Source organism: Ahaetulla prasina, chromosome 8 (genome assembly GCF_028640845.1).
Source record: "Ahaetulla prasina isolate Xishuangbanna chromosome 8, ASM2864084v1, whole genome shotgun sequence".
NCBI classification, from domain to species: domain Eukaryota; kingdom Metazoa; phylum Chordata; class Lepidosauria; order Squamata; family Colubridae; genus Ahaetulla; species Ahaetulla prasina.
This window is the reverse complement of record NC_080546.1, coordinates 88231665-88303753: the sequence shown is the minus strand read 5'-3', so window position 1 is coordinate 88303753 and position 72089 is coordinate 88231665. Positions and strand designations below refer to the sequence as shown.

Here is a 72089-nt window from a genome sequence, read left to right as displayed (position 1 = left end):
CTACATCATTCCCGCCAGGTACTACAAACTCAAAGCTCTCATGGCCAAGAGGACCTACTTGGAATGGCCGGAAGACAAGAGAAAGCATGCATTTTTCTGGACTAATCTTAGGGCAGCTCTCCAGATTAAACTGCCCAACCCTGAAGCAATGAAAGAGCCCTAGGTGAGAACGCTAACAGTTTTAACAGATTAACCGAGTTGGAACGATCAAACACATTGGTGCTCATCATTTTTTAATTACAGAAAGAATAGTTTTTGGTAGGGTGGTGGTGACTTAAAGAGAAGAGAGATGTCTAACTCGACTTTATCCATACCAGTTTTATATTTTTTTAAATATTAAATTAATAATTTCCCCTTTTTTAGTTCTTGCTTCTCTCCTTGCTTTGTTTCCATCTATTGCTTCTTATCCTCCCATCTGGTGTTTTGGAGCAGAGGTCTCCAACCTTAGCAACTTTAAGACTTGTGGATTTAATTCCCAGAGTTCCTGAGCCAGATTTGCTGGCTGAGGAACTCTGGGAGTTGAAATCCACAAGTCTTAAAGTTGCCAAGGTTGGAGACCTCTGCTTTGGAGAACAGGTTGACCCCACTCTTCTTTGTGGCAGCCCATCAAATATTTGAATACTGCTATCATGTCACCCCTGGTCCAGTGGCGGGTTGCTACCGGTTCACCCAGTTGTGGGATTCAGCCAGTTCGCACCACTTCGGGAGAACCGGTTGTTAACTTTCTGAGCAGTTTGGTGAACTGGTTGCTGTAAGAAATCATTAGGGCAGAGAACCAGTTGTTCAATTATTTGAATCCCACCACTGGGTTCACCCCATATTGGGTGAACCTGTAGCGGCAGCAAAGGGAGTCTCTGCCCACTCACCCGGACATCTCTGTGCATGCACATAAGCGCCTTGCGCATGTGCGCACCCACAAGCAAACCAGTAGCGACAAGATTTGAATCCCACTAATGCTCTGGTGCTTCTTTTCATTAAATTCCTGCAACTGTTCTTCTTCATATGTTTAGCCTCCAGTCCCCTAATCATCTTTGTTGTTCTTCTGTGCACTTGTTGTGATCTAGGCCCAAGTAGTTATTACCAGACACAATCAGTCCTAAACAAACATATTTTATTAGAACAGCTGAGAATTACTTCATTCTCAGCTTAGTCCAAATTAAGTCCAAAACAAAGTCCTTCAGAAGAAGTCCTTCAGCCTTATCACAAACCTTTGTCTTCTTTGGCACCCTGCCACAGGCTTTTCTTGGCAAGAACCCCATGAAGTTCAGAAACACCGACAAGACACATTTGTAGCAACGTTGCTTTCCTACAAAGAGCCCAAGAGCTGTTGCTGCTCTTTTAAGCCTTGTGGGAGGGGCCAATCATCTCCTGGCCTTACTCCCGAGTCGTCCTTTTTGCTTTACTTTAGCTGCTCTTGCCTTCTGGCAGCTCTTCGCATGCGTGCACTAGGAACAGGCTTCTCCTGTTCCTCTGCCTCTCTGCTGTCCGCTTCTGGAGGCTCCAGAGGCAGCACATCGCTCCCAGATGGCCCTGGCCCCATCTCTGCCTCCGACGCAGAGCCCTCGTCCAGACCTTCCCCTGACTCCAGGACTGACTCATTATCCTCCCCAGCCTCATCACTGTCCGACTCTGCTGCCAGCTCCGCAGGCTGCTGGCGGACCACAACAGCACTCTTTCTAGAGTCTCAACATCTTTTTTTACAATAGGGTGATCAAAACTGGAGGCAGCATTCCAGGTGTGGCCTTACCAAGGTATTATACTGCGGTACAGTGTGTGGCAACTGTGTAATGTAGTGTGTAGTGCTCTTTTGTCTGTTTTGAACTACTTTTAAGGCCTTGCTGGTCTAAACAGATCTGGACATGATGGGACATCCCATCTCACAGAGGTATAAAAAAGAAAAAGGATGGAGGGGGAAAAAAATCAAGTGTCATCTCCAACTTGTCTTTAGTACACCTTACAAGGCCAACAGGATTAGGATTTGCGAAGGCTAATTCTAACCAATATGACAATATTTATCGGATGTCTCAAAGCGAGATGTTTTGACTGGGTTTGGCAGTTTTAGCCACCGATCGAGTCTTTCCCAAGGTTTTGGGATAGGCAGATGTTGACTGATGGCGTTAAAGGTACCGTTGGAGGATGTAAGCTGTTCCAGTTGCCTTTTGCAATTGACTGAGGGTGACTTTGTCAATGCCGATTGTCATGGAATTGTGTAGCACCTGTCGGAGACAAACCTGTAGACAGACACACAGACAGACAGACACACACACACATATATATACACATACATACACACACACACATATATATACACATACACATATACACATATATATACATACATACATATTAGAGGTGGGTTTCAGCAGGTTCTGACCAGTTCTGGAGAACCGGTAGTGGAAATTTTGAGTAATTCGGAGAACCGGTACTAAAAATTCTGACTGGCCCCACCCCCATCTATTCTCTGCCTCCCGAGTCTCAGCTGATTGGGAGGAAATGGGGATTTTGCAGTAACCTTCCCCTGAAGCGGGGTGTAAATGGAGATTTTGCAGTATCCTTTTCCTGCCACGCCCACAAGCCACGCCCACCAAGCCATGCCACACCCACCAAGCCCACAGAACCGGTAGTAAAATTTTTTGAAACCCACCACTGATATATTATATATATATAATAATATATATATATAATATATATAAATATAAATATATATATATATATGTATGTGTATATATATATATATATATGTATGTGTATATATATATATATATATGTATGTGTATATATATATATATATATATATATATATATATATGTATGTATGTGTACATATATATATATATATATATATATATATATATATATAAATTATATATATATATATATAAATATAATTCAAATTTACAGCCTTCTTTGTCATCATCCAGAAAAGGAAGAACATAAAGCAGTCAGGAACACAGAAACATCCTGAGGTAAATTAAACAGCGTGAGGAACACACAGACGAAAAAGGCGGGGAAAAAGGGAAACACCCCCTTTATAGTTACAGTGACCAATTGGAGCATAGTTTGCATCATGTATGAGTCAGTAAATTCTAATTAATCAACTACATCTGTGTGTTCTGGCTTATTGTACATTTTGCTGTTCCATCAGTGTTCAAGTGGCGCTCCGGATGTTTTGGGATTGCACCCAAGGCGCCTATTACTATTGGCGGAATGGGACAACTTGCCGTGGCCAACTCGCCACAGCCAACTCACCGTGGTACAACTCGCTGTGGGAAAATTTAACACTTCTGTTTAATTATATAAAATAAATAGAAAAAATATTTTACTTTTTGCCATTTACATTTCATTCCGTCCCTCCTTTTGCGTCCTTTCTATAACGATCCTATTCCACCATTTCTTTAATATTAGTGAAACTCTTTGTCCTTCAGTGAATTGGCCATGGCGAATTGGTCATGGCAAATTGACATAGACCAGGGGTTGGCAACCTTAAACACTCAAAGAGCCACAAAGGTCCTAACCGGAAGCCCCACATTCAATTCTGGAGCTGACCGGAAGTCCAGTTCTTCCACTGAGGAAGAAGTGAGTCTAATACATGTGTGTGTGCCGTGTTTCAGTAAGAAGTAAACAAAGCCACTTGCATGCGGTGCAGTCTTGCATGTGATGTACTCTTACGTGCAGCGCACTCTTGCGTGCAGTGGAATCTCTCAAAATAACTCAGTGCGGAGCTCATGCATCTCATAATCGCGTCTCGACGCATTGTACTGAACCTTGACGAATCGTCATGTCAAATACAAATACATCACATCACACGCAATGGATCGGCTCGGCATCATTTGAATACAGAGATTTACAGATTAGTCTTCAAATACTGAAAAGGAGGACATGTAGGAGGACACTTTTCAAGAGAGGACAGAACTTACAAAAGAAGGACTCTCCTCCTTAAAGGAGGACGATTGGTCACCTTAATACACAGCATATATCCCTACTTTGTGTAAAATTTTCATGGAACATTGGTGACATCTAGTGGTGTTAGATATTCCTGGAAAACGAGAAGTTTATGTTGTCTCTAGGAAAATAAACTGTGATTAGTGGAAGGAATAAGAAGAAACACATTGAATAGAATAGAATTTTTTAATTGGCCAAGTGTGATTGGACACACAAGGAATTTGTCTTGGTGCATATGCTCTCAGTGTACATAAAAGAAAAGATACCTTCATCAAGGTACAACATTTACAACACAAACGATGGTCAATATATCAATATAAATCATAAGGATTGCCAGCAACAAAGTTACAGTCATACAGTCATAAGTGGAAAGATTTACTGGATTTACTCATGTGGGGCACTTTTTATGACTTTATGACATTTTGGTTTCCGGCCTCCGGAGGGCCTCCAGTGGGATGGGGAAGTCTGTTTTCCGGTGGGATGGGGAAGTCTCTACCCCAGCTCTTAGAAACACTCTGGAGCCTGGGAGAGCAAAAAACGGACCTTCCAGTCCCACTGGAAGTCGGCAAACAGGCAGTTTCCGGCCTCTGGAGGGTCTCCGATGGGCCTCTGGTGAGATGGGGAAGGCCGTTTTCTGGTGGGATGGGGAAGGCGCCCCCAGGCTTCTAGAAAGGCTCTGGAGCCTGGGGAGACCAGAAAACGGGCTTCCCCATAACCCCAGGCCCTCCGGAGGTAGGAAACAGCCTGTTTCCCTACTGCCAGTGGGCCCAGAAGGCCTGAAAATCAGCTGGCCAGCATACACATGTGGATACCATTTCAGATAAGTGACTGTCTAGCCCAGGGGTGTCAAACACAAAGCGTGCGGGGCAGATCCGACTCACGGGGTGCTTAGATCTGACCTGCGGGCTGGCCTAGAAACATCAAAGGACTGGCCCGTGGTCCATTTTCGGCCTCAATGGCCTCCTGCAGCATTCTGCTGGCTGACAGCAGGCCATGGGGTGGTTGCGCGAAGCTCCTCCATGGCCCATTTTTGGCTCGCAGAGCGCTTCAGGAGGCTGTAGAGGCTGAAAACGGGCTGCAGGGGTGTGTGCAAGGCCCCCCTTGCAATGCGTTTTTGCCAGCAGGGTGCTGCAGATGGCGTCCATCCTGTTTCTTCCCCCTGCCTCCCGCCGGCTGGCCCACGCAGAACTACAATGCTGATCCAGCCCTCAAAGAAATCCAGTTTGACACCCCTGTTCTTCTTCACAATTTCTGAAGGCAAACTGTTCCACTGGTTAATTGTCCTCACTCTTAGGAAGTTTCTCCTTAATTCCAGGTTGCTTCTGATTTTGATAAGTTTCCATCCATTCTTTCTTGTCTTGCCTTTTGCTGCTTTGGAGAATAATTTGACCCGCTCCTCTTTGGGGCAGCTATCATGTTGCCCCTAATTCTTCTTTTCTTTAGACTAGCCCAGGGGTCGGCAACCTTAAACACTCAAAAAGCCACATAGGACCCAAAAGGGTCCTAACTGGAAACCCCCCATTCAATTCTGGAACCAACTAGAAGTCCAGTTCCCCACCATAGAGTCTCCTCCTAGCGCGGCTTCTTTTTTCCTCTACCTGTCCTAACCGAAAGTCCTATCAATTGTGGAGCCAACTGGCGACGGAGCCGCAGCAGAGGGATGAAAGAGCCACATGCGGCTCCAGAGCCGCAGGTTGCTGATCCCTGGACTAGCCAAACCCAAATCCTGCAGCCGTTCTTCCTATGTTTTAGTCTCCGGGCCTTAGTTGCTCTTCTTTGTACTTTTTCCAAAGTCTCGACATCTTTTTTTCTAACATGGTGACAAAACTGGATGCAATATTCCAGGTCTTACTAAGGGTTTATAAAACGACACTAATATTTCACATGATCTTGATTCTATGCCTCTGTTTATACAACCCAGGATTGTATAATATAATATAACAACAGAGTTGGAAGGGACCTTGGAGGCCTTCTAGTCCAACCCCCTGCCCAGGCAGGAATCCCTACACCATCTCAGTCAGATGGTTATCCAACATTTTCTTAAAAATTTCCAGTGTTGGAGCATTCACAACTTCTGCAGGCAAGTCGTTCCACTTATTAATTGTTCTGTCAGGAAATTTCTCCTTAGTTCTAAGTTGCTTCTCTCCTTGATGAGTTTCCACCCATTGCTTCTTGTTCTACCTTCAGGTGCTTTGGAGAACAGCATGACTCCCTCTTCTTTGTGGCAACCCCCGAGATATTGGAACACTGCTATCATGTCTCCCCATGTCCTTCTTTCATTAAACTAGACATACCCAGTTCCTGCAATCATTCTTCATATGTTTTAGCCTCCAGTCCCCTAATCATCTTCGTTGCTCTTCTCTGCACTCTTTCTAGAGTCTCAGCATCTTTTTTACATTGTGGCGACCAAAACTGAATGCAGTATTCCAAGTGTGGTCTTACCAAGGCATTATAAAGTGGCACTTGTATTAGCTTTTTTGCCTGCTGCTGCACATAGCTGGTTCATATTCAAGGTATCATCCACTAGGACTCTCTGGGTTACCTAGTTGGGTCATAAAATGTCTGCAAAAAAACCCCCAAAACCTACCAAACTCAGAGACCACCAGTTCAATCCCGAGCTACAAATATTGTCTTTTATCGGTACTTGATGGAACCCATTCTGATAAGTTTAACCATTTTAAATAATTAAACCAGAGAATGAGATCATGACACATTTTAACTTTATATGAAAGTAAGTCTTCGTGTATAATTGGTTGTTGTGCCAGGGAGAGTAAGGGCGGAAGTGTGGCGTAGACGGGATTTTGGGGATAAGTAACTTTTGCAAGCAGTAAGTAATGTGCATGAATTTTTGCTTCAAGTGGGGTATTTGAATAAAACCACTATGCTCATTGGTAACTTAATGAAACAAAAATAAATGTGTGGAACAAGACAAACTGTTGCCACGAAACACTGAAGTCACCTTTCTAATGCAGCAATAGCAGCGACAATTGTTAGAATGACCTCGTCCGAATCCTAAGCATATTTGAAAACGAATCACATGTACAATATAGGTCTGTTTAAATCAATGGAATATTAATCATGAATACGGGTAGTCCTCGACTTAACAAGAGTTCATTTAGTGCAGGGGTCACCAACTGGTGGTCCGTGGACCACTGGTGGTCCGTGAGAAAATGCTGGTGGTCCACAGAAAAATTATTTCCATTTTTTATATTGCACTAAATCAGGAGTCCTCAAACTACAGCCCCTGAGACAGATAAGTGCAATGAACGTTTGTGTTGTGTTGGTGTCTTTTTGTGTGGGTTGGAGGGGGGACTTGGGGTCTGCTTCAGCCTCCTGGGACTTTGGCTGAAGGCTGGAGGGAAGCGCCGCTGGTGGCGAAGAGCCGGAGGGCCTTGTTCCAGTGGGACTGCATCATGGCCTGGAACTGGCTGACCATCTCAGCCCGCTGAGCCTCCAGGCACCTGTACCTGGTCTTGCAGTCCTGGAGGTCTTCCCTCTGCTTGGAAAGCCTATGCTCCTAGTCCTCAGTGAGGTGCTTCTGCTGAGCCTCCTTCTCGGTCAGATCCAATTTGAACTGAGCCAGCTGTTTCGCCAACTCTTTCTCGTGGTGGCTGCTTAGCTCCAACAACTGCTTCTTGTTGGGGCCCTAAAGAGCCCAGGCGGGCAGGCAAGGAGTGGCTAATTGGGGAGGGACGAGTAGAGGCTGGCGAGGCGCCCCTCGATGTGAGTGACATTGAGATGGCCACGCCCACCCAGTCACATGACCACCTAGCCATGCCCACCCAGTCATTAGGCAGATTCTTAAATTCTTAAATTTTTAAATTTTAATTGTGGGTTTTAAATTGTTGTAATTTGTATGGGGTGTAATGTTATTTTAAATTTCTGGCATATTTGAATCAGTTTTTTAAGGGTTGTTTTAATTATGATGTATATTTCTGTTTTGTATTTTACTTGCCTGTTCACCGCCCTGAGTCCTTCGGGAGAAGGGCGGTATACAAATTAAAACATTATTATTATTATTATTATTATTATTATTATTATTATTATTATTATTATTATTATTATTATTATTATTATTATTATTATTAGATTATATTAGTGGTCCGTGGGATTTAAAATTATGTATTTAGTGGTCCCCGAGATCCAAAAGGTTGGTGACCCCTGATTTAGTGATTGTTCAGTTACAATGGCACTGAAAGTGATTTATGACCATTTTTCAGAGTTACGACCTTTGCAACATCCCCATCTGTAGTGGGTTGCTACCAGTTCACCCCGGATCTGACGAACCGGTGGCAGCGGCAGTGGCAGACTCCGCCCACCTGCCCGGGAAGTCTCTGCACATACGAACGAAATTGAAACCCATTACTGATCCCCATGATTGTGTAATCCAAATTCAGACACTTGGTGACTGACTCATACTTATGACGGTTGCAGTGTCCCCGGCTCACGTGATCCCCTTTTGTGACCTTCTGACCAGCAAAGTCAATGGGGAACCTAGATTCACTTAACAACCGGGTATCAGCTGCGGTGATCCACTTAAGAACCGTGGTGAAAAAGGACGTAAAATGGGGGCAAAACTGACTTAACAAATGTCTCAGATTAGCAACAGAAATTTTGGGCTCAATTGTGATCATAAGTCAAGGACTATCTATAATTAAGCTCCTTCAAATTTAATGGATCTACTCTAAATATCCCTTCTGTGCTAAAGTCAGTGTATTTATTTTCATTTATTTTTACTTTCGTTTTCTTTTCTTTTCTTTTTAAAATACAACGTTGCAGGGAGTGTTATTTACATACTGACATTTATTATATGTCTTGCTTTATTAAGGCGTTTTATACATTTTTGTATACTATATATAACATATGAGGGCTGTACAGTACAAATTTATTATTCACAGTTTGATATGACAAAATGTCATCACTGAATTACCCATCCGATTACCAAAAAAGAAGAAACGGTAAAGGAACATTAAAACATTCACATCTGTAGTGAGAAAGATTACCAAAATTTTCAGCATCCGCAAACGATAGGAAGACATGCTAAAAACCTTTATTTACCCCATTATTATTAGCTCATAAAATATATTACATTTGATTTGATTTGATTTTTTTTAAAAAAAAATCTGCATAGTTTTATACAGGAAGTAGAATAAATGTAATATTCCTGCTACATTTGTGGGCGCAATTTGAAAAGATGCTAAGCAGGCCGATTATTTTGTCCTGTGTAACATTTTAAAATATATAAATAGTTAAGAAAGTGCTAATATTCGTAAAACGTAACGGGAATTATGATAGCCCTTTAACATGTGTAAAATGCTTTTCCTGCAGTTCTGTTGGAAAATACATATACTTTACTAAGCCGAAAATGCAAACACGATTCTATCATGAAAAGCGTTCCCTTGCTATCTGCGTGTGTAAAAACAGCCTTAACCGGAAACAAGATTTTGGAAATCTCAGCAGCTCACTGAACAGCGCAACTGGGTAAGAAACCATTTTTCAGGGGTCTCCAACCTTGGTCCCTTTAAGACTTGTGGACTTCAACTCCCAGAGTTCCTCCTCTGGGAGTTGAAATCCACAAGTCTTAAAGGGACCAAGATTGGAGACCCCTGCTTCATACAACGTGACTACAAGAGGCATCCTAAAACACGTATCTTATACAGTGCAATTCTACTAGTGGGGCGAGGAGGCTGAGAAACGGACGTTTTAAAGATTTCTTTTGTACTGCGGTCTCCGGATTAGCAACACAATTTCCCAAAGTCAGCGATCTCTCTTCTTGTTCTTGAACTTTCCTTGTTATAACTATGCCTTCTTGCCTTTGGTCAAACTCTGGACCAGTGGTGGGTTGCTCCCGGTTCGAACCGGCTCGCAAGAACCGGTAGTAAAACTGGCGAGAGGCTCCGCCCACCGACCCGGATGTTGTCATAGGCAATCTGCGCATGCGCAGAGGCTTCTGCGCACGTGTAGAAGCTTGGCGTGCACGCGCAAGCAAAGCAAGCAAGTGCGCACGATCCCGCTGCGAATGAGTAGTAAAGATAAGTAGAACCCACCCCTGCTCCGGACATCTGATGCCAGCATGGATCTATGCTGGCGCCAGGTTGTATCGTATAATTTACGAATCATAAGATACAACCTTAGGAAAATAGATTGTGTCTTATGATTTATGAGCTATGATTGATCACTTTGTATATACTCTAAGAGCTTATGCACCGGAGACAAATTCCTTGGCCAATCAAGAATATTCCACATCCAATTCTAATATACCCTTTGTCCAGGAGTAGTATTCATTTACTTTCCCTACTGGTTTGCAAATGTGATTGCACCTGCGCCCGGTCTTCCGGGCATGCACTTTGCTGGTGTGCCTAAAAAATGTGCCTAAATAGGATGGCAAAGAGTGGGGGCAGGTGGACGGGCCCATATTTTCTGCTACCGGTTCAGGCGAACCGGTGCAAACCGGCTGAATACCCGCTCTGCCTTTGTCAGATCTCAAAGATGCTTCTATTTGAAACCCAACTGACTTTCTGATTTTTCTTTACGAACGTCTCACTTCTGATCCAAGGATCTTCTTCACTTCCGTTCCACTTTCCACCAGATAGTTAGACTTTAAGAACTTTCTTGGATATGAAGCAAGACATCTTCAAAGAAAAATCAGAAAGTTGACTTGCCTTTAAAATAAAAACACCACCAGGATAACCATGACCCGGATAAATGAGGGCCTCCATAGAGATCCCGTGTCATAACTAATACGACATAAATACGCAAGCAGGTTTCTAGAACCTTTCTTCTATGGTCCATTCTAGTCGTCTGCTCTGATCTAAGCGCTGACTAGGAGGTCCTAGTCAGAGTTTAGATGGACTTAGAAGGACTACGGGTGACATAATAGAGTTTCAATATTTGAGGGACTGCCACAAACAAGAGGGAGGTCAACCTATTCTCCAAAGCTCCTGAAGGCAGGACAAGAAGCAACGGATGGAAACTCATCAAGGAGAGAAGCAACCTAGAACTAAGGAGGGATTTCCTGACCGCGAGAACAATAAATCACTGGAACAGCTTGCCTCCAGTAGTTGTGGAAGTTTTTAAGAAGAGATTGGACAAACATTGGTCTGAAAAGGTATAGGGTTTGCCGCCCAAGTAGGGAGTTGAACCAGGACAGGGGTCTCCAGCTCCTGGCCCACTGCCCAATACCAGGCCGTGGACTATTCGGAATTGGTCCCCGTGAGTGGGCCTGGACTAGAAGACCTTCAAGGTCCCTTCCAACTCTGTCATTCTAGGTCCAAATCTGATCGGTAGTCAAGATCTCGAGAACTACAGGTAGTTCTCAACTTACGACCATAACTGACCCCCTCCCAAAGCTATGTTGCCGAGGGAAAAATTAGTTGCGAGTTTTGTCCTGTTTTACGACTTTTCTCCCCACGTTTTGTTAAGTGAATCATGGCAGTTGTTAAATTAGCAAACATTCGTGAGTGAGCCCGGGTTCTCCGTTGACTTTGTCAGGAGGTCTCAAAATGGCGCCTGAACTCTGCAACCGTCATAATTATGAGTCAGTGGTCAAGCATCGGAATGTAAATTATGTGACCATGGGGATGCTGCGTCAGGGTGAGAAACGGTCATAAGTCCCGTGGTTCAGTGCCGTTATAACTTTGAATGGTCACTGAGCGTACTGTTGTAAGTCGAAGACTACCTACACAGTATTCAGTTGGTAGTCTTCAACTTACCGCAGTTCATTTAATGACCGTTTGAAGTTCCCACCGCACTGAAAGAAGTGATATATGACAGTTTTTCACATTTGTGACCGTCGCAGCATCCCCATTGGTCATGTGACTTGCATTCATATGCATAAATTCACATTTATGACGGTTGCAGTGTCCCAGGGTCACGTGATCCCCTTTTGCGAACTTCTGTCCCGCCCAGTCAAGGGGGAAGGCAAATTCATTTAACAACCGGGTTACTAACTTAACCGATGCTGCGATCCACTTAACAACTGTGGCAAGAAAATGAGGCCAAACTCAACAACTGTCTCGCTTAAGCCACATACATTTTGGGCTCATTTGTGATCATACATTGATTACTACCTGTAGTATTTTGCATCCTTAGTTTTCCTGCAGTCCAGCCAAACGTCTTAATCAAACTGCAAATGGTATAATTTCCCACCCCCGCCCCCCCAATCCTGGCACATATTTGGCCACATCAATACAAAGAATCTTTCATAGCATCAGACTCAAATTAATTGTTAGAAGCCTGTTATTAGAACACAGCAGCCTGCAATTACTGCAGGTTCAAGCCCGGCCCAAGGTTGACTCAGCCTTCCATCCTTTATAAGGTAGGTAAAATGAGGACCCAGATTGTTGGGGGGGGCAATAAGTTGACTTTGTAAATATACAAATAGAATGAGACTATTGCCTTATACACTGTAAGCCGCCCTGAGTCTTCGGAGAAGGGCGGGATATAAATGTAAATAAATAAATAAAAAAAATTAGCTGGTTATACAGGTTAAAATCAGCATAGCATTCATTTGCAATTGTACCCTCTCCTCTCTTTTTGCTCAGAATTAAGGAAAAAAAAGGGGGGGAAAATACCCTGACACAATTAAAATTAGGAAATTAGACGAAGAGATTCTGAAGCCTTATTAGCAAATTTAGAATTAGGGGTAGGAGCAAATTTTCTTCTTCTTCTTCCATTGTATGCCAATTTATTATTCCATTGATGCTGTCCCAAATATGGGCCAGCATCAATCCATTGAAGATTGGTGTTTGGGGAGGACAAAAAAAATATAAAACGCTCTGCAGGAAATAAGTTTACGAAAAACCGAAGGTTATGGCACTGCACGGTTTTGTTTGGTGACCAAGGAACTTCAAACATGGAGCATCTATTTTATGCAAAAGGCACAACTTGGTAAATTATATATCCATTTTGGCTCTTGGTGTACGCTTTCAAAGGCTTTCAATTTAAAAAAAAATCTCTATTATGTTTTGAAAAGTTCGAAGAATCCGTTTATACTTCCGATTTTCTCCGCTTTCATGTCCCAGAGTCCAGTTCTTGACACTTCAAAACTAATTAATTTTCTTCTGTTCCCCCCCTCCTTTCTCTTCTCAAAGGTTAGTCTTCCACGTCTTAAGGATCAATTTGGTTTGACAATACAGCAGAAAACGCAAAAGATCTTTGCTCCATTTAGAATGACCGTTTCTAGATAGCCACTAAGCAGAGCGGGGCGGTGGCCTAGAGGTTGGAGCTTTCGCCTCACAATCGGGAAGCTGTGAGTTTGATTCTAGGTAGAGGCAGAGATCATAGTCTTAGTTTATATTCCAATCAACGTACAATTCCCCCTGGTATAAACTGATATTAGAACAGCAGCATGAATGTGCCTTATTCAATGAACCTCAAAGAAACTAGTCCTCATGTCCCCGTGGAGCACGGTTACCTTAGTCTGACACCGAATTGGAAACAGGCTACAAGCAGTCCTTGTCTTGCAACAATTCGTTTAGTGACTGATCGAATTTACGACAGCACTGGGGAAAAAAGCGACTTTTGACCGTTTTTCACCCTTATGACAATATTTATGACAGTTGCAGTGTCCTGGGGTCACAAGATCCCCTGCTTGTGACGAGCAAAGTCAATGTGGAGGAGCCAAATTCATTTAACAACCCTGTGACCAACTCAACAATTGCAGTGATTCGCTTAAGCACGGTGGCAAGGACGGTCACAAAACGGGGGACAAAACTCATTTAACATCTGTCTCGTCTTAGCAGCAGTGATTATGAGCTTCATTGTGGCTGTTAAGTCGAGGATTACCTATATATCGAATCTAAAGTGAGTTGGTCACTAAAGTGAGTTCTTCCTTCTTCCAAATTACTGCAAATTCATGTTGCTTTTCTGCAATTTTCCGTTAATTTTGAATTCAGCCTCACCCTGCTTTGATCGCACAAAGATATTTCCGTTATTGCTCCAATACCTTGAAAATGCTAGGAGATTATACAGGACTAGACAGGTAGTCCTCCACGTACGACCAGAATTGAGCCCCAAAATGTACGTCGTTAAGTGAATTTTACCCCGTTTTTACAACTTTTCCCACCACATTTTGTTAAGTGAATCACGGCCATTCTTAAATTAGTGACACGGTTGTTAAGTGAATCTTAATGTGGATTCCTCATTGACTTTGCTTGTCAGAAGGTTGCAAAATGGGACCCTAGACGCTACAACCGTCATAAATGTGAGTTGGTTGCCATGCATATGACTGCAAATCGTGTGACCCTGGGGATGCTTCAATGGTCGTAAGTTTGAAAAACTGTCATAAGCCACTTCTTTCGGTCCGTGGTAACTCCGAATGGCCATTAAGTGAACTGTTGCAAGTTGAGGACTACTAGTACCGGCTAATCATGCCATTTAGCTCCAAAACTGACTTTTTTGCCTCTTTCAGTGAAATAGACAATTGTTTGTTTGTCTTAGGGCAAGAATAATTAGAAGCACATACAGGCAACCCTCAATTTATGATGATTCATTTAGTGACCGTTCAAAGCCACAACAGCACTTGATCATTTTTCACACTTTCAATTGTTGCAGCCTCCATGTGATCATGTGATCAAAATTCGCATGCTTGGCAACAGATTCATACTTACGACGGTTGCCGTGTCCCAGGGTCGCAAGCAAAGTCAATGGGGGAAGCCGGATTTACTCAACCACCGTATTACTAACTTATTAACGGCAGTGATTCACTTAACAACGGTGGCAAGGAAAGTCGCAAAACTCACTTAACAATTGTCTTGCTTAGCAACAGAGATTATGGGCTCAATTGTGGTCATAAGTCGAAGATTATCTCTGTATGCGTTCCACAATTTTCAAATTCTTGGCATAATAATGAAACGCATGGTAAGAACTAATTGCATAAATTCAATTTCCAGAAAGGGGCCTTTGCTCGCCCTTTTTTTGAAGTATCAGATAAATTGAATTTTCTGTCAAAGCTCTCAGCTGCCCATTTGGTTGCACACCATTGAAACACAATTCTACTCAACTGCAGGTCAAAATTAGGTTGCTCCGGATTGCTAAAACAACCTAAGGTCATGTGAACACCTTTCCTGCCCTTCCCAGTCGGCTTTCGATAAGCAAAGTTCATGGGGAAAGTCGGGATTTGTTTAAGGAATCCATGATTCACTTAACAAATGCAATAATTTACTTAACAAATGCAATAATTCACTTAACAAATGCAATGATTCACTTAACAAATCGGACACAACTTCCTTAAGAATGGCCTTGCTTAGCAATGTAAATTCGGCTTCCAGCTGCGGTGAAGGACTACCTATAACTTACTTCTTGTGAGAATCTTATTTCAGAAATATCAAAAATGTGAGGATGGGGAAGAGGAGACCAGGCCAGCTAATTTGGAATTTAAATAGTTTTTGGATTTTTTTTGAGGAACTGAGCAAGACTTAACTAAGGCGTGAGAACCTTTGTACCAGAAACAATGGACGTGGTCCAGTCAAAGTGTTCTATATTACACACCGGTTTAATGAGAGTTCGGTAATACAACTTTTAAAAAGTAAGAGAGGGAACAGGAAATGATGAAAGTGCTAGAAAAAGTTTATACCAGAACAACTGAAGCTAAGTACAATTTATGGAACAATACAACAAGCAATTTTGAGTAAGCCAAGTTGCCCCTGAGCAATTATTTACTCGAAATGTATGTGATTTTTAGTTTATAAAGTGTTTAGTTTATATTCTGCAATCCCTTCCTCTCCTGCTCATTCCTCTGGTTGTTGTCGTCTTCGTTGGCTTCCTTTAAAAAAACAAAACTCTTTCCTTTTTTTCCTACATACGAAAGACACAGTTCCCACAAATTTAACCATAGACTGCAAAAGGACAGGATGCTGGTGGATTACGGCGAGTCTCATTTCCTTAATATAAATATAAAAATTGCATCTCTGAAGATACGGAAGATTTATAGGATGAAACTATCTAATCTTTCAAAATTATTATTATTATTTTGGAAAATTATCGATACTGAGAAGGTATTACAAAAATACTTGGCGAGGGCTGGTCCGCTGAAGTTTTCAAACGAGCTGGTAAAACGGTTTGGCGGGGTTCCGAGTTTTTAGTTGGTGATCATTGCGACCAAATCCTACGCTCTCTGGAAGTGCTTCAATGAAGCAAATCTTTGTCTCCCGGATCATAGGAATATTGGAAAGGTCTCGGGTGGAAAATTTGTTTCTAACAAGGAAGAGCTGAATTTATTTTGCTGGAACGGTGGCTTTTTCTCAGCTAAGGCAGATCAAGGTGTTCTCGAGGGCAGGAAATGCCGAGGCGTGGAGAAAAAATTTCTATGCCTGCCACACTTCCCCAGCGAGGTAGATTTTTAAATCAATTTTATCAATGAATGTCACACCACAAGGAGTACCATGTGTGTCCCATTCACACAGTTGCATGACAAAAACAGATCACTGCATCCCACCGAAAGGGTTTGCTCAGTGAATCTACCAAGACACTCGATTCCCAGGCAAAACAAAAGGACAACTTACACAACCCTCCCAACACACACACACACACACAAAAGGCAACATTGATCAGGATATGCGACATCTGCATGGACGCCTGCTTTTTGCTGATAAGTGGAAATATATATATATATTTTCATTCATTCCCAGGGTTGAGGATTTCATTTTCTGCATCCAAAAAAAATAAAATATTCTTCTGGAATATGCTTCTCTTAACCAACCATATTCAAAAAAATATCCATTCATTGCATTGCTGGGCATAAAGATGAGACGTGCGTGCTTTTATGACAGGCACACCGAGTCTCTGGCAAGGATTAGCAAACTGGATTTCAGGAAAACAAAAACCAGTAACTGTATCATCGATATATATACTGGCTGATTAAATGGCAAAACTAATCCGCTTGATTATAAGATGTCTTAAGTCTGAAGGAAATATAATCTATTCGCTGGCAAATGAGGGGTTGCTTAGCATCCCCCAGGAAACAAACAAAACACACAAAAAATGTTCACATTCTTTCGGTCTGTCCGACGGCAAGAATCCGAGAAGGGCCAAGCAAACATTTTTTTTTTTAAACTGACCATCAAGAAAGGTTGCGAGGAGATAAAAATCCAAAGATCCAGTCCAGCTGAATCTGAATTAAAATGCTGAGGTAAAAAATAAAAAAGAAAAAGAAAGGGGAAAAAAAAAAACGGAAAAGGGCAGAGAAGTGAGAAGTTCAGACGAGCATGTGGCGTTTCCGATGGAGGGCGAGATGGTCAGAGCGAGAGAAACTGCGATCACAGTCCGGACACTGGAACGGTTTAACTCCGGTATGTTTCCGGAAGTGCCGCGTTAGTTCGTCCGATCGAGCAAACTTCCACGTGCAACCTTCCCAAGTACATTTGTAAGGCTTTTCACCTGTGGAATTTTTTTATTTAAAAAAAAAAAGAAAAAAGAAAAAATGCTTTTTAAGAAACACAAACGAGATTATTTTAACGATACATTACAAAAAACTTACGAGAAGAGCCATATTTCTTCATCGCCGGTAATTTCACTGAACGTCCCTATGGTCAGGCGCTAAATCCCTACATCTATGCAGAGGATTCTTCTCAACCAGCTTAGCAGCTGCTAAGAATGAGCTAAGGGACAGGGGAATTCAAGGGAAGTAGATTTTGTTTGCTTGTGACTACTTTGGGGATTCTAGGCTGATACCTCTTTTACCTCCGCCCTCAACTTCTGCCACTTCTTCCCCTATATCTATTTTTCCAACAGATGTTTTGATTCTGGGTGGAAACATTAGTAAAATAGGTCCTTGTACATTCAGAATGTGCCACAAAAAAGTGTACATTTGCTCTCTTGCCATCTACGGATAATTTGCACAGTCAATAAATTTGCTGCAACGGATTAAAGAGAAACCAAAAAAACCCCACCTCTGCACTGCAGGGAATTTCAATGCGATTTCTCACATTCAGCTCCTGGATTGTTTCCACAGATTTTGAGAGAATTAATGGTGCTTCGTGTAAATTTTTTTTAATTATAATGAAGAGTTTAATTTGATTTCTGCCCAAATTTGGGGATCTTATGAAGAATAATGTACATATAAATTCTGTGGAAGTTTTACTATACAGGTAGTCCTCGAGTGAACTTGCTGGTTTATGACATGTATTTAACTGAAACTATATCTCTGGTAGGGTTTTGCGTGACTTTTTATACACAAATCAATTACACCTTTGTCTATTTTTTATGTAAGACCTCAAATCGTTTGCAATATCAGGTTTATTAACTTATTTGATTTGATAAATTTACATATTATTACCTTTGCAATGTGACTAAATGTTTCGTCTCCTTCCTTAATTAAAAAAACATTACAGAAAGTCCTCGACTTACAACAGTTCATTTAGTGACCGTTCAAAGCTACAACGGCACTGAAAAAAGTGACTTATGACTGTTTTTCACACTTACGACCGCTGCAGCATTTCCGTGGTCACATGATCAAAATTCGGACGCTTGGCAACTGGTTCATATTTAGTTCCCAGGGTCATTTGATCCCCTTTTGTGACCCCCCCTGACAAGTTCAGTCAACGGGGAAGCTTGATTCACTTAACAACCGGGTTACTAATGTACCAACTGCCAAGTTTCACTTTAACAACTGTGGAAAGAAAGTGGTAAAATGGGGGAGCAGAACTCATTTAACAAATGTCTCTCTTAGCAGCATAAATTTTGGGCTCTGTTGTGGTCATAAGTCGAGGGCGACCTGTATCGCCAGTGGTGTTCATGAGTCCTTGGGCCAATGAATATTTAAACCCAATATCCAAACTTTCTAAATTTGAGAAATGTCACAGCAACATTTCAAGTTGGTTTCAACGATTCTACCATTAAAATGGAAAAAAACTGGAAAAATGGACAGAAGAAGAAAAAGATCCATAATCCTCTTCCCAAGAACCCTTTTATTTGCTTTAAAAAGCACATCCTAAACTTTTAAATAGAATACAGTTCTTTGAGGAAGTAGTTTACTGCCAATATAGTTGGGTGTGTTGGTGAATAGTCCACTGAGTCACAGTTAGAAGGCCAAAAAAATAAGGTTAGCTACCAGACAGAGAAGCAAAATGTACCAAAGAGAAAATAAATATCAGCCTCTTGAATCTACTTCTGGGGGACTAAACACAATAAAACCGGCTTCCAAACAAACTTGCATAGGATATACAAGAAGTCCTCGACTTACAACTACAAGTTACAATCGCCACGACAGCCCAAAATTTCGGTTGCTAAGCGAGGCAGTTCATTAAGTGAATCATTTGTTGAGTTAAGATTTGCTAAGCGGATCCAGATTCCGGGGGGAACGGCAACCATCATAAATGTGAACCAGTGGTGGGTTGCTACCGATTCACCCCGGTTTGAGCGTACCGGTAGTAGCAGCGGCGGGAGGCTCCGCCCACCTGCCCATCATCAGATACGCGAGCGAACCGGTAGCAAATGTAAGTGAAACACAACACTGGTTGCCGAGCGTCTGGATTTTAATTATCATCTGATCGTGGGGTTGCTGCAATGGTCGTTAAGTGTGAAAAAGCGGTCCTAAGTCACTCTCTAGTCAGTGCCGTTCTAACTTCGAATGGTTGCTGAGCAAATCGAGGACTACCTGTAGTAGGAACTGGGCTTCCTTACCTGTGTGTGTTCTTCTATGGGCTTTTAAATGAGAGCTTTTCGTGTACACCTTGTTGCAGCCTTCGTAATCACACCGATGTATCCGTCGCTTCCTTTGCGTGTCTGGCGATTCCACCGGTAGAGGTCTCTTCCCAGGCTGGACTATAACTGAAGGATGATTCCTGCGTTAAGTTGAATCATATGTTAAAATTACAACCTTTTGAACTAAAATCTTTCTTCTTCTTCTTCTTTTAAAGGGCCCACACCCCAGAGTTCCCTTCTTCAATACCCGTTTGTCTTCTGCCGGCGTCAATAACATTACATATATGTGGAAAAAATTCAGGCAAGTTTAGCAAATGTCATGGGTTTCTCTGGTAATAGTTTTGGCTGACTTTCCTAATAAAGATTTGGTTTCATTTATTCTCTGGAATGAGCAAGCCGTTTTCCCTCCCCTATTTTCCACGACCCCCCCCATTCATTCATTCATTCATTCATTCATTTATTTTCTTTAAGAACGGTAGGATTTGACCGAATATTTTAAGCCGCAATCTTGTTTTTCCTGGAAAGCAGAATTCAGAAATTTCAGTGCTTCTATTCAGCCGGTTCGGACCGGTTCGCCCGAACTGGTAGCGGAAATTGCCGGTGGGCCTGCCCCCGCCCCCGTCCCGGTTCTATGCCATTCTATTTAGGCACATTTTTGAGGCCGGAGGGCATGCACGGAAGGCACATGTGCGAGCACAGCACATGCGTGGAAGGCCGGGCGCATGTGCAGAAGCATGTGTGTGCTTACATTTGCGAACCAGTAGGTTTGTAATGGGGTGAGCTCCCGTTACTTGACCCAGCTTCTGCCAACCTAGCAGTTTCGAAAGCACGTAAAAAATGCAAGTAGAAAAAATAGGGACCACTTTTGGTGGGAAGGTAACAGTGTTCCGTGCGCCTTTGGCGTTGAGTCATGCCGGCCACATGACCACGGAGACGTCTTCGGACAGCGCTGGCTCTTCGGCTTTGAAAAGGAGATGAGCACCGCCCCCTAGAGTCGGGAACGACTAGCACTTATGTGCGAGGGGAACCTTTACTTTTACCTTTTTAGGGAAAGTAAGTGATATACCACCCCTGCTTCTATTGGTTTACACATTTTTCTAAATATCTTAGCAAAGTGTTTTTTTTTAAATTAATGATACGGATTCCCCCTCTCCCCCTCCCCAATGCTATGAATGCTCTCAACTTCCTTTGCGCTACCAACATAAATTCAACAGATTTTATTCTTCATCTATTTCTTTAGAGCCCAAATCAGAATTTCTGATTTGGTGCAACCACAAGGACGCAAACCAAGGACTTTCCTAAAAGTAGAACTAAGACTTATGCTTATACAGAAATTGCACTCTTTGTATTTCTAAAACAGTGCCTCTGGCTTCCATAAATGTAACATTTCTTCTACAATTCAGGTAAGATGCACAGTGTGCTATATCTGAAGTGCACAGTTCTAGATATATACATTTGGAAACCGGATCCTGCTAGGAAAGATGAGACGACGACAAATAGAATAGAATAGAATAGAATAGAATTTTTATTGGCCAAGTGTGATTGGACACACAAGGAATTTGTCTTGGTGCATATCCAAGCATATGCATACGCTCCAATCGATGAAAACCTGATTGCAGTCCTAAAATTAGGACAAAGAAGAGATTATATTTTATTCTGGCCAATGGTAAAGAATAATCTCAGTTGAACAAATCCCCTGAGATTTAACAAATTGGAAGGGACCTTAGAGGCCTTCTAGTCCAACCCCCTGCACAAGCAGGAAACTCTATACCATTTCAGACACATGGGTATCCAATCTCTTCTTAAAAACCGCCAGTCATGGAGCACCTATAACTTCAGGAGGCAAGTCGTTCCACTGATCAATTGTTCTGTCGGGAAATTTCTCCTTAGTTCTAGGTTGCTTCTCTCCTTGATTACTTTCCATTGTTTCGTTTCCTGCCCTCAGGTGCTTTGGAGAACAATTTGTCTCCCTCTTCTTTGAGCCACTCAGATATTGGAAGACCGCTATCATGTCACCCCTAATCCTTCTGTCGTGTCCCACTCCTCCTCTGACGGCCGGGTCTGGAAAGTCTGTCTCAAGCGTGGCCACGAAGCCTCTGCAGCTTTGCCAAAGTCCTGTCAGAGTTCTCAGGGCAGGCAGGAATCCAAGGTGTGACTTCACCAACCAGATGAGACTTGGCCTGACTCAAGGAATGCCAGAAAGCAGATCCTTTATATAGGTCATGGGGTGTGGCTCCATGACTCAGCACTCCATGACTCAGAACTCAGCACTCAGCCTGCCCCTCCCTTCCTTTTGCTGACATCGCCTCTCCATTCTCCGGAAGCGGGGATCTGCCCACCCTCCAGCTGCCGGAAATTCTAGCTCGTGACTGGCTTCATGCTCACACGCTGTGGGGGGGAGGTTTATTTGCTCAGTTTGTCCGGGCATGGTGCCAGGACTGGGGGCTGGAGGCATGCCAGGCCATTTGTCTGCACTATCAGTCTCTGGCTGAGATAACAGGAGATGAGAGGGGCCCGGCTGCGGAGAGGGGGGCGGGCGAGGCACAACACCTTCTCTTTGTTACAGTAGACATATTCAAGGGTGGTATTCATGTACTTTCCCTACCGGTTCGCAAATGTGAGCTCACGCATGCACCCAAATTTTCGCGCATGTGCTTTGCTGGGTGTGTGTGCCTTCCGCGCATGTACCCGGCCTCAAAAACATGCCTAAATAGGCTGGCATAGAGCTGGGGCTATTCCGTCACCGGTTCAGGCGAACTGGTCCGAACCGACTGAATACCATCTCTGGGGACGTATCCAATTCCTCCAACGGTTCTTCATATGTTTTAGCCTCCAGTCCCCTAATCCAGGGGTCACCAACCTTTCAGATCTCAGGGACCACTAAATTCATAATTTTAAATCCCGCGGACCATTAATATGACCTGCCTAATGACCGGCTGGGTGGGCGTGGCTAGGTGGACTGGGTGGGTGTAGCCAACTCGATGTAACTCATGTCGAGGGGCGCCTCGCCAGCACCTATTCACCCCTCCCCTCCCAGCCACTCCTCGCCTCCCCACCCAGGCTCCTTAGGGCCCCAATAGGAAGCAGTTGCTGGAGCTAAGCAGCCACCATGAGAAAGAGTTGGCAAAACAGCTGGCTCAGTTCAAATTGGATCTGACTGAGAAGGAAGCTCAGCAGAAGCACCTCACTGAGGACTAGGAGCATAGGCTTTCCAAGCAGAGGGAAGACCTGCAGGAGTGCAAGGCCAGGTACTGACCCCTGGAGGCTCAGCAGGCTGAGATGGCCAGCCAGTTCCAGGCCATGATACAGTCCCACTGGAACAAGGCCCTCCGGCTCTTTGCCACCAGCGGCACTTCCCTCCAGCCTTTGTCCAAAGCCCCACACCAGGAGGCTGAAGCAGACCCCAACTCAGAATTTCTGCCTCCCTCCGACCCACACAAAAAGACCCCGAAGGGGGAGACTCTCTGCAGCAACACAAACATTCATTGCACGTATCCGTCCCAGAGATCATAGTTTGAGGACCCATGATTTAGTGCAATATAAAAAAAGCAAATAATTTTTCTGCGGACCATCAACATTTTCTCACGGACCACCAGTGGTCCATGGACCACCAGTTGGTGATTGCTGCCCTAATCCTCTTTATTGCTCTTCCTTGCTCAATATTTTTTTTTTTTTTTAATTCAAAAAGTTTTACAAAAATTTTTTTCCCCCTTTCCCCCCCTCCTCCCCCCTCCCTTCGCAACCCCTCCCCGACTTCCCGGAACGAGCACAAGGTATAGTTAAAAGTAAAACAAACATATGCTAAAAGTTTTCGTCCCAACTTAATTATACCCTACAATCATCAATTCTAACTTCCCCAAAAGCAATCAAAATAATACATCATAATCATTCAAAAACAGTCTGATAACTCTTAGTCTGATATCTACGTTGAATATAGTCAATCCATTTTTTCCATTCCTTTAAGTATCTTTCTTGCGTATTGGCTTGCTCAATATTTGAATGGGCCCGTACCTATGCAAACGAGATTTGCGAATTAAGTTAAGTGTGTAGGGAGTCCAGAGTTGCTAAGCTTGCCTCAAAGGCGAGTCAACTAGCTTTCAACCGCAATTCGCTTTTCCATTGGTCGAGATTCGAAAAGAAATACTTCTAAACTACTTACTCTTGCAGCATGGGAGGTGACAATGAGGTCATCACAGGAGGAGACATTTGCTCCGGATAGTAGTCATTTCTTGGCGATTCCAAGCCTGGTTCTATCTTGATAGATTTCGTTAGCGCTGGCTTTTCGTACGATTCGATGACGGATACTGTGCGGAGGAAGAAGAGGCAGTGAATGGTAAAGAAAGAGGGAAAAAATGCTTGCATTTGAGTCTTCTGTCCCCGCATTCTTGCTACATCGTTCTTAAAAATATAAATCGCAAATACAGCCATTTGAATTAATTTGCATAGCTAAATGACAAGGCTGTTCTATAATAAACCTTATAACGCAGCTCTTTGTACTGGTCTCGATAGAAAAATCTACTGTGGCTTCCATTCTATTGCTTTGCTTTCTATAGGAACGCTAAATGCTTAATACTGTAGAATCAGGGGTGGGTTTCATTCATTCATTCATTTATTTATTTTGTCACAACAATATATATAAGTATCATACAAAAAAGATTATATAGTGTATAAACATATATATGAGTAAATATTAGGAGGAATAAGCACATATATATATATATAAGAAGGAGAAAAAGAAAAACAATAGGACAGGAACGGTAGGCACATTTGTGCTCTTATGCATGCCCCTTAAGTTTCACTTAGCTTTGCTCACTCACGCAACTTTCTGTGCATGTGCTCGGCCTCCAAACGTGCCTAAATAGCACAACTTGGAACTGGGGCTGGTAGGCAGGCCCACCTGCGATCGCCGCTACAGGTTCATCCGAACCGGTGGGAACCAGCTGAATACCACCGCTGCGTAGAATGATATCAATTATTCTATTAAGAATAATTGAATTAATCTACATAACTGAATGACAGTGGCGTTCTATAATAAGCCTTCTAACCCAGCCCTTCATTCTGGTTACTACAGAGCAATCTATAGTGGCTTCCATTCTATTGCTTTGCTCTCTGTAGGAACGCCAACTGCTTTTTTTTTTTGAAGAACAGTGTATAAGGCAATAGTCTCATTCTATTTTTATATTTTTACAAAGTCAACTTATTGCCCCCCCAACAATCTGGGTCCTCATTTTACCTACCTTATAAAGGATGGAAGGCTGAGTCAACCTTGGGCCGGGCTCGAACCTGCAGTAATTGCAGGCTACTGTGTTCTTAATAACAGGCTTTACCAGCGTGAGCTAAACCGGCCCTTAACAATATTAATTATTCTATTAAGAATGATTGAATTAATCTATAGAACTTCCATTCTATTGCTTTGCTTTCTATAGGAACACCAAGTGCTTAATACTGTAGAATAATATCAATTATTCTATTAAGAATAATTGAATTAATCTACATAACTGAACGACAGTGCCGTTCTATAATATACCTTATAACCCAGCCCTTTGTTCTGGTCACTATAGACAAATTTATAGTGGTTTTCATTCTGTTGCTTTGCTTTCTATAGGAACACCAAGTGCTTAATAGAACAATATCAATTATTCTATTGAGAATAACTCATATTATATAATAATAATAGTAATAATAATAATAGCAATAGCAATAATATTATCAATATTAATATTAATATTAATAATAATAAATCAATTTAGCATCTTCAGCAAGTATATTTGAAATACTTTAGCTATATTTCCTTTCCTCCAAGAAATGTAAGTCAGTCCGCAATTTCTTTCTGCCCTTCCATTTATCACTGCATTTCTTACTACGGCAATGGGATACCTTAAAGCAAGGGACAGCTAGCTAAAGATTTCTTAAGAAAATGCTTAAGCATTTTCTTCAGTTCTATGGATTCTCCCTATGGTTCAGTATCTCTCTGTATAAGCTTCCATTTACACCATCAAGCTTAGGATAATTTGTAGAGCATTGGTGGCGCAGTGGTTAGACTGCAGTACTGCAGGCAGATTCTGCTGACTGTCAGCAGTTCGATTCTCATCGTTTCAAGGTTGATTCAGCCCTCCATCCTTCCGAGGTTGGTCAAATGAGGACCCAGATTGTTGGAGGAAAGAGGCTGACTCTGTGAAATGCTTACAGACCATTGTAAAGCACTGTAAAGTGGCATATAAGTTTAAGTGCTATTGCTAGTCTGTCCTTCCTTCCTTCCTTCCTTCCTTCCTTCCTTCCTTCCTTCCTTCCTTCCTTCCTTCCTTCCTTCCTTCCTTCTTCCCTCCCTCCCTCCCTCCTTCCTTCCTTCCATGGTGCACAATGGTTAGAATGCAGCATTGCAGGCAAATTCCGCTGACTGTCAGCAGTTCAATTCTCATCGGTTCAAGGTTGATTCAGCCCTCCATCCTTCCGAGGTCGGTCAAATGAGGACCCAGATTGTTGGGACCTCTTAAGAGAGGTCTGTAAAGCACCTGTGAAGCGGTATACAAGTCTAAGCCCTAGTGCTATTGCCACAATTTAAAGTAGAAGATGAACAAAATTCTTTTAGGTTGACTTCCCTCCCAAAAAAATAAAACAAGAAAGTGCAAAACAGACCAGAGGATGGACAGATGTTTTACCTGGGACGCTGCTTGGGTTTTCCAACTCTTCGGGAAGAACGGTGGACACCATGATAGGCTGTTGAAGGTGAGAGGTGTACATAAAAGGGACGGGTTGTACGACAAGGGGCTGAATAACTGGGAGTATTCCGGGACTCCTTAGTCCATGACGGGAAAGGGCCGCCATCACTGGTGGAATCGTTAAGGGCATAGTGAAAGGCTGCATTCCTGGTGGACCTAATTTCTTTACGGTAGGGCTGGATGAGGGCAGATTTAATAACCCAGGGGAAGATCTCCGGGCTAGAGTCTGGAATTTGAAGGAGGAAGGAGAATTCCCAGCGGACGGCGGTGAACTCCGTTTGTTCATGGTAAGGTCAACAGGCTCCACCTGAACCCCACTGCAAAGTCCATCTGGAATCTGGTAGAACTTATTGGACATCATCTCCGGCGTGGAGTAGATGACACTGTACTTGTTGGACTTCATGTGGTCCATGTAAGTAGAGTTGAACGACTGCGAAAGAAAAAGAGGAAGAAAGGAATGAATGGGAACCAGTGGGCAGAAAAGAGAAAGGGGAAAAAAATGTATTGGAAAACAGGAACTCCTTCCTGGTGACTTGTTTCTGTCATGCTCTAAGGCAGGGGTCTCCAACCTTGGCAACATTAAGAGTTGTGGACTTCAACTCCCAGAATTTGTAAGCCAGGTTTGGTAGCTGAGGAATTCTGGGAGTTGAAGTCCACAACTCTTAAAGTTGCCAAGGTTGGAGACCCCTGCTCTAAGGTGAGTTCTACTGGACTTAAAATTAAAGTAAATCCACTGAATATACCGAAACATTTTTTTGGAAACCATACTACAAGTGACAATAAGATCCACTTATTTCACTCTAGTAAACGATTCACTTATTAGATTTTTATCCTGCCTTTCTTACTCAAGGCGACAAACATACTTTAATACTTCTTCCACCTCCTATTTTCCCCTCAACGACAACAACCCTGTGGGGTGAGTTGGGCTACGAGGGAGCGATTGGCCCCAAATCACTTGGGTGCCTTTTATGCCTAAGGCAGGACTGGAACTCCCAGTTTCCTGGTGATTGGCGCAAAGTCAACCAGTCAACCTTCAGGCATAAGGCAGGACTAGAACTCACACGCTCCCGGTGATTGGTCTGAAGATAACCTAGATGGCTTTCATTCCTAAGGTGGCACTAGAACTCCCAGTTTCCTGGTGATTGGCGCAAAGTCAACCAGTCAACCTTCATGCATAAGGCAGGACTAGAACTCACACGCTCCCGGTGATTGGTCTGAAGATAACCTAGATGGCTTTCATCCTAAGGTGGAACTAGAACTCCCAGTTTCCTGGTGATTGGCGCAAAGTCAACCAGTCAACCTTCATGCATAAGGCAGGACTAGAACTCACACGCTCCCAGTGATTGGTCTGAAGATAACCTAGATGGCTTTCATTCCTAAGGTGGCACTAGAACTCCCAGTTTCCTGGTGATTGGCGCAAAGTCAACCAGTCAACCTTCATGCATAAGGCAGGACTAGAACTCACATGCTCCCGGTGATTGGTCTGAAGGTCATCTGGCTGGTTTTTTTTTATTCAAAACGTTTTACTATCTGGCTGGTTTTCATTCCTAAAGTGGGACTAGAACTCCCAGTTTCCTGTTGATTGGCCCAGTCAATAAGCCAGCCTTCATGCCTAAGGGAGGACTAGAACTCCCAGGCTCCTGTTTCTAGGCCAGCGGCACGTTATTCAGTACACCAAATCGGCTTCTATTCTTTGTCGCACACATATATGTTTTCCTTTTGTCGCTGTCTCTTAATCCAAATATTATATTTCAAATCTACATCTCTGCTGAAGCAACCGTGTCCTGAAACAGATAACACTTCTTGATACCTGCAGTAAGCAAGTTTTGATGTAAATCCAATTTATTTGTTAGAAATGCTTTAGAATGCCTATTTGGTCACCTCTACCCTGTTTTTAATCTTGCATCTTTCAGAACCGAAAAAAAAAAAAGAATGCGGACGGTATTGCACACACAGCCTTATTACAATGTAATGAGAATATATATTAATATTTATAATCTTTTTAAATACCCACCACTGGAATTGGCTCCATTGCTTCTTGTTTGATAGGGACGGGGTCAAACATTAACATTTTCTTTCGAGATAAATACCTTGGATTCTAAAAAAAGGGGGGAGAAAAGTACAACAGTTGTAATTTGTATTTTACATCATTTCTTTTTTTTTTTTTAGTAAAAAAGTTTTATTTTTACAATCATGTCAAACAATTCATTCAATGTACAGTTATATACATTTAGTCGGGCCTGCCCAGTCACCACCCCCCTTTTTAACACTCCTCTCTTCTACCTTCTTTTACTATCCAAACCTTCCTCTCCTTCTCTTATCTACATCCTCTCCTCCCTCCACCCTACACCTTCCTTCTCCCTCTTCTACCCCTCTTCCTTCCTCTTCTCCTCTTTCCTACCTCCTACTCTCTCTTTTCTCCCTCCCCACCGTTCTAAAATGGTAACTGGGCAGACCCGACCCTACATTAATTATATTTATACATCTTCAATAATCCCTGTACATTCACCATCACTCCATCTCTAGCCTCAACCCCCCAATTCCCTCCCCATACCTCCCCGACTTCCCAGAACAAAATGCAGGGTATCAAAACTAACAATCATAATCTAAAATAATTCCTAAATTATAATCTCTAGTCTCTCCACACTTAATCACACTCTCAATTCCCCTCTCTTTCAGAAATATATCTAATACAAAATATTTCCTAAATTTACTCATATGCTATTCGATATTTTTTTATCTGATACTTATTCTGAATATAATCAATCCACATTTTCCATTCTAAAATATATTTTTCTTGTGTATAGTCTTTCAAGTAAGCAGAGATTTTTGCCATTTCTGCCAGATTTGATACTTTAAGTGTCCATTCTTCAATTGTAGGTAATTCTTCTTTCTTCCAATATTGAGCAATGTATTTTACATCATTTCAATAGGGGATTAACAAGGGGTATTTCAATTGTGGACTACAGCAATCAACCAGTTACTAAAAGTCAGACTAAAGTCACTTTCAAAAACTAAAAGAAGTTTTCTTCAGGGTTTCTGTGTTTATGATGCCAACATCTTAAAATTCTAAAGCAAGGGTCCTTTAAAAAGCATGATTACAAGAAGACATTTTGGGATAAAGACACACATTTTAAAACAATGTTTTTGAAAACTCATGACGAGTAGTGAAATCCATTTTTTTTTTACTACTGGTTCTGTGGGCGTGGCTTGGTGGGCATGGCAGGGGAAAGATATTGCAAAATCACCATTCCCACCCCACTCCTGAAGGAAGGATATTGCAAAATCTCCATTCCCACCCGACTCTTGAGGGAAGGATATTGCAAAATCTCCATTCCCATCCCACTCCCGAGGGAAGGATATTGCAAAATCTCCATTTCCACCCAACTCCTGAGGGAAGGACACTGCAAAATCTCCATTCCCACCCCATTCCTGGGGGAAGGATATTGCAAAATCTCCATTCCCACCCCACTCCTGAAGGAAGGACATTGCAAAATCTCCATTCCCACCCGACTCTTGAGGGAAGGACATTGCAAAATCTCCATTCCCATCCCACTCCCGAGGGAAGGATATTGCAAAATCTCCATTCCCACCCCACTCCTGAGGGAAGGATACTGCAAAATCTCCATTCCCACCCCTTTCCTGAGGGAAGGATACTGCAAAATCTCCATTCCCACCCCTTTCCTGAGGGAAGGATATGGCAAAATCTCCATTCCCACCCCTTTCCTGGGGGAAGGATACTGCAAAATCCTCATTCCCACCCCACTCCTGAGGGAAGGATATTGCAAAATCTCCATTCCCACCCCACTCCTGAGGGAAGGATATTGCAAAATCTCCATTCCCACCCCACTCTTGAGGGAAGGACATTGCAAAATCTCCATTCCCATCCCACTCCCGAGGGAAGGATATTGCAAAATCTCCATTCCCACCCAACTCCTGAGGGAAGGATATTGCAAAATCTCCATTCCCCCCCCCCCCCGATGGAAGGACATTGCAAAATCTCCTTTCCCACCCAACTCCTGAGGGAAGGACACTGCAAAATCTCCATTCCCACCCCACTCCTGAGGGAAGGATATTGCAAAATCTTCATTCCCCCCCATCGAGGGAAGGATATTGCAAAATCTCCATTCCCACCCCACTCCTGAGGGAAGGATATTGCAAAATCTCCATTCCCACCCCACTCTGGGGCCAGCCAGAGTGGTATTTGCTGGTTCTCCAGACTACTCAAAATTTCCGCTACCGGTTCTCCAGAACCTGTCAGAACCTGCTGGATTTCACCCCATAGAAAACATGGTGGAGAGTTGAAGAAATTTTACACGGTCAAAAGTGCACTAATTATCCTGGAACCATAGCCTAGATTTATTTTACAATATGTCACACCATTATTCAGTAGACTCGGTCCTCAACTTACGACCACAATTTCTGTTGCTAAGCGAAGCCTTTATTAAGTGAGCTTTGCCCCATTTTACGATCTTTCTTGCCCCCATTGTTACGTGAATCACTGCCCTTCTTAAGTTAGCAACGTGGTTGTTAAGTGAATCTTAACTTCTCTTCGACTTTGCTTTTTCAGAAGGTCGCCAGAGGGGATCACGTGACCCTGGGATACTGCAAACGTCATAAATACGAGTCAGTTGCCAAGCATCCAAATTCTGATCACATGACCCTGGGAATGCTGCAACGGTCATAAGTGTGAAAACTGGTCACCCAGGATACGGCACAGAGATAACACAAACAGCTATCAGTTCAAACAGTCCCTTTATTGCTCCAAATCTCCCCAAACGCTGCCATGTTTCTGGCAAGTCCCAGAGCAGAGTGAGAACAAACCCCCACACAAACCTCAAGCAGCAATTAGTCCAAGCCCAGCGCTGCCTGCCCCAAGGCTGCCCGGCAATAAATCCCAAACGTATTTGGCTAAACGAGAGCCAAGCAAGGAGTTCAGGAAGCAGAAGATCCAGATAATTAGTCCAACAAGGAATGCAAGGACTCTTGACAAATTCAAACGCCCGGCACACAACACTTCAGGAACTCAGTGTTTGTTCCCGACAAATGACCCCTCCTTAAGTCTCATTCCCCAGGTGTTCCTGATGAAGCTGGGCGGGGCACTCTCCTCGCACGCGGCCTTCTCTGCCTGGACTGATCCCGCCTTCTCTGCACTCTCCTAGCCCTTGCCTCAGGAGGGGGTGTTTCTTGCTCCTCGTCTGAGCTCTATCTCTCCTCCTTGCCTGCAGGCCTGGCTAATTCCGAACAGCCTGATTCTGCCTTTCCCCAGTTTCCTTCAAGGCCAACGGAACTGCCCTCTCACTCGCTGGAATGGGGGAGGCATGACAGGTCATAAGTCCCTTTTTTCAATGCCGCTGTCACTTTGAACGGTCACTAAATGAACGGTTGTAGCTCCAGGACCACCTGTATCACTATGTAAAAGGTAAAGGTTCCCCTCGCAGATACGTGCTAGTCGTTCCCGACTCTAGGGGGCGGTGCTCATCTCCGTTTCAAAGCCGAAGAGCCAACGCTGTCCGAAGACGTCTCCGTGGTCAAGTGGCCGGCATGACTCAATGCCAAAGGCCCACGGAACGCTGTTCCCTTCCCACCAAAGGTGGTCCCTATTTTTCTACTTGCATTTTTTACATGCTTTCGAACTGCTAGGTTGGCAGAAGCTGGGACAAGTCACGGGAGCTCACCCCATTAGGGATTCGAACTGCTGAACTTCCGACCTTTCGATCGACAAGCTCAGCGCCTTACCCACTAAGCCACCTTATGTATCACTTATGTATCGCTATGTATTGGTTTGTAATCAAGATTAAAAACGAATCCATCATATGGCTAGCCCTCAACTTACGGCAGTTCGTTTAGTGACCGTTCAAAGTGACAGCAGCGGCCACTGAAAAAAAGGGGCTTGCGACCACTTTCCACAGCTACGACCTTTGCAGCATCCCCATGATCACATGATCAAAATTCAGATGCTTGGCCGCCGGTTCACGCTTATGACCGTTGCTATGGTCCCACAGTCACGGGATCCCCTTTGGCGACCTTCTGACCCGCAAAGTCCATGGGAGAGCCAGGGTCACTTAACAACCAGGTTATAGTAATGTGTCAACGGCGGAGACTCACTTAATCAATGTAGCAAGAAAGGTCGTAAAAATGGGGCGGGGAGGGGAAGCACACTTAACAAATGCTTTGCTTAACAACGGAAATGTTGGTGTCAATTATGTTTGTAAGTCTAGGACTAGCCGTATAACTGCGCACTTCTTTTTTTCTTTCTCTCTCTCTCTCCCTCCCCCCCTCCCTCCCTTCCCCCCTCTCTCTCTCTCACACACACACATTATCATGAACTCTTTTATGACCTGCTACAACGCTAACTTGAAAGCGCATTTTTTTTTTCCTGTTGGAGGCATCGCTCCCAAAATTGAAAAAGGTCAGTTTTAAACAAATGGAAATAACCTAACTACTGTCATCTTGAAACCGACTTTCTGAATTAGGAAAGGTGAAACCGAAGGAGGTTGTGCTTTTATTTGCAAAACACCGCAATTAGCTCTTCCGAAATGAGTGTGGCACACATTATCCAACATCGCTCCAGCCTCCTTAACTTTTGCAGAATGCAAATTATACAACTACTGTCTATTCTACAGAGGAATTATTGAGTCTGTCATTTGCACCTCTCTAACTGTCTGGTTCGGTTCTGCAACCCAACAAGAAAAACACAGACTTCAGAGGATAATTAGAGCTGCAGAAAAAACAATTGCTACCAACCTGCCTTCCATTGAGGACCTGTATACTGCACGAATCAAGAAGAGGGCCGTGAAAATATTTGCAGATCCCTCACATCCTGGATATAAACTGTTTCAACTCCTACCCTCAAAACGACGCTATAGAGCACTGCACACCAGAACAACTAGACACAAGAACAGTTTTTTCCCGAAGGCCATCACTCTGCTAAACAAATAATTCCCTCAACACTGTCAGACTATTTACTGAATCTGCACTACTATTAATCGTTTCATAGTTCCCATCACCAATCTCTTTCCACTTATGACTGTATGACTATAACTTGTTGCTGGCAATCCTTATGATTTATATTGATATATTGATCATCAATTGTGTTGTAAATGTTGTACCTTGATGAACGTATCTTTTCTTTTATGTACACTGAGAACATATGCACCAAGACAAATTCCTTGTGTGTCCAATCACACTTGGCCAATAAATTCTATTCTATTCTATTCTATTCTATTCTATTCTATTCTATTCTATTCTATTCTATTCTATTCTATTCTATTCTATTCTATTCTACCTTGACGAAGGTATCTTTTCTTTTATGTACACTGAGAGCATATGCACCAAGACAAATTCCTTGTGTGTCCAATCACACTTGGCCAATAAATAAAAAAAATTCTATTCTATTTGTTAGGTTGGACGGGAGAGTCCTCCCCATACGACCGCAGCTGAGCCCAGATTTTATGTTGCTAAGTGTGGACATTGGTGAAGTGAATCCTGCTCCATTTAACGACTGTTCTGGCCCCGTTGGTTAAGTGAATCACCGCCGTTGTTAAGTTAGTGACCTGGCTGTTAAGTGAAGCTGGCTTCTTCATGGACTTGGCTTGTCAGAAGGTCACAAAACGGGATCGCGTGACCTTGGGACACAGCAACGGTTATAAATATGAATCAGCTGTCGAGCATTAATAATAATAATAATAATAATAATAATAATAATAATAATAATAATAATAATAATAATAATAATAATAATAATGTTTTACTTTGTATACCGCCCTTCTCCCGAAGGACTCAGGGCGGTGAACAGGCAAATAAAATACAAGCAAACATACACAACAATTAAAACAACCCTTAAAAAACTGATTCAAATTTGCCAGAAAATTTAAAATGACATTACACCCCATAAAATTACAGAAATTTAAAACCCATCACAATTCAATTAAAATTTAAAATTAAGATCAGGCCAGTCCAGCCGTATGAAATAAATAGGTTTTAAGTTCGTGGCGAAAGGTCCTAAGGTCAGGTAGTTGTCGAAGCTCGAGGGGAAGTTCGTTCCACAGGGTAGGAGCCCCCACAGAGAAGGCCCTCCCCCTGGGGGCCGCCAGTCGACACTGTTTGGCTGACGGCACCCTGAGGAGTCCCCCTCTGTGGGAGCGAACCGGACGCTGGGAGATAGAGGCCGGCAGTAGACGGTCCCGTAGGTAGCCCGGTCCTAAGCCATGGAGCGCTTTAAAGGTGGTAACCAATACCTTGAAGCGCACCCGGAAAACAACAGGTGGCCAGTGCAGTCTGCGCAGGATAGGTGTTACGTGGGAGCTCCAAACCGCTCCCTCAATAACCCGCGCAGCCGCATTCTGGACTAGCTGAATTCTCCGGGTGCTCTTCAAGGGGAGCCCCATGTAGAGAGCATTGCAGTAGTCCAGGCGAGAGGTAACGAGAGCATGAGTGACCGTGCATAGGGCATCCCGGTCCAGGAAGGGACGCAACTGGCGGATCAGGCGAACCTGATAAAAAGCTCTCCTGGAGACGGTCGCCAAATGGTCTTCAAAGGACAACCGACCATCCAGGTTCAAATGTACAATATGGTTTACATTCAAATGTAAACCATATGACCACGGGGATACTGCAACCGTCATAAATGTGAGTCAGCTGGCAAGCATCCAAATGCAAATCGCGTGACCATGGGGATGCTGCAGTGGTCGTTGTAACTTCGAACAGTCACTGAGCGAACAGTTGTAAGTCGAGGATTATCTGTAACTATCAGTCCCTGAAATACAGGTAGTCCTCTAAACAGTTCCTTTAGTGATTGTTCGAAGTTACAGCGACACTGAAAAATGCGACTTATGACCGTTTTTCACAGTTACGACCATTGTAGCATCCCCATGATCATGTGATCAAAATTCACCCGCTTGGCAACTGACTCATATTTAGGACCACTGCCCAAGGTCATGTTGCGAGTCCCTTTTGCGACCTTCTGACAAGCCAAATCCATGGGGAAGCCAGATTCACTTAACAACCGGGCTACTAACCTATCGACTACAGTGCTTCACTTAACAACGGAGGCCAGGAAGGTTGTAAAACTGGGCAAAACTCACTTAACAAATGTCTTGCTTAATAACAGAAATTCTGGGCTGAACGGGAGTCGTAATTCGAGGACTACCTCGATTTCGCCGTTCAGAGGAGATACCGTGGTAGCTCAGGCTGTAAAGAAGCCTGTTATTAAAACACAGCAGCCTGCAATTACTGCAGGTTCAAGCCCGGCCCAAGGTTGACTCAGCCTTCCATCCTTTATAAGGTAGGTAAAATGAGGACCCAGATTGTTGTGGGGGCAATAAGTTGACTTTGTAAATATACAAATAGAATGAGACTATTGCCTTATACACTGTAAGCCGCCCTGAGTCTTCGGAGAAGGGCGGGATATAAATGTAAATAAATAAATAAAAAAAACTTTATTTGCATCCATAGGTGGCGCTAGAAATGCATAAAAACCAACGCAATAATTATCAATTTTTGAATTCTGTTCAGGGATGTCGGCCAATAAATTAAAAATCACTTTCAGCTGGGCATTTTTGAAATTAAAAATGCCAGCTCAGAAGATCCCAAGTATAACATGAATGATTAATCGCAAGGTATGCGCCTTTTATAGAACACGAAGCAAACCTATAATCGATTTATAATATAATCATGTATTATAAGCGCTTTGCTATATTAATTCAAGCTCAGGAAGATGAATGGAAAACAGAACGGATGCCAAATTATCTCCAGAATTCTGGCTCAAGGTACGTTTTCATCTGGTTTTATAAACCTACTTTGTCCATAATGTCTAACTACGAAGGGTATCGTTTTCAAATATTTCAATTTATGATTTTCGCAAATATTTGTGTGTTTTCACTATACAGGTAGTCCTTGACTTATGACCGCAGTGGAGCCCAAAGTTGATGCATTTAAGTGAGGCATTTGTTAAGTGAGTTTTGCCTGGTTTTTACGACCTTTCTGGCCTCAGTTGTTAAGTGAATCACCGCAGTGGATAAGTTAGTTACCTGGTTGTTAAGTGAATCTAGCTTCCCCATTGACTGCTTATCAGAAGGTCGCAAAAGGGGCAGAGGTGGGATTCAAACGGTTTGGACCGGTTCGGACGAACCGGATGTTAATTTTACGTCCGGTTCGGTGAACCAGTAGCTCCGATGACTGGCTGGCTGGCCCCCGCCCCACCCCAGTCCCCACGCAGCCTGTTTTGGATCCCAGGTTAGTGCAGGGGGTGCACGGAGCCTGGGGAGGTGGAAAACTAGCCTCCCAGAGGCCTGCGGAGCACAAAAATGGGCCTATTTCCAGCCTCCAGAGAGCCTCCAGAACCTGGGGAGGTGGAAAACAGGCTCTCCGCTGCCTGTTTTTGCTCCCAGGAGGTTGCAGGGAGGCCTACTAGCCCAAAACAGGGCACTAGGAGGGCGGCGTCCCGCCGCGGCTTGTTTTTGCTCCCGGGGGGGTGGGTGGGTGCAGTAGGCTGAGTACTGCCTGCCACACCCCCTGGCCACGCCCACCATGGCCACACCCACCCAGATGGTCATTAGGGCAGAGAACCGGTTGTTAATTTATTTGAATCCCACCACTGAAAAAAGGACCAGGTGACCCTGGGACACAGCAGCGGTCATAAACATGAACCAGTTGTCAAGCATCCAAATTTTGATCCCGGGATCAAAATGGGGATTCTGCAAAGGTCGTAACTGCGAGAAACAGTTGAATGGTCAACTCTTGTTCCAAAGAACCAGTAATTCAAGTCCCAAACAAAAAAAAAACTTAGTCGGAGTAAAATACTTGAAAATTCATACTTGCTGAAACTCGCCGGTACGAGTTTTTTTTTGCCAAGTTTTAGGACAAAAGAGCCAGTTGAAGGTCACCCTTAGGGTGGAACAACATCAAGTTAGAAACCGGGAGGTTGTGGGTTCTAGTCCTGCTTCGGGCACAAAGCACAATTTGATTTCTCTCAACCTTTTCAAGGTGGTGGCTGGCAAACCACATCTGAAAAAACTTTCTGAGTAAGTCCAGAAAGTCATTGAGAATCATATATATTTATGTATATGTATTTGTAAACCCGAATAACCAAAGACATATATATATGTGTGTGTGTGTTTGTGTGTGTGTGTCTTTGGTTATTCGGGTTTTCTCCCACGTAAAATTGGAAGTGTCTTGGCGACGTTTCGACGAAGTCTCATTCATCATCTTCAGGCTTCAGCTTAGGTGTTTAGGGCTCTAGAAGCACGAGCTAAGCCTGAAGATGATGAATGAGATTCATCGAACATCGCCAAGACACTTCCAATTTTACATGGGAGAAAACCCGAATAACCAAAGACCTACATACAAACACCTGCGAAAACCTCAGAAAATATATATATATATATATATATATATATATATATATATATATATATATGTATGTATGTCTGTCTGTCTGTCTGTCTGTCTGTCTGTCTGTCTGTCTTTGGTTATTCGGGTTTTCTCCCGCGTAAAATTTGAAATGTCTTGGCGATATTTCGACAAAATCTCATTCGTCATCTTCAGGCTGGTGTTTACGCTTCATGCTTCTAGGAACAATGTGTGATTGCAGCTGTTTCTTCTTTTTAACTGCTAGTGGGTTGTTGTTTTTTTGCTTATATATATATATATATATTTCCAAAATGCTCTTTCCCTCAACCTTTTCAAGGTGGTGGCTGGCAAACCACATCTGAAAAAACTTTCTGAGTAAGTCCAGAAAGTCATTGAGAATCATATATATATATATATATGTATGTATGTATGTATTTCCAAAATGCTCTTTCCCTCAACGGTTTTTTTTTTTAAAAATCTCTATAATTACATTTTCGTTTTTATTTTTTTATTTGCAATCGGGATTTATGTTTTTTCAACCCCCCAAAAAAACAACTGAATGACTTGCGGATTCGGCAATGCTCTTATAAGTCAAATCAGCAGGCCAAGTTCAAAAAGAAACCCTTCCCTCCACGCCCAACATTTTAGCTATGTAGAATGGTAGATTAGCATTAATAAGAAATCAGATAATGAACCCTGCTCCCTTAAGAAAACAGTCTTGGGCCTTGCCTTGTGTTAAATATAAAAATAAAAAATAAAATAAAATAAAACTGCACAGTGTAGTTTTCCCGTCCCCTCCCTGCTGCTCCACCCTATGGATTGAGGCCAAGGCAAAGCAACTTGTCCAAACAGGACATGGGTCGCGATAAGATTTCGCTCACGCCTTGTGCTAAACGAAGAAATGGCATTTTTGTATGCAAATAAGGCCCAGGTATAAAGGTAAGAAAGAAACGCAATCTAAGGCAGCGATGGCTAACATCTTCAGGACTGAGTGCCCAAAGCGTACCTGTGCGTTCGTGCGGCCCGCCCCCGTGCATGCGCCCACCTGCAAATGCTCCGTCCCCATGTGCATGTACACATGTCCCCCTCATGCATGTGTGGCCCCCCACATGCGCACCCGGCCCTCGTGAGTGTATGCAACCCCCCCCGCACGTACCTTACCCCCACACATGTGCAGCAGAGCCCTGAAGACCAGCTGGAAGATGATGAATGAGATTCATCGGCTGTCGCCAAGACTCCATTTACATGGGAGAAAACCCGAATAACCAAAGACCTACATACAAACACCTGCGAAAACCTCAGAAAATATATATATATATATATATATATATATATATATATATATATATATGTATGTCTGTCTGTCTGTCTGTCTGTCTGTCTGTCTGTCTGTCTTTGGTTATTCGGGTTTTCTCCCGCGTAAAATTTGAAGTGTCTTGGCGATATTTTGACAAAGTCTCATTCATCATCTTCAGGCTGGTGTTTACGCTTCGTGCTTCTAGGAGCAATGTGTGATTGCAGCTGTTTCTTCCTTTTAACTTCTAGTGGGTTGTTGTTTTTTTGCTTATATATATATTTCCAAAATGCTTCTTATTCTATCTGCAGGTGCTTTCGAGAATAGCTTGACTCCCTCTTCTTTGGGGCAGCCCTTGAGATACTGGAACACTGCTATCATGTCTCCCCTAGTCCTTCTTTTCATTAAACTAGACATACCGAGTTCCTGCAACCGTTCTTCGTATGTTTTAGCCTCCAGTCCCCTAATCATCTTGGTTGCTCTTCTCTGCACTCTTTCTAGAGTCTCCACATCTTTTTTTACATCATGGCAACCAAAACTGGATGCAGTAATCCAAGTGTGGCCTTACCAAGGCCTTATAAAGTGGTATTAACACGTCAGGTGATCTTGAGTCTATCCCTCTGTTAAGGCAGCCTAGGATTGCATTGGCTTTTTTGGCCGCTGCAGCACATGGCTGGCTCATCTTTAAGTGACTGTCCAGTAGGACCCCAAGATCCCCCTCGCAGTTACTGCTATTGAGCCAGCTACCACCTATTCTATACCTGTGCATTTGGCTTTTCTTGCCTAAATGTAGAACCTTACTCTTTTTTTTTAAATTTGCATTTATATCCCGCCCTTCTACAAAGACTCAGGGCGGCTTACACTGTGTAAGGCAATAGTCTTCATCCATTTGTATATTATATACAAAGTCAACTTTTATTGCCCCCAACAATCTGGGTCCTCATTTTACCCACCTTATAAAGGATGGAAGGCTGAGTCAACCTTGGGCCTGGTGGGACTTGAACTTGCAGTAATGAAAGCAGCTGTGTTAATAAAAGACAGACTTAGTCTGCTGAGCCACCAGAGGCCCTGTTTTTCTCACCACTGAATTGCATTTTCTTAGATAGGGACCAGTATTCAGTCTTGCCAGGGTTCGATTGAAGCCTGTTGTTTACCATCCAGAATTCAGCCGGTTCAGACCGGTTCGGGTGAACTGGTAGTGGCGATCTATGGGTGGGCCCATCCACCCGCCCCGACGCTATGCCGTCCTATTTAGGCACCTTTTCTAAGCTGCACGTATGCTGTCGTGTCCCACTCCTCCGCTGACGGCCGGGTCAGGGAAATCCGAATCAGGCTTGCCTCTGCAGCTCTGCCCAAAGTCCTAGCAAAGTCCTCAGAGCAGGCAGGAGACCAGTAAGTGACTTCAGCAAGATAAGTTCGACTTTGCCTGACTCAGAGACTGCCAGAAAGCAGATCCTTTATATAGGCCATGGGGTGTGGCTCCATGACTCAGCACTCATTAAGGCCTGCCCCTCCCTTCCTTCTGTTGCCTCCGCCTATCCAATCTTCTGATGCGAGGGTCACTCCAATCAGCTGTTGTTGGAAGTAAACTTTCCTCAGGCTCACATGCTGTGGAGGAGGGGGAGGGGTCTAGCTGCTCCGTTTGCCTGGGCATGGAGCCAGGGCTGGGGCCGGGGGGTGCTCCCTCCTCTGCAGCCTGCTTGGGCATGGAGCCAGGGCTGGGACCGGGAGGTGCCCCCTCCTCTGCAGCTTGTCTGGGCATGGAGCCAGAACTGGGGCCGGGAGGCATACATTCCTCCGTGTTCGGGAGCAGATAAGAAGGCCCCGGCTGCTGTGAGAGCGGACAAGACACAACATATGCATGCAAGCCGCGTGTGTGAGCAAAGCGCATGCGCAGAAGGCCACACGGATGCATCAAAGGCGTGCGCATGAGTGAAGCGAGCACATGCGCACTCACATTTTCGGTGCGTGGCGATCCGGTGGTAAAATTATATGAAACCCACCTTTGATCCAGACTGCAATCTTGATCACTCTCTGACTTGCTTGCTTCTACACACCCCAAATGTTTCTGTAAGTACATTTTTCTAAATTCCCATTTTCACAGGAGAAAGGAAGGAAGGAACAAGGAACTCCTTCCAAAGGTGTTGTGAAATTCACTGATTTATTTGCTCTCAAACTTCCTAGCCAGGCTTCTTTTATTCATAGCTGATGTTCACCGAGAAAAAGATCCTGCAATCGCAGCTTAAAACTCTGAAACAACGTGCCAAAAGATTCAAAGAAAGATGATGGCTTGTTCCAAACTCTATAATTCAATGCCGGGTCTATTGTGACGCGACCGAGTTAAAATTTGAAGTCTCACCGAAAACCAGGCAAACTTTCTTTCTGAGTAAACTTTTTTGAAATTCTGCAAGTGTCAAACATAATGGAAATACTGCAACAATATCATATAATAATAAAATATACTATAGTATTAAAAATCATAGATGGACTTATTTTAAACTATGACCACCCCGCGCAAAGCAATACAAGCTAACGTAAAAAAATAAAACTGGTCCAACCACTAAGCTATCTATTCTATTCACATTTCATTTTCGGAAGAAGGAAAACGTTCTTTAACCTGAGAAATGACATAGTTAGGATTTGAGTCAAAATTCCTCAACCGATCTTGAACACAGCTGAACAGATGAAACAAAGAGGGCGTTTGTTCGTGCATGCTATGCTTCCATCGTGTCTTTGTGATCTAATTAGATCCTTCCCGTTTGTAGTACTAGTTTTGTGAGAACAAAAGATCTATTATCAAAGGGGTCCCTAACCCCCTGGGGCCACAGGCCACGTCTGGGCCTTGAGCTCGCGTGGAACCATCCCTCTCCATCCCTTTGCCAGTCCACATTGGGGCAGTGGCGGGTTGCTCCCTGTTCGGTCCGCTTCTTGCGAACTGGTAGTAATGGCGGCGGGAGGCTCCGTCATCATGACCGATCTGCGCATGCGCAGAAGCTTCTGTGGCATGCGCAGAAGCATGCGCGCATGAAGCGGTAGTAAAGTGAAACCCACCCTTGCATTGGGGAACTCTGCATTACTACAAAGAAATTGATGAACAATACAATGCAATTGACATTTGTGTGTCAGCCTCCCTTGTCCTCTTTCTGATGCAAACGGTTACAACTCACGTAAGTTCTGACTTCATGGGCATTAAGGAATTAACAATGATTTGTTAACTGCGGAAACTGGGAGGCAGAGTTAAAAGGGGGACCAGCCCAGAATTCTTACGTAGCCGCAAGCAGAGTAAATCCAACCTCCCTTGAATTCTACTGACCCGTATCTAACTCTAATCAGGTGAAGGTGGCCATTAGTTGAGAAGATTCCTGCGCATAGGCTGTTTAGCAATAAATCAGTTTAATTGGACCTTCGTGTGTGGAGCTGATCTTTGGCGCTTGACTTTGAACAAGGTTCTGCTATCTGTGGTTTAGACCTCAGGGGTCCTTCATGATGACCGGTGAATATCTTGAGAGAGGTAAAGGAAACTAGTTCAGGAACTGAATGCATAGGTGAGCGAGGAGGTGGCCTTGTCCATTTTGGAGACAAAGCTGGGATGGTCCCTTCTCAAGAAGCCATTGCTCAACTCAACAATGGGCCTCTTGTGGCTCAATAGGCTAATGCAGTCTGTTATTAACACAGCTGCCTGCAATTACACTAACTGCAGGTTCAAGTCCCACCAGGCCCAAGGTTGACTCAGCCTTCCATCCTTTATAAGGTAGGTAAAATGAGGACCCAGATTGTTGGGGGCAATAAATTGACTTTGTATATAATATACAAATGGATGAAGACTATTGCCTTACACAATGTAAGCCGCCCTGAGTCTTCGGAGAAGGGCGGGATATAAATTCAAAAAACAACAAAAAACAAACAAAAAACAACAACAGTAGGTAAATATTTTCCTGTCTTAAAATCTCCCATTTTTCAGGGAAAGTTGTTGAAAAGGTGATGGATCTGCAATTGCAGAAGAATTTTAGTTACAACTGTTAGAAATTCTGTATATAGCCCAGCAGAGCAGACAGTGCACTGTCCACATGTGGTTTTCTACTTAACTGCCAGGGGGAAGACATAACACATATACCATAGATCCATGATGGCGAACCTATGGCACGCGTGCAACAGGTGGCACATGTAGCCATATTGGTGGGCATGGGAACTCAGCTCTGGCATGCACCAGCTGATTTTCGCGCCTTCTGGGCCCACCTGCAATAGGGAAACAGGCTGTTTCCTACCTCCGAAGGGCCTGGTGGGGGTGGGGAAGGCCCATTTTTTGCTCTCCTCATGCTCCAGAGCCTTTCTATGAGCCGGGGGGGGGGGGGCAAAACGGCCTTCCCCACTCCCCCTGGAGGCCCTCCGAAAGCTGGAAACAGCTCGTTTGTCAACTTCCGGAGGGACTGGAAAGCCCATTTTTGCTCTCCTCGGGCTCCAGAGCCTTTCTAGGAGGTTGGGGAGGGTGAAAATGGCGCCTTCCTCACCCCCACCCCCCCGAGGCCGAAAACGACCCATTTGCCAACTTCTGGCCCCACAGGAAGTTGGCAAATGGGCCATTTCTGGCCTCCGGAGAACCTCCAGGGCGAGTGGAAAAGGCCATTTTGGTCCTCCCAAGGCTCCTAGAAAGGTTCTGGAGCCTGGTGAGAGCAAAAAACGGGCCTTCCGGTCCCACCATGCCAAAAGTGGTGGTGGGGAGTGTGAGATGGTAGTGTCACGTGCGCATGTGTGTGTGTGTGGGGGGGCACATAGAATTATGGGTGTGGCCACGTGTGCAACTCCCCCCGCGCTCTCCCCCGCTTTTGGCAGGCGATGGCCAAAAGATTCGCCATCACACTCACCGCCATAGATACAACTACAAACTTACAAACAACTGCCATCTACTGGTTGAAGAATATATATATATCTCTACCGAACGTTGCTGTAGTTGTATAAAATCCGTGAAATTCCACCAGGAAGTCTTGATGATTATGTCGTTACTACTGTTCCCCCTTTTTCTCTTTTTAACCTTCCTTACTGAAGGATGGGGATATAAGCCTCTCTGAGTCATTTCAACCTAGAACAGCTTATAAATCAAGTTGGTAAGTAAGCAAACAAAAATCTTCCAAGTTTAAATCTATGAAACACTGCTAAGAGCGTCCGGCCTTTTCTGAGAGACAAAGAATTCCTTATCGGAGCAGAAAGTTATCTGGCTTCCTGTCTTAAGCTTCAGCTTTCAGAGCGAAGCACAGCCCGTGAAAGAGAACGAGATGACAAAAACAGGCATTTAAAAGCAAACGAAGTACAGACAGTTCTCAACTTACAACAGCTCCTTTAGTGACCGTTCAGAGTTACGACGGCACTGGAAAAAAAGTGATTTATAACCATTTTTCACACTTACCTTACACACCTACAATCAGTGGGGGCGCCCGATTGACTTAACGATTGCCTTACTCACATTAATATTTTTTATCGTTTTATATCATACATTTCCTTTCTATGTCGAGCAGTGTGCTCTCTATGTGTCCAAGGAAATATAAGACAGAATAGGGCAGGGGCGGGTGGGCGGAGTCAAATGATCACCGGAACTACCGGTTTTCCCGAACCGGCTGAATCCCATCACTGAGAAATTTCCACGGGAATATGACAGTCTAGATGTCCATGGCAGTTCAAAATGGCAGCCTTATCCCTTCCTGCCCACATTTTGTTCCGTATACAAAATGTCCAAAATCTCAGGAGATTTCCATATTTCCACACGAGATCTCCAGGTATTTTGTCTCTGGGATTCATATGAAACAGCTGGAAGGCTGAAGACAGGCACAGTAGCCAATACTTATGTTAAAAGGAAAAATGGAAGAGAAATACCTCTCTGTATATTTAAGGTAAAAAATAGACACTTTAGGTAAAGGTTCCCCTTGCACATATGTGCTAGTCGTTCCTGACTCTACGGGGCGGTGCTCATCTCCGTTTCAAAGCCGAAGAGCCAGCGCTGTCCGAAGACGTCTCCGTGGTCATGTGGCCGGCATGACTCAACGCCAAAGGCGCACGGAACGCTGTTCCCTTCCCACCAAAGGTGGTCCCTATTTTTCTACTTGCATTTTTTACCTGCTTTCGAACTGCTAGGTTGGCAGAAGCTGGGACAAGTAACGGGAGCTCACCCTGTTACACGGCAGCACTAGGGATTCAAACCGCTGAAATGCCGACCTTTCGATCAACAAGCTCAGCGTCTTAGCCACTAAGCCACCGCGTCCCTCAAGACACTTTAGAGAAAGGAAAAAAAACAACGTTCCCAGCAGGTATTGGTTCTCTTCTGCCTTGCCCTTTGGGAATAAAATCAGGCAGATGGGATATATTCTGAGGGTTGCACTTTGCTGACATGCACGGCTTTCATGCATGCGCGCGGCATCAAAATGTGCAGAAATAGCACGGCATAGAGCTGGGGCAGGGAGGCGAGGCGGGCCCCCCTGCAATTTCGGTTACCGGTACGGGTGTACCTGTCCAAACCGTCAGCATACCACCTCTGGATATATTGGACTACGCTGTAGATTTTTTTAAAAGCAAAAACTGGCTTATACACCCCCCCACAGGTTTAGTTTCTTTCCTGTCGTTAAGGCGATTTTTAGCTGTGAAAATCAAGTTTTCATGCAACGTGGTTGCTGAACTGAAAAAAGCTGTCCCCCATTAAGCGAACCGGTATCCATGCCTCGCATGGCATACAAGCCTCTTAAACCCTGGAATACGCAGTCAGTCCTCGATTTATGACCGCAACGGAGCCCAAAATTTATGTTGCGAAGCGAGAGGTTTGTGGAGTTTTTGCCCCCATTTTACGGCCTTCCTTCTTCCTTCCACAGTTGCTAAATCTGTTTTGCACTTGTTAAGTTAGTAACCTGGTTGTTAAGTGAATTTTGCTTCCACCCTCCCCCCCATCAGCTTTGCTTGTCAGTAGGTCGCAAAAGGAGATAACGTGCTGCAACCGTCATAAATAGGAACCAGTTGCCAAGTATCCCAATTTGTAGAGTTTCCTGCCTAAGCAGGGGGTTGGACTAGAAGACCTTCAAGGTCCCTTCCAGCTCTGTTATTCTGTTCTGTTCTATATATCAACTTAGCATTCAGAAGAAATAATGTTCCAAGTCCAGAGTAAGTCGATAGTAATTCTTCAAATGTAGGGAACTTAGAAGACACGGCTGTCAGTGTCTGTATGTTCGATATGTAACGGAACCGTTAATATCGAACATACAAGTAGTCCTCGAATTACGACCACAATTGCGCCCAAAGGTTTTGCTGCTAAGTGAGACATTTAAATGAATTTTGCCCCATTTTATGACCTCTCTTGCCAGAGTCGTTAAGTGAATCACTGCAGTTGTCTAGTTAGTAACCAAGTTGATAAGTGAATTCTGGATTTCCTCATTGACTTGGCTGGTCAGAAGGTCGCAAAAGGGGTTAATCACATGACCTTGGGACACGGCAACCGCCATAAATGTGAGTCAGCTGCCGATTGTGGGGATTTTGCAACAGTCGTAAGTGAGAAACAGCCGTAAGTCAATTTTTTTCAGTTGTAACTTTCAACGGTCACTCAACGAACTTGTTGTAAGTTGAGGACTACCTATATTCACATGTTAGGGTAATGCAACTTTAGCAGAACTGAGTAGTCCAAACTCAAGATGAATGTTAAACAGCATTTTGTCCAATAAGCATCACAAAATTACAGATTGGTGTTTCCTAGAACGATAATCGTTCACATTACCCTATTCCATTTAATTAAGGACACATTCATATCAGGGGTGAAATCTACTTATCTTCCTTACCGGTTCGGAAGTGCATGCACGACCCACACGCGCTCGCGAATACACTCTCTGCGCATGCGCAAAACCTTTCTGCGCATGCACAGAGGGTACAAAACACATTACTTCCTGGTTAAAACCAGGAAGTAACGACAGCTGGGAGGATGGGTGGAGCCTCGCACTGCGATCGTTACCGGTTCTCCGAACTACAAGCCAAGATCGCTACTGGTTCGCGCGATCCGGTCTGAACCGGGAGCATTTCACCCCTAATTTATATACCCATTTCAAAGCTAATGCAAAATAGACCACCGCAGAAAATGCCCGGATCAAAGGCTTCCAAGGGAGGGGAGGTCAAAACGACACAAAATGGCAGCTGTAACTGTGCCGCCAAAGCCCGGTTTTCTTTTATTTGAGTTGTGTGCATGCATCACACTTACAAAAGAAGGTTTGATTATAAAGGACAGGAACTCCGATCCCTCCTCCCAGCTTCCTTGCAGCCAATTTCATCCTTCCAATTTCATTTTATACCAGAACACATTCAACGTTCCATCAGATAAAGTTCATCTGGCTGAAAAGACAGCTCCGTTCCCGGCAACTCAATTAATTCCCTATTTATTGTCAGCTTTGTGGCTAGCGCAAAGCTCGATACAAGCACCAAGCGGAAGAAGGTGCTTGAGCGGCAGGTGCTTCGAATTCATTCGCGCCGTCAGAGGACCGAATCAACAAAAGTCGCCTAAAGCCAGAAACCGATCACAAATTTCATGCTCTTGATATGAGTCAGATGGGAAAATCCGAAAAGAGGCAATGTCACCAATAATGAAAAAACAAAACAAGAAACGAGAGACAAGAAAGAAGATAATGATTTTTTAAAAAAAAACAAAAAACGATGCAATGAACTCGGGATGTTTCCCCCCAAAGTGACTAGAATGCCTTAAGCCAGTGATGGCTAACCTTTTTGCCGTCGTGTGCCAAAAGTGAGGGGACTGCGGGTGAGGAGTCACATGCGCGTGTCCCCACACCCATAATTCATTGCCCCCCCATGCATGTGCGCGAGACCCCTGCGCTCCTCTCGCTTTTGGCACGTGACGGCAAAAAGGTTATCAGTGGGCCCGGTAGGCCTGTTTTTCGCCCTCACTAGGCTCCAGAGACTTCCTTGGAATCCGGGGAGGGCAAAAACAGCCACACACACCCCGGAGGCCCGTTTCCTGACTTCTGGTGGGCTCAGAAGGCCTGAAAATCAACTGGCCGTTGCGTGCATGTGCGCTGGAGCTGAGCTAGGGCAACGTTTGCGTGCCCACAGATATGGCTCCGCGTAGCACCTGTGGCACCTGTGCCATAGGTTCACCATCATGGCCTTAAGCTATTAAGCTGCTTGTAATCAACATCACTTTTTATAAGCCTTACTTATGACTAATGTCTGCATTTAAAGTCCCCAGCAGTAGCTGTGTGTTTTGTTCCTATCACTGTTCTGTTGGATCCTCTCGGATCATATAAACAATGGCTATTATAAACCCTATATAAGGAAAGCCTGGCCCTGGATGAAAACTTAGCATAGAGAAGATGTAAATTTATTCCTCGGACTAGCCCTGCCAAATATCAAATTATGGACTGGGATCAACTACTTCTTTGGAATGAAAACACTTCCGCCTTGGCTGCAGTGAATCTGTCTCTTCATAAAGAAACTTCCTCTGACTAAGAGCATTAAAGTGGCAATAAAACACTGATTTACAGCTTAAATCCAACCAAGATGGTTCACAGAAATACACCATCTTTTTCTGACTCATGTTCCCCCTGAATCAGTGGAAAACACAGTTCGGCCACAATTCTGCCGCCCAACAAGACAGATAAAGACTTCAGAGGATAATTAGAACGGCAGAAAAACTAATTGCTACCAACCTGCCTTCCATTGAGGACCTGTATACTGCACGAGTCAAAAAGAGGGCTGGGAAAATATTTACATACCCCTCACATCCTGGACATAATCGGTTTCAACTCCTACCCTCAAAACGACGCTATAGAGCACTGCACACCAGAACAACTAGACACAAGAACGGTTTCTTCCCGAACGCCATCACTCTGCTAAACAAATAATTACAAATAACAAATAACACTGTCAAACTAGTTACTAAGTCTGCACTACTATTACTCTCCTCATCGGTCCCATCACCCATCTCCTCCCACTTATGACTATATGACTGTAAACCTGTTGCTGGTACCCTTAAGATTTATATTGACTGTTTCCTAATTTGATTTGATTGCTTATTTGTTCCCTATGATTATCATTAAGTTTATGATCCTTATGATCCTTGATGAATGTATCTTTTCTTTAATGCACAATGAGAGCCTATGCATCAAGACAAATTCCTTGTGTGTCCAATCACACTTGGACTATCAAAAATTCTATTCTATTCTATTCTATTCTATTCTATTCTATTCTATTCTATTCTATTCTATTCTATTCTATTCTATTTTATTCTATTGTATTTGGAAGGCAACGGGTATCGGAGATATCCAAATCTGTTAAATTCAAATGTACTTAATTTTCATAAAATTCGCCTACTTTACATACATTTGTGTATTCTCCATAATTTATCCATTTGACACAAGTTTATACAATACAGGTGACCCTCCACTTACGACAGTTCATTTAGTGACCGTTTGAAGTTACAACGGCACTGAAAAAGTGATTTTTTTTCCTCAGACTTACGACCACCGAAGCATTTCCATGTCACGTGATTAAAATTCAGACGCTTGGCGTTGAATAAATTGACTCATATTTATGACGGTTGCAGTGTCCCGGGGTCATGTGATCCCCTTTTGCGGCCTTCAAAGTCGATGGGAAAGCCAGATTCACTTAACAACCGAGTTACTAACTTTTAACAATTGCAGTGATTCATTTAACAACTGCGTCACGAAAGGTCGTGAACTGGGATAAAATTCGCTTAAGAAATCTCTCTCTCTCAGCAATTGAAATGTCATAAGTCGAGGACTACCTGAATTTATGAAAAAAAAATTTCCAAAGCAATTTTATTTGAGGGCAAAACCTAAATAGGATTTTGCCCTTTAGGTTTGAATGGGATTAACATAACAGAACATAACATCAGAGTTGGAAGGGACCTTGGAGGCCTTCTAGTCCAACCCCCTGCCCAGGCAGGAAACCCTACACCATCTCAGTCAGATGGTTATCCAACATTTTCTTAAAAATTTCCAGTGTTGGAGCATTCACAACTTCTGAAGGCAAGTCGTTCTACTTATTAATTGTTCTAACTGTCAGGAAATTTCTCCTTAGTTCTAAGTTGCTTCTTTCTTTGATCAGTTTCCACCCATTGCTTCTTGTTCTACCCTCAGGTGCTTTGGAGAACAGCCCGACTCCCTCTTCTTTGTGGCAGCCCCTGAGATATTGGAACACAGCTATCATGTCTCCCCTAGTCCTTCTTTTCGTTAAACTAGACATACCCAGTTCCTGCAACCGTTCTTCATATGTTTTATCCTCCAGTCCCCTAATCATCTTTGTTGCTCTTTTCTGCACTCTTTCTAGAGTCTCAACATCTTTTTTACATCGTGGCGACCAAAACTGGATGCAATATTCCAAGTGTGGCCTTACCAAGGCATTATAAAGTGGCACTAACACTTCACGTGATCTTGATTCTATCCCTCTGTTTATGCAGCCCAGAACTGTGTTGGCTTTTTTAACAGCTGCTGCACACTGCTGGCTCATATCTAAATGGTTATCCACTAGGACTCCAAGATCCCTCTCACAGGTACTACTATTGAGCAAGGTACCACATATACGGTACTGGTGCATTTTTAATAATAATAATAATAATAATAATAAATAATATAATCATTATTAATATTAATGGGATGAATACATTCAATATCTTTTAGGCCGATCTCTCCACAACACGCATTAATATGCGTTCAATAAATAAATAAATAAATTTAAATCACAGAAATTTTATGTACACTGAGAGCATATGCACCAAGATAAAGTCCAATCACACTTGGCCAATAAAAATTCTATTCTATTCTAACTGATAAATCTTTTTAAAAAAAAATTAGTAACAGTTATTGAAAAAACTAAGACCATGGCATCTGGCCGTCTCAATTCGTGGCAGATAGATGGGGAAGAAATGGAGGTAGTGACATATTTTATTTTCCTGGGCTCCAAGATCACCGCAGATGGGGACTGCAGCTAAGAAATTAAAAGATGCTTGCTCCTGGGGAGGAAAGCTATGGCAAATCTAGACAGCGAACTAAAAAGCAGAGACAGCACCCTGCCAACAAAAGTGCGTATAGTCAAGGCTCTGGTTTTCCCAGTTGCAATGGATGGCTGTGAAAGTTGGACCATAAGGAAGGCTGAGCACCAAAGAATTGAGGTCTGGTGCTGGAGAAGATTCCTGCGCGTCCCTTGGACTACAAGCCGAACAAACAAATCAGCCCTAGAGGAGATCAACCCTGACTGCTCTTTAGAAGGCCAGATCCCGAAGATGAAACTGAAATACTTGGGCCACCTAATGAGAAGGAAGGACTCCCTGAAGAAGAGCCTAATGCTGGGAAAGATTGAGGGCAAAAGAAGAAGGGGACGACAGAGAACGAGGTGGCTGGATGGAGTCACTGAAGCAGTCGGCGTGCACTTAAATGGACTCCAGAGGATGGTAGAGGAAAGGAAGGCTTGGAGGAACGTGGTCCATGGGGTCGCAACTACCAACAACAATTGAAAAAACAAGAAATCTTCAAATACGGGTCTCCTTAAATAAAATGGACAGAATCAACATTATCTCAAAGAGAAGTACCAGGGCAAAAGAGGACGGCAATGAAATGACATGACATGACAAATTTCAGAGTCGTGAAAGAAATACATTTTATACTGGCATTCGTGAAGTCCTCACCTTATAACCAGCTGCCTAGAGACCAAAGTTACAACAGACGTTCCCGGAGGTACTTATCATCTGATTCTAAAATCCGAAGGCCCTTGTGTTTACGTGGTCACACTCAATGACTATATGCAAAGCCCCATGATCATGGGACTCTGGCTTACCACAGCTCTGCCGATAATGGATACAGCTAGTCCTCACCTTATGACCACAACGGACCTCAAAATTTATGCTGTTGAGTGAGACATTTGTTAAGCGAGCACATTGTACAATTTCTCTTGCCACGTTTGTTTAAGTGAATCACTGCAGTTGCTGAGCGAATAGCATGGGTTGTTAAGTGAATCTGGCTTTCCCAATGACCGCAAACCGTCGTAAATATGAGTCGGTGGCCCATCATCCCGAATTTGGATCCCATGACGGCAGGGATGCCTTAACGATCGTGAGGGTGGAAAACGTTCATAAATCACTTTTTCCCCACTACCGGCCCAACTTGGAACGGCCAGCTTTGAATGTAAATCCAGGACGACTTGTTAGAGAAATGTTATGAGAAAATGGCTATTTGCAACTTACGGCAGTCCTGCAAAATGGCTGCCCGCAACGTTTTCAAGAGCCTGACGCCTGTGTGACAGGCGAAGTCCAACCAGGTAGAACCGTCGGTCTCACGAGGAAGAGAAACATGGTTTTCTACTCTTTGCTGCAGGTGAGCCGGAATTGGCAAGCATTCCAAGTTTGGGTAAAAGGAGACGCGACGTTGGTCAAGCCTCCATCGCGATTCATCTGCTCGTCTTCCGACGACGCCTCTGCTGGCCTTCGAAGTAGGCCAGATGGAGAGAGCGAGCGGTTGTAGGGACTCCAGAAACGCTAGTCTATTGTTGAAAGGCAAATTAACACAATATTGACGGCGCGGCTATGTTTCTGCCTGTCTCATCTTATACTAAAAAAATAAAAAATTAAGTACCTGGTAGGTATTATTTTGAGGTTTTTTTTTTAACCTTCTTTCTAAGTTGGCAATGTAACCTCCTTTTCTAATCACTCCTTAATCTTCCTTCCTTCCTTCCTTCTATTATGTCTTTCTTCCTTCCATCCATCCTTCCATCCATCCATCCTTCCTCCCTCCCTCCCTCCTGTGTTCATTCTTTTCCTCATTATGTCTTCCTTCTTTCCACCCATCCCACACTCTCATCCTTCCCTTCCTATTATGCCTTCCTTCCTTCCTTCCTTTTCTTCCTCCCTCCCACCCTCTTGTCCCTCCCTCCCTCCCTACTCCTTCCTTCCTTCCCCTCACCCACCAGTTTCTTTTCCCTATTATGCGTTCCTTCCTTCCTTTCCTTTCTTCCTTCCATCCATCCATCCATCCCTCTCGTCCCTCCCTCATTCCTTCATTCCTTCCATCTCTCCCTCCCACCATTGTTTCTTCTTTTGCCCAGTACGCCTTCCTTCCTTCGTTCCTTTCTTCCATCCATCCATCCATCCATCCATCCATCCATCCATCCATCCATCCATCCATCTCCTCCCTCCTCCCTCCCTCCTTCCCTTTCTTACTTTCCCCAAGATCAGCTATAGATACCTGTATTCTGCCCATCCCTTCTGCAAAACCCTGGCTTAGATCGACAAGCACAAATAGCAGCAAGTTGCAACAAGCCCCGCCTGCTAACCGATTCTCTTTTGTACAGTTCAGAAAAAAAACACAGTTACTTCCATGTTGTGTCATTCAGTTTTTGGACTATCGCTACGTTTCCCTGTGGTTCGATTAAACAAGCCAACTTTAAGGCTCAAAGTTCTCTTCAGCTAAACATTGCTTATTGACTTGCAATTTGCCAGCCAGTAGGATTCCATATGCTGTTCAAGTAAGGTGCGGGTGATAGAGGGAGCGACTCGTTGCTCTCCTATAACACCCCTCCTGCGCAGGCTGCACTGGCTTCCGGTGGTCTTTCGGGTGCAATTCAAGGTGTTGGTTACCACCTTTAAAACGCTCCATGGCATAGGACCGGGTTATTTACGGGACCGCCTGCTGCTACCGGCGGCCTCCCGTCGACCAGTGCGTTCCCATAGGGAGGGTCTCCTCAGGGTGCCGTCGGCCAGACAATGTCGGCTGGCGACCCGCAGGGGGAGGGCCTTCTCTGTGGGGGCACCAACCCTCTGGAATGAGCTACCTCTAGGGATCCGCCAACTCCCTGATCTCCGGACCTGTCGACGCGAGCTGAAGACGTTTTTGTTCCATCACGCAGGACTGGGCTAATAGTTTTAATGGGGGTTTTTATTGGTTTTTATTGGTTTTAAATGGTCCAGCCAATCTTGAATTTTTGTTTTTAAACTGGTTTTAACTTTTATATTGATTGTTTGATTTTGGCTGTAAACCGCCCTAAGTCCTTCGGGAGAAGGGCGGTATAGAAATTTAAATAATAAATAAATAAATAAATAAATAAATAAATAAATAAATAAATAAGGTGGACTGTCCAAACTGTGGTTTAGCACAGGGGCGTCCAACTTTGACAACTTTTAAGACCTGTGGGTTTCAACTGCTACCTGCAATTACTGCAGGTTCTAGTCCCACCAGGTCCAAGGTTGACTCAGCCTTCCATCCTTTATAAGGTAGGTAAAATGAGGACCCAGATTGTTGGGGGGGCAATAAGTTGACTTTGTAAATATACAAATAGAATGAGACTATTGCCTTATACACTGTAAGCCGCCCTGAGTCTCCGGAGAAGGGCGGGATATAAATGTAAACAAAAAAAGCCCTCCCAGAATTCTCCAGGCAGCCTGGGGAATTCTGGGAGTTGAAGTCCATGAGTCTTCAAAGTTGCCAGGGTTGGAGACTCCTTGTTTAGTGTATCGTATAAATGGCCAGAAAAAAAAAAATCCAGTTACCGGTAACTGCACCACTTTTAGTGGGGAAATACGGCAAGCCCCAAGCTTCAAATGAATTAGGTTAAAAAACTTGAGAAATTGTAGAAGCTTCATCGCTGGAAGCTTTCCAGAAGAGATTGGAGTGCCATCTGTCAGAAATGATGTAAAGTCTCCTGCTTGGATGGGAGAGGGGGGGTTGGACTAGATGACCTACAAGGTCCCTTCCGACTCCGAGATTCTGTTACTATTCTGTTATCATTCAGAATTTGTGGGAGCTTCATCTCTGGAAGCTTTCAAGAAGAATCTGGACTGCCCTCTGTCAGAAATGGTGTAGGGTCTCCTGCTTGGGTGGGGGGTTGGACTAGATGACCTGCAAGGTCCCTTCCAACTCTTGTTAATCTGTTAAATCTGAGGTCAAGTTTGCATCCAGCTCCGATCACCGGAAGAGCTCCATGTGACTGAATGGAGCAAGCAAGAGGCCGCCACACGTGTGTGTGAAACAATCTCTGTTAGACTACACCCATAATCTGATCTGCCTCCAACTACATCCTTCACCTATGATTCCCCAAGAATGTCACGAAGATTTTTTTGTGGGTCACAGAAACAACACGGCAGCGCGATCTGGTGGCCACACCTGCCATCCTGAGCTTTCCCTCGCACACAAACACACCTTATAACCTGCTCAAACGCCTGTAAACATAGACACCTGCTACTCCACGTAAACTTCTTACTCTGGACCGGGACAGCACAGCGCAAAAGATACTTTATTATTTTATTATTATTAATCAAATTTATATACCGCCCTATCTCCCGAAGGACTCAGGGCGGTTCACAGGCAAATAAAAAAATACAGATTAAAATCACAATTAAAAAACTTATTTTACAAGGCCGAATATTTAAAAACAATATAAATAATAAAACCCATTTAAAACCAATAAATTTAAAATCTAATCCAGTCCTGCGCAGATGAATAAGTGTGTTTTAAGCTCGCGACGGAAGGTTCGGAGGTCCGGAAGTTGACGAAGTCCTGGGGGTAGTTCGTTCCAGAGGGTGGGAGCCCCCATAGAGAAGGCCCTTCTCCTGGGCGTCGCCAGACGACATTGCCTCGCTGACGGCACCCTGAGGAGTCCCTCTCTGAGAGCGTGCACGGGCCGGTGAGAGGTATTCGGTAGCAGTAGGCGGTCCCGTAAATAACCCGGCCCTATGCCATGGAGCTATAGGTAGTTCTTGACTTACCACTGACATTGAGCCCAAAAATACCGGTTACTTAGTGAGACCTTAGTTTTGCCCCATTTTACATCTTACGGTCCACCGTTTGTTAAGTGAATCACGGCAGTGCTTAAGTTATAACACGTTTGTTAAGTGGAATCAGATTCCCCAATGACTTGGCTTGTCGGAAGCTCGCAAAAGAGGATCCCATGACCGCAGGACACTGCGTCCATCATAAATGTGAATTAGTGGCCAAGCGTCCAAATATGGATCATGGGGATGTTGCTCCGGTCGCAAGTGTGAAAAACATTTATAAATCACGTTTTTTTCCAGTACCATTGTAACTATGAGCGAAAAAAAGCAAGGTGAAGTAATTTAAGCCATTTATTTATCGATATTCTTTCAGCTGTTTCTTGTCCAATAATGGAAAAAATGCAGTTTCCTTGAATAAGTTAGTTTTTAATGTATGTGTGTGGGGAAAAATACAGACAATTGCAACCTTCCCTTCTGTGCACAAAAACGTTCAATTTTCGTTACGTTTTACTTTTTGGAATCCTCACAAAGCCGGGTGAGGAAATTAATATTTTAATAGCATGGTATTACAGCTGACTGGGGACATCGCCTCAGCCATAAAATGTCTTCCTTGGTCTCACAGATTTATAAATAATCATAGTCTCCAGGAAGAAGCGGTGCCTACAAAATGCACCCTCAGCTCATTTACTAGCAACACCCGAGCATAATAATGTAGATTTTTCAAGATCTCACTCCGAACTTCCTCTTCAGCACATTCGGCTTGCTTGCTTTCGTTGTGAATGTGTGGTATTTTTCCTCATCTGATAGGCCACGCTGTATCAACAAGGAGTGCTTCTGGTTAAATAAGCCTACTACCATTTTCTGTTATTAGGAAAAAACCGATCTTTTCTGAAGAGTCTTAAACCATCTCTGATGAACAGACAGGGCCCAGTGCAGAATCTGAACTGAACTAAATACCGACTTTTGCCTTCCTAATTCCGACACACCTTTGATTTATTTTTTCCTATCCTGCATTCCGAAATTCAGTTTCCTTGTCTCGTGAATATTGCATCCAGTTTTGGTCGCCACGATGTAAAAAAGATGTTGAGACTCTAGAAAGAGTGCAGAGAAGAGCAACAAAGATGATTAGGGGACTGGAGGCTAAAACATATGAAGAACGGTTGCAGGAACTGGGTATGTCTAGTTTAATAAAAAGAAGGACTAGGGGAGACATGATAGCTGTCTTCCAATATCTCAGAGGTTGCCCCAAAGAAGAGGGAGTCAAGCTATTCTCCAAAGCACCTGAGGGCAGGACAAGAAGCAATGGATGGAAACTAATCAAGGACAGAAGCAACTTAGAACTAAGGAGAAATTTCCTGACAGTTAGAACAATTAATAAGTGGAACGACTTGCCTGCAGAAGTTGTGAATGCTCCAACACTGGAAATTTTTAAGAAAATGTTGGATAACCATCTGACTGAGATGGTGTAGGGTTTCCTGCCTGGGCAGGGGGTTGGACTAGAAGGCCTCCAAGGTCCCTTCCAACTCTGTTGTTATGTTATGTTATGAATATAGTGGCTGTCAGGAGGTGCCAAAGATCACCGTTGTCGATGTTGATGACAATCGGAAACGATGGCTGGAAAACTCGCAAACTTGAGGCCGACCGGACAGACAGACGGGCGAACAGAATAAATGTCCGTCTGTCTGGTCAGTCTCGTGGACCGATAAAAACAACAACAACGAGCGATAACGCGAACAACCTCAAAAACCATCCCCTAAGAACCAAAGCCATTAGCAACCGTTTGGGGGAGGAAGTGTTCACAAAACTTGGCCAGGGAGCGGGTTTATTCTTTTATTATTGAACCGGTGGCGCGGATAAAAGACAATTTGAATAAAAGCAGCGTTGCCGACTCACGGTAGAAATTACGCACGCATATAACCTAGGGCCGTCATGGCGAACCTATGGTACGCGGAGCACTCTCTGTGGGACATGCACGCCATCGTCAGCTGCTCTTCTGGTTGCTGGCAGGCGCATGTGTTCCAGCCAGCTAAATCTTCGCGGGTGCTGAAGCGCCGGAGAATGGTCTGAAAACGGTCCGAAAAAAATGGTCTGAAAATTGCCTGAAAAACAGTCTGAAAACGGTCTGAAAAAATCAGGCATTCGCGCACCGGCTAGGTGGTCTTTGGGTTTCCGGTGCTCCAGTTTGCAAACATCCACCAGTGATGGGTTTCAATTTTTTTTTTACTACCGGTTCTGTGGGTGTGGCTTGGTGGGTGTGGCACCAGCTTGGTGGGCGTGGCTTGGTGGGCGTGACAGGGGGAAGGTTACTGCAAAATCTCCATTTCCTCCAAATCGGCTGGGACTTGGGAGGCAGACGGAGGCGGGGCCAGTCGGAATTTTTACTACCGGTTCTCCGAACGGCTCAAAATATCCGCTACTGATTTTCCAGAACTGGTCAGAATCTGCTGAAACCCACCTCTGTTCCAACAGCTTTGCGCATTCCGGTTTAGGTGCCAAAAACAGTTCGCCATCACTCCCCTAGGGAACGGCTTCCCTTTGATTTGATTTGATTTATTTATTTATTTATTTTATTTTGTCACAACAATATATGTAGGTATCATACAAAAAGATTATATAGTAAATAAACACATATATGGGTAAATATAAGGAGGTATAAGCATATATATAGGAAGAAGAAAAGAAAAACAATAGGACAGGAACGGTAGGCACATTTGTGCGCTTATGCACGCCCCTTATGGTCCTCTTAGGAATGGGGTGAGGTCAATAGTAGAAAGTTTTTGGATAAAACTTTTAGGATTATGGGAAGAGACCACAGAGTCAGGTAAAGTATTCCAAGCACTGATGATTCTGTTACAGAAGTCATATTTTCTGCAATCTAGATTAAAGCGGTTGACATTAAGTTTAAATCTATTGGTTGCTCTAGTATTATCGCAATTAAAGCTGAAGTAGTCTTTAACAGGAAGGACATTACAATAGATGATTCTGTGAGTTAAGCTTAGGTCTTGTCGAAGGCGACGGAGTTCCAAGTTTTCTAAGCCTAGGATTTTAAGTCTGGTGGGATAAGGTATTTTGTTGTTTTCAGAGGAATGGAGAACTCTTCTTGTAAAATATTTCTGGACAAGTTCAATTGTATTGATGTCAGAGATGTGGTGAGGGTTCCAAACTGGTGAGCTGTATTCTAGAATTGGTCTAGCAAATGTTTTATATGCTCTGGTTAGTAATTTCCCCAAATACATCACCACCTCTCTGCGTTATTTTTTTTTTAAAAAAAGCACCACCTTTACGCCTTTTCTCCCTCCCCCAAACCTCCCCCCCTCCCCACCCCCCCCAAAAAAAATCCAATCCAGAAAATAATCTCTCCTTGCTCGGATACTCTAAGATAAACAAGATTGGCCGAGTGAAAAGGTTAAGACCAGCTCTTGGCGGTGACATAACACAGGCGGGTTTTTTTTAAGCAATCTGGAGTGTGTGCGGAGACATGATAATTCAGCTGGGTGGAGACTGAACGTTGTTGGGGCAGTGACAAGAGGACAGGTCTGGGCTACTGATCAGCCAGAAAACAGCTTGAAACAGGAAAGAACACACATATGCTACTTGGAATGTGTGACGCAAAACCCGGCCTTGAAACAAAGAACAGGAAGCAGTGCTAGTGGCTCTCTTTCTCTCTCTCTCTCTCTCTCTTGAAAGGAAGAAAGGAAGGCCAGAGAAACATCTAGCTGACCTTTCCTGGACCTTTCCTTTCCCGGAGAAAGGGTGGGGTGGGGTGCGGATGGCTTCCGCCACAAACAAACCCACCACACAAAAAAATCAGCCGTTGGTGACCGAAGACGTATCCAAACAACAGCCTCTATCTGTAGGGAACCGGGTGGAGTATCTCTACAGGAGGCAACACCAGCCGCCACCACCCAATTGGATGCGCTTCTTCCGCTCCGCCCACAGAGCTGCTCAAAATATTTAAGCGACTTCCAAATAAATAAATTTATTTTAAAACAACAACAACAAATCTAAAACAATGAACTAGATGCCGTCGGAGTGCAGAGTTTGATTCGGGTTACGTTTACAAATAAAATTAAATTAAAAAAAAAAATAGAGCGTTGTTTTTAGGGCTAACAGAAGGAGAGAGTTGGAAGGGGCCTTTGGAGGTCTTCTAGTCCAACCCCCTACTCGAGCGGGAAACCCCATCATCGTTTCAGACAAACGGCTGTCCCGCTTCTGCCTACCTTACTACATCTATTCATGCAAATTAGTTCAATACAAGAATCTTTCTTCTCTGGGGATAATGCCACAATTAAAGTATATGGTATTATGGAGTAACTATAGGCAAAGCCACCATCAAATCTAAAGATGCCCATGTCGTTTTTTTTACCTGCAAGATAACAATAGTTTATCACGGTCAACTTTCTGGACATTTTCTGATTTATAGATCTGGGATCTAATGGTGTATTAACGAGATAGGATGATACTTAATACTTTTACCCAAATTTTTGCTTATAATGTAAATGAACAACAGCTATTTCGTGATAGCCGCACACTGATATGACACCATTGATCCGTCTTGTTCTAAGTTGCGTTTGAGAAATTCGTAAGCTTTATTGGATTTTATTCACTGAGGTTTGGGACTGAACGATAAATGTTTCCTCTCAGTTCGTTTGTTTGAAATAAGCCGTATAACTCAAATACCGGTAGTCCTCGACTTAACAATTGAGCCCAAAACTTTCCGAAAAAAACGGTCATAAATCATGGTTTTTTTTCCTCCCAACGCTGTCGTAACTTGGAACGGTCACTAAACGAACGGTTGTAATCAAACACTACACGTGCTAGTTACGAAGCCGGCTCTGTCCAAACCAAGCATCGCAAGGGATTAACCACCGTTTAGGAGCAAATACCATTTCTAAATCCACTTGACGTTCAGTACGCTTCTATCACAATCAACCACCGGGGCTCTTCTTAAAAAGCGATGTCTACGCTCTGCATTGTTTTTACAACGCTGATGTTTAACCATCACACCCTCAAGCCACACACGGCACACAATTTTTCTTCGCTTTGCACTAGTTTAACGTGACACCACCAGAGGACTGGAGCAAAGTTTTCAACCCCCAGCCTCTACCACCGCCATAGACTACCAGTCAAGCCCGCGCTTTCTCAGCTATTCAGAAATGGAAAACATCTTAGATTATGTCTAGGTGGCTCCAGCTCTTAAATTAATAGTAAGGACAAATGTTGGGCCTCGGGGAATCACATGCAGTACACGTTTATTTGGAACCGAGTCAAACTGGGCTAAAATGCAGCTTACCCCAAAGTAAATATATGCACAGCGGCTGTAACCTTTGATTAATATGTTTGCCTCTTTTTTTTTTTTCCTTTCAAAGAAATATCCCAGTTTTTCCCCTAACCCCGTTGCCCTGTAGATTACATTATCCTTCACCTGAACAACAGTATAGTTATTATAACTAGAAGGGTGGGAGGGATCTGGGGCAAAATATCTAGACAGGAAAAGAAAATAGATTTTCTTTTACATAACAGGTCAGAGTGTTAGTTCTGACTACTTGTAAAAAAAGAAAGGCGTTAGGGCCGAAGAATAAGCTTTCTTTCTTTATTAATCGCTCTTTTCTCTTGAGTTTATTTTCATGTCAAGTTTCTTTATCAGTACAGCATTCAGGAAAAGCCAAACTTAAGAAGTCTGAACTTGCTGGTTCACTTGATTGTGTATTTTGTCTACTGTGTGCCTGTGTGACACAAATCCTATCAGGTGGGAAGTATCAGTGCCACACAAGCACAAACAAAATATATTAATTGCCTTGAGCCTAAACGCAGTTGTAACATTAGATTGATAGGACCTAGTTTTGATCAAGTCTGTGGTTAAGGATTGGTCAAACACTTCGGCAAACTTTGAAAACTACTCTACGATGCCAAACAAACAAACAAAACAATCTTTATGACAGCAGAAGAAAAGTTTACAAGTTAAAAACGGTGACTCAATGTGCTAATGACTTCAATACAAAGTTTACATTTCCCCAGAAACTGGGGAAAAAAAACACCCGAGCCCAGTGACATTTACAGCCACACAAAAAAGAACTTAAAACGACAATGAATGGCCAAATGATAACAACAATTTAGAAGAGAGTGAATTTCCTCCCCCCTCCTTTGACAAATGTCTGCATCAAGAACGAAACACATTTGAAGTTTTGTCACCTGGAAGTGTTTAATATATTCAAGAAGCGGGAGTCTGAATTATGTTCAAATGATAACACCTCACTCCAAAGTCTGCATCTCACAGGCCTTCCAAATAAGCAATATTACACTTTTCTTAAACACCCAGAAAGCAGTATATTTGGAGAGGAGAAAAAAAAAATAGAAGTCAAATATTGATGTCTTTTCCAATTTGGTGTAAAAGTTGCACTATTTACACATCGTTCTCGCATTTCTAGGGGTGTTACGTCAATATTATTAATGCCGTTTTTAATACAAATCAATACCGGTGCCATAAATAAAGTGTGTGTGTGTGTGTGAGGAATATAAAACCACAACACAGTATCTCCATGGCAAGACATAAGTGTTTTGAAGCGAAGGCGCTAAACTAGACCAAATCGTATTTTTATGAAAACACATATTTCCAACAGAACTCTTAAAGAGAGTGTTCATTCTGACCAAGCGAGTGGCAAATACAGTTTCTAAGTAAATAAATTAAAAAGACACCTTCCCTATCAAATGCCCTCCTTATTTAGGAGCAGAAGTACAATTGCAGATTTCCAAATTAATCGCAACCCTCATTTTAGTGGGTGTTAACAGAGAGGAACAAAAAGCAGGAACTCCAGGATTTAAACCGATTTCTCTCAAGTTCGCTTCAAGGCCTGGGAATTGAAAAGGGTCATTGGGTGTCAAGAAAGCAGGTCACCCATATGGGGGGGCGGGGGAAAAGAAGCTCACAAAGGCTCTCTCTCTCCTCCCCCATCCCAAGAATGGGGAGGGAGGGGGATCAAACAGTCCAATCCAGCATCGCGCCATCCTTTTTTATTTTTGTTTTGCAAAAAAGCTCCGCAATTTTGTTTCAAAGGCTTTGCCTTTCCTAACCCAACTCCGCCAAGAAAAGGGAGGAAAAAGCGCCGACAAACGAGATTTCCCGAACCCTAAAACAAAAACAAAACAAAACATCTTTCTTGCCCCCACCCCCCACATTCCTCCCAGCCAATCGCAGATTAAGGGATCCCTGGGAATAATGGTCCCTCCGGCCAGGGATCCCAGGGGCCAAGGCTACTGGCTGGTTTCCCCCCTCCCAGTTCTCCCACTAAGCCCCCCTCTTTCCCCCCCGAGTTTCCACCAGCTCTGGGGGTGAGGAGTGGGAGAGAAAGATCTCTCCGCTCTGAGACCCCCCCCTCTTTTTGCAGCGGCCAAGATTTCCCACCGAAGTGGCGAGAGGCACTTTCGTCCCGAGCTCGCCACGTCGATAAAGAGCCGCGCTCGCCTTTCTCGGAGTCCCCCCGGAGACCCTTCTCCGCTTGCTCCGCCCGAGACCCCCTTTTAATCGACGCGTCCCGCCTTCCTCGCGACCCCCCCGTTCTTCTTCTTCCTCCTCCTCCTCTTCTTCCTCCTCCTCCTCCTCCCGAGCCCTCCAAGACCCCTTTGCTCCTTGCAATAGACAAGTAGAGCCTTCTTCTTCCTCCTCTTCCTCCCAAGCATCCAAGACCTCTTTCCTCCGGGTAATAGTTGAGCCTTCTTCGCAACCCCCTCCCCTCTTTCTTCTTCTTCCTCTTCCTCCTCCTCCTCCCCGAGCGCTCCAAGACCCCCTTTCTCTTTTGAACAGACGCGTTGAGCCTTCTTCGCGATCCCCTTTCTTCTCCCGCCTCCTCTTCCTCACCCACACCCCCACCCCGGAGCGCTCCCCCTTCTCCTTTCAACAGACACGTTGAGCCTTCCGCTCAACGCCCCCCATTTTCTTCTTCTTCTTCTTCTTCTTCCTCCTCCTCCTCCTCTTCCTCCCCCTTGAGCCCTCCAAGACCCCTTGCTCCTTTTAACAGACACGTTGAGCCTTCTTCGCGATCCCCCTTTTCTTCCTCCTCCTCCTCTTCCTCCCAAGACCCCTTCTCTCCTGGTCCCAGCTGAGCCTTCTTCGCACCCCCTCCCTCCCCTTTCTTCTTCTTCCTCCTCCTCCTCCCAAGACCCCTATTCTCCTGGTCCCAGCTGAGCCTTCTTCGCACCCCCTCCCTCCCTTTTCTTCCCCCTCCTCCTCTTCCTCCCAAGTCCCCTATTCTCCTGGTCCCAGTTGAGCCTTCTTCGCACCCCCTCCCTCCCCTTTCTTCCTCTTCCTCCTCATCTCCCCCCCCCCCCCAACCTCCCCCCCCCCGCCGCCGCCTCCCCGGGCAGGACTTACTTGGACTTGTCAAAGCAACCAACCTCTGAAGTTGGCGCTGCTGAGGCTGGCTGGCTGGCTGGCTGGTGGGCTCGGGCCGCCTTGGGGTTTTTTTCTTCCTCCCTCTTTCTCTCTCTTTCTCTCTCTCTGTCTCTCTCTCTCTCTCCAGCAGGCGGGCCACCTCCTGCGCTTGGCTTTCCCCCCCCACCACCACCCGGGCTCCTGGCACTAGGCAGCGCTGTCACATGACGCCGGCCCGGCTGGCTGGCTGGCTGGCTGGCTGTGCCAGGCTCCTTCGGCCGGCGGGGTAACTAAGAGGGGCGGGGAGGGGAGAGGCAGGCAGGCAGGCAGGCGGGCAGGGAGGGTCCGGGCGGGGCGCGCCGATCACTCAGCCGGCTGAGCAGGCAGGGCGTCTCCCTTCCCCTCCCCGGCTTGGCTGGGGCGAGGCTTCCGCGCACCGCAAGCCCAGCCAGGGGTCGGGGCGCGGCCGGCAGTCCCTGCTGGGCTGGGCCGCCTCCTTCGCACACAAACAAGTCGGGCACAGCCCCGGCTCTGCCCCTGCTTGGCCCCGGGAGGCAGAAGCGATGCTGCCTGCCTGCCTGTCCCAGCCGGCGGCTTTAATTACCCCCCTTGCAGCCGCCCCGCTGCCAAACTCGCCTTTCCAGCTGCTGCCGCTGCGCGCCGTCCTCCTTTGCCTTCCCTGCCTCCTTCCCTCCTTCCCTCCTTCCTTCCTTCCTTTCCCTCCCTCCCCCGCCTGTCAGCCGCACCTGGCACCCGCCTCGGAATGAGACACACGCAACGCACACACACAAGCACACCCAGAGAGCCGAGCACACGCCCGCCCTGCGAGGCAAAGCTGCCGCGGCGCAAAAAAAAAACACCAAAAAAAACCCCACACAAACAAACCCCAAACCCAAAAAACCAAAAACAGCGGCGGCAGACGCCAACTGCACCCCCTCCCCCCCCCGGCCTCTCCCCCCAAAAAAGCCCCGAGGGCAGGAAGGGAGGGGTGGCCTGAGAGGAGGAAACGCTCGCTGATGCTCAACCCTGCCTTGGCCACCAAGGCAAGCCCCAAGCCGCCACCGATCTGGAGAGGAGATGAACAGAAGAGGGGAGGGGGGGTCCCTTGCTTGCACCCAAGGCCGAGGGGCTTTTGGGGTTGGGGGTTGGGCAAGGAGCGTAGTCCATAGGGAAGAGGGAGGTAGGGTCCCTTGCACCCAGGGCTGAGACCGAGGCCTTTGGGGGTTCAGCAATGAGTATAGTCTATAGCAGTGGTTCCCAACCTTTTCTTGTTTGAGGCACAACCTTTTCTTGTTTGAGGCACCCTTGGAAAGCCTTTCAAAAGTTCCCGGCACCCTTATAAGGAAATAGATATTTAAAATCTCTGTAGCTCAAAAGTTCCCGGCACCCTCAAAAGATCTCACGGCACCCCTTAGTGCCGCGGCACACTGGTTGGGAACCACTGGTCTATAGAGAAGAGGGGAGAGGGTCCCTTGTACCCAGAACCAAGGGTCTTTTGAGAGCTCAGCAGTGAGTATAGTCCACAGGGAGGAGGGTCCCTTGAACCCAAGACCGAGGCCAAGGGTCTTTTGAGAGTTGGGCAATGAGTATAGTCTATAGAGAAGAGGGGAGAGGGTCCCTTGCACCAAGAACCAAGGGTCTTTTGAGAGCTCAGCAATGAGTATAGTCCACAGGGAGGAGGGTCCCTTGAACCCAAGACTGAGGCCAACGGTCTTTTGAGAGTTCAGCAATGAGTATAGTCTATAGAGAAGAGGGGAGAGGGTCCCTTGCACTCAGGACCAAGGTCAAGAGCTTTGGGGGTTCAGCAATGAGCCTAGTCTATAGGGAAGAGGGAGGGAGGGTCCCTTGTACCCAGGGCTGAGACTGAGGCCTTTGGGGGTTCAGCAATGAGCCTAGTCTATAGAGAAGAGGGGAGAGGGTCCCTTGCACCCAGGGCCAAGGCCAAGGGTCTGTACCGAAGAGGGGAGAGGGTCCCTTGCACCCACGACCAACGGTCTTTTGAGAGTTCAGCAATGAGTATAGACCACAGGGAGGAGGGTCCCTTGCACCCAAGACCAAGGCCAAGGATCTTTTGAGAGTTGGGCAATGAGTGTAGTCCACAGGGAAGAGTGGGGGAGGGTCCCTTGCACCCAGGACCAAGGTCAAGAGCTTTGGGGGTTCAGCAGTGAGCCTAGTCTGTAGGGAACAGGGGAGGGTCGCCTGCACCCAGGACTGAGGCTAAGGGTCTTTTGGAGGATACAGCAATGAGCGTAGTCCACAGTGAAGAAGGTCCCTTGAACCCAGGGCCAAGCCAAAGTGTCTTTTGAGGATTTGGCAATGAGTGTAGTCCCTAGGGAAGAGGGAGGGAGGGTCCCTTGCACCCAGGACCGAGGCCAAAGGTTGCCTGCATCCTAGAGTCCCAGATAAAAAAATGGATCTGAGCCCATCCTTCTCTTTCCTTTCCTCTTTCTCATTTGAGGTTGAGATGGAAGCAACTTTTAAGGTGGTCAGAGAGAGGAAATGGTCTCAAAGAGATGGCGATGGGGTGGTTAGGACAGTAGAGATCTGTTTTGTCAATTCAATCTCCATAAAGTCATCAAGAGTCCACTTTGCCATGACGTATGACCTTCTGACGGTTACTCCTTCCTTGCACACCTTATTACCCCCCCTGAAAGTGTACAGGTAGTCCTCAACTTACAACAGTTTACTTAGTGACTGAAGGTACAACGGCGCTGAAAAAGGTGACTTAGAACCATTTCCCCCCACTTGCGATCCACGGCGAGCATCCCCAGGGTCATGTAATTTACATTCAGATACTTGACAAATGATTCACATTTACGAGGGTTGCAAATGTCCCCGGGGGGCGGGTGTGTGTGTGTCCCATGATCCTCTTTTGTGACCTTCTGACAAAATCAACCGGGAAGCCGGATTCACTTAACAACCGTGTTACTAATTGAACAACCGCAGTGGTAAGGAAAGTCGCACAACGGGGCAGAGCTCAACAAATTTCTCACTTGGCAACCTCAGCTTTGGGTTCAATTGTGGGCTTAAGTTGAGGACTTCCATCCATGGTTCAAAATTCTATAACCATTGGCCATCTCCCTAAGGCTTGGTTGATGGATGGGTTAGGACTATGGATATTTTCCATGTATTTTCCAAAGCACCCGAAGGCCAGACAAGGAACAACGGATAGAAACTGAACAAGGAGAGATTCAACCTAGAAATAAGGAGAATTTTTCTGACACTGAGAGCAATCAACTGATGGAACAGAAGTTGCCTTCAGAAGTTGCGGGAGCTTCATCACTGGAGCCTTTCAAGTAGAGATTGGATTGCCCTCTGTCAGAAATGGTGTAGGGTCTCCTGCTTGGGCGGGGGTTGGACTAGATGGCCTACAGGGTCCCTTCCAACTCTGTTAATCTAATATCCACCAATGCCCTATTTCATAGTCACTAAGTTGTTTTTTTTTCTGAGAACATGAAACATTTGCATCACATGCAACCGTGATTTCAAAATATTTAGGAACAGGTGGGGAAAAAATGCTTCAAAGGATCTAATTTTATTTATTTATTTATTTATTGTTTTGTCTATCTTTCTTTTGTTTTTATCAAATTTCTCTCTCTTTTTTTTTGGAATTTGCATTTTTCTTCTCCTCTCTGAATAAAACAAAAACAAATTATTATTTTTTTAAAAAAAAACACGCAAAGATTTATACCATTTTAACGGTCTGAAGTTTATAAACCGGAGGGAATTCAAGGATACGCTTTAAATAACCTGATGCCTAATTTTTATTTAGTGATGTCGTGTGACATTTTAAACGCCACCTGAGTATTTCAGTACCTGGTCTTGATTGCTATAGTGATGAGTCTCTCCTTACAACCATTCGTTTAGTGTCCGTTCAAAGTTACAACGGCTTTGGAAAAGTGATTTTTTAAAACCATTTTTTTCACACTTAACGACCGTTCGGGCATCCCTATGGTTATGTGATCAAAATTTGGGCACATAACCATAATTTGGCAACTGATTTTGTGCCCTTCTGACAAGCGAAGTCAACGGGGAAGCCAGATTCACTTAAGAAGCTTGTTGCTAACAACTGTAGCAAGAAACAGTCTTACAATGGCGCAAAATTCACTTAACAACCGCCTCACTTAGCAACAGATGTTTAGGAGTCCGTGGTGGGTCGTAAGCCGAGACTGCCTCTACCGTTCAAAAGCACATGCCACGTTTCTGAGTTTCCGCGGAAGATGTAAGTTAATCAGGCTCTACATCCCCAAGGTTCATCGGCTCATTAAATATCAGAATTTCTCTTATGACCAGAGTCTCCGTGAAGGGATCTGTGGCCCAATGGTGTGGCGCATTTTGGTGCCGCAGCCAGCCCAGCGTGTAATGAATTGGTTCATCTGATACAGCTATTATATGTCATACAGAAGAGGTGTGGTAAGGACTCTGTTTTTCCAGTTTCTCAGCATGTGACAAGTTATGTTCTGGAGCCGTCATCCAGACAGATGTCAGGCTGTGTCTACTGCTTTTGCTTCATTCAGGGGTGGGCTTCAAAAATTTTAGCAAGGGGTTCTCTGCTCAGTTGCTGGGTGGGCGTGGCCATGGTGGGCGTGGCCTAGATGGCCTCCTGCACCACGGCAGGGGGAGGGGTTGTTTTTGCCTTCCCCGGGCTCCGGAGGTTTTCATCGAGCCTCTGGGAGGGCCCATTTCCAGCCTCCCTGAACTTCCAGTAGGCCCGTTTTTTGTCCGTGCGCACACCTGCGTTCAAAACAGGCCACGTGGGGACTCCTGTGAGAATCGGGGTGGGCTGGGCAGGGCCAGCCAGGAGGAGGATTTGGGGGGTTCTCCGAACTGCACAGAATCTTAGCTAGAGGTTTTTTTGAACCCCTGCGAACCCCCAGCAGCCCACTCCGGCTTAATTCCTATATCTCTACCTCCCATTAGATTTCCGTACTCCTAATCATTGAAAGAGGGACGCGGTGGCTCAGTGGGCTAAGACTCTGAGCTTGTCCATCGAAAGGTCGGCAGTTCAGCGGTTCGAATCCCTAGTGCTGCCGTGTAACGGGGTGAGCTCCCGTGGCTTGTCCCAGCTTCTGCCAACCTAGCAGTTCGAAAGCATGTAAAAAATGCAAATAGAAAAATAGGGACCACCTTTGGTGGGAAGGTAACAGCGTTCTGTGCACCTTTGGTGTTGAGTCATGCCGGCCACATGACCACGGAGACGTCTTCGGACAGCGCTGGCTCTTCGGCTTTGAAACGGAGATGAGCACCGCCCCCTAGAGTCGGGAACGACAAGCACATATGTGCGAGGGGAACCTTTACCTTTAATCATTGAAAAGATGGCAATTACATGGACAAGAAATCTTTAGCATTTCTTTTCATATTTTTCCTTCCCCCTTCGTGTTACATATGGTTGGCAACTAATTGGGAGCTTTGCGAAAGGAAGCCAACCCTGTCTGGAAAGACAGATATGGAAGTGGAAGCTCAAAGATTTTGGCCAATGTGGTGAGAAGAAAGGACTACTTGGAGAAGACCCCGAGGTTGGGAAAGGTGAAAGGCGAAAGGAGAAGGGGACAGCAGAAGAGATGATTAGAATAGAGTAAGTAACAGAGTTGGAAGGGACCTTGGAGGTCTTCTAGTCCAACCCCCTGCTTAGGTAGGAAACCCTAAACCATTTCAGACAAATCGTTGTCCAACCTCTTCTTAAAAACCTCCATTGTTGGAGCACCCACAACTTCTGGAGGCAAGGAGTTCCACAGATTAATTGTTCTAACTGTCAGGAAATTTCTAGGTTGTTAGTTCTAGGTTGCTTCTCTCCTTGATTAGTTTCCATCCGTTGCTTCTGGTCCTACCCTTAGGAGCTTTGGAGAATAGCTTGACTCCCTCTTCTTTGGGGCAGCCCCTGAGATATTGGAACACTGCTATCATATCACCCCTAGTCCTCCTTTTCATTAAATTAAATTAAATTAAATTAAATTAAATTAAATTATGGGTGCTTCATCACTAGTGGTTTTTGAGAAGCGACTGGACACACACTTGTCTGAAATGGGGTAGGGTCTCCTGCTTGAGCAAGGGGTTGGACCAGTGGTGGGATTCAAATAATTTAACAACCGGTTCTCTGCCCTAATGACCAGATAGGTAGGTGTGGCTCGGTGGTCATGTGACTGTGTGGGCGTGGCCAACTCAACATCACTCATGTCAATGGGTGCTTCGCTTTAGGTGTTACAATGTAATAAGGGTTAACCATAGAGGCAGTTTCTGTAAGCAGGGCAATAAAGATGAGGCTAGAAACACCACCAGAATGTTTGCTTCCTGCCTTCCTTACAGGATTAGCCCTGTAAAATGGAAAAAAAAACAAAATAAGATTTCTTCCAACAATCGGTTCTCCGCACTGCTTAGAAAGTTAGCAACTGGTTCTCCCGAATAGGTGCGAACCGGCTGAATCCCATCACTGGCTTGGACTAGATGACCTCCAAGGTCCCTTTCAGCTCTATTCTGATTGATTGATTGATTGATAATTTCATTGATGCCATGCACATAAATTCGGACAAACTCTGGGAGTCAATGGAAGACGGGGTGGGTGGGTGCTGGAAGTTGGTGGTCCATGGGATCACAAAGATTCAGTCACGACTTAGTGACTGAACAACAATAATTGGAAACTTATAAAGGTAATCCTTGATTTTTCACCATTTGTTTAGTGATTGTTCAAAGTTACAACGGTCCCAAATGAACTTGAGGCCGTTCGGGTTTGGATAGGGACGAACAGGCTCCGACTCAACCCATCCAAGACGGAGTGGCTGTGGATGCCGGCGTCCTGGCACAGTCAGCTTATTCCATTGCTGACTGTGGGGGGTGAATCGTTGGCCCCCAGGGAATCGGTGCGCAATTTAGGCGTTCTCCTGGATGCATGGCTGTCTTTAGAAGACCATTTGACGGCCGTCGCCAGGGGATCTTTTTATCAGGTCCGCCTGATTCACCAATTGCGCCCTTTCCTGGACTGGGACTCGTTATGCACAGTCACTCATGCCCTCGTCACTTCCCGCCTGGATTACTGCAATGCTCTCTACATGGGGCTCCCCTTGAAGAGCACCCGGAGACTCCAACTGGTACAGAATGCGGCCGCGCGGGGGATTGAAGGAGCTCCTCGTAGCTCCCATGTAACACCTCTCCTGCGCAGGCTGCATTGGTTGCCGGTGGTCTTCTGGGTGCGCTTCAAGGTGTTGGTTATCACCTTTAAAGCTCTCCATGGCATCGGACCGGGATATTTACGGGACTGCCTACTGCCGACAGTTACCTCCCATTGTCCAATACGTCCAGTGAGCGCCCACAGGGAGGGTCTCCTTAGGGTGCCGTCGGCTAGTCAATGTCGGCTGGCGGCCCCCAGGGAAAGGGCGTTCTCTGTGGGGGCCCCGGCTTTGTGGAACGAGCTGCTGTTGGAACTCCGTCTTCTCCCTGATCTTTGGACCTTTAAATGCGAGCTCAAGACTTCCTTTTTTCACCAAGCGGGGCTGGCCTGATTGATTGATTTTAATATTTGGGGGTTTTAGCGGGCTTCTTAACAGGGGTTTTTGTCTTTTGTAATTTTTTATCTAATATTTTTAAGCATACAGCGGTTAAATTAGATTTTTAATCTTGTTACGGTATTTTAAATTGTTTTTGGATTATTGTCGTTTTATTTGCTGTACACCGTCCTGAGTCTTCGGAGAAGGGCGGTATAAAAATGTGAATGAATGAATGAATGAATGAATGAATGAATGAATGAATGAATAAATAAATAAATAAATAAATAAATAAATAAATAAATAAACTGACTTAACAACTGTTGCAGCAACCCTATGGCCTCGGGACCCAAATTTTGATGCTTGGCAACTGGTTCATATGGTTGCAGCGTCATGGGATCAAAATTGAGATGCCTGGAAACCGACTCATATTTATCATGGTTGAAGTGCCCTGCGATCCCCTTTTGCGATCTTCTGACAAGCAAAGTCGGCGGGGAAGACTTTACGACCGGGTTCCTAACTTAGCGACTGCAAGTGGTTCACTTAACCC

The 72089-nt window shown here is 44.6% G+C and overlaps 2 protein-coding genes across 2 annotated transcripts in view; one reads left to right on the top strand and one right to left on the bottom strand.

Moving 5' to 3' along the window:
• LOC131203525 (toll-like receptor 6) overlaps positions 1–503 on the top strand; it is a 5347-nt gene extending 4844 nt beyond the window's left edge. The window contains exon 2 of the mRNA XM_058193828.1: positions 1–503. This exon is cut by the window's left edge and continues 2246 nt beyond it. Coding sequence (XP_058049811.1) covers positions 1–163 — 163 coding nt within the window. The 3' untranslated portion in view covers positions 164–503.
• A 13312-nt stretch (positions 504–13815) lies between these two features.
• Positions 13816–64677, bottom strand: KLF3 (KLF transcription factor 3). The gene is made up of 6 exons (XM_058193831.1): positions 64065–64677; positions 28318–28401; positions 26244–26733; positions 23744–23888; positions 19564–19724; positions 13816–17319 (listed from the first exon to the last, which is right to left on the bottom strand). Exons 2-6 carry the CDS (start codon positions 28372–28374, stop codon positions 17138–17140), a joined length of 1035 nt encoding a protein of 344 aa, XP_058049814.1. The 5' UTR covers positions 28375–28401; positions 64065–64677; the 3' UTR covers positions 13816–17137.
• Positions 64678–72089: the final 7412 nt, after the last annotated feature.

Coding starts and splice junctions, on each gene's coding strand:
- KLF3 (XM_058193831.1), bottom strand. CDS start 28,374: ATGTTAATGTTTGACCCCGTCCCTATCAAACAAGAAGCAATGGAGCCA. Junction 19,725..23,743: donor TCACCTCCCATGCTGCAAGA/GTAAGTAGTTTA, acceptor AACTTAACGCAG/GAATCATCCTTCAGTTATAG. Junction 17,320..19,563: donor CCATAGAAGAACACACACAG/GTAAGGAAGCCC, acceptor AAAATTCCACAG/GTGAAAAGCCTTACAAATGT.